Source organism: Erythranthe guttata, chromosome 5, assembly GCF_056151865.1.
Source record: "Erythranthe guttata isolate IM_541 chromosome 5, IM_541, whole genome shotgun sequence".
Classification (NCBI taxonomy): Eukaryota; Viridiplantae; Streptophyta; class Magnoliopsida; order Lamiales; family Phrymaceae; genus Erythranthe; species Erythranthe guttata.
Genome location: NC_142537.1, coordinates 5991066 through 6063154, shown reverse-complemented (window position 1 = coordinate 6063154; position 72089 = coordinate 5991066). Strand labels below are relative to the sequence as shown.

At 33.8% G+C, this 72089-nt stretch overlaps 4 protein-coding genes, 1 long non-coding RNA gene and 4 other non-coding genes across 13 annotated transcripts; 7 read left to right on the top strand and 2 right to left on the bottom strand.

Annotated features, from left to right (window-relative positions):
* Positions 1 to 19589: 19589 nt before the first annotated feature.
* On the bottom strand, positions 19590 to 20801 carry LOC148770500 (uncharacterized). Its single transcript, XR_016031236.1, has 2 exons — positions 20473 to 20801; positions 19590 to 19818 (listed from the first exon to the last, which is right to left on the bottom strand). It is a non-coding gene; the product is annotated as an uncharacterized LOC148770500 (long non-coding RNA).
* Positions 20802 to 23538: 2737 nt separating this feature from the next.
* Positions 23539 to 29329, top strand: LOC105976628 (ribose-phosphate pyrophosphokinase 1-like). The gene is made up of 8 exons (XM_088818735.1): positions 23539 to 23894; positions 24199 to 24366; positions 25386 to 25634; positions 25730 to 25873; positions 25972 to 26139; positions 27306 to 27375; positions 28068 to 28149; positions 28801 to 29329. The coding sequence occupies exons 1-8, from the start codon at positions 23790 to 23792 to the stop codon at positions 28979 to 28981; spliced, it is 1167 nt and encodes a 388-aa protein (XP_088674861.1). The 5' UTR covers positions 23539 to 23789; the 3' UTR covers positions 28982 to 29329.
* Positions 29330 to 32965: 3636 nt separating this feature from the next.
* LOC148770499 (small nucleolar RNA U61) lies at positions 32966 to 33047 on the top strand. Its single transcript, XR_016031452.1, has one exon. It is a non-coding gene; the product is annotated as a small nucleolar RNA U61 (small nucleolar RNA).
* Positions 33048 to 33171: 124 nt separating this feature from the next.
* On the top strand, positions 33172 to 33252 carry LOC148770498 (small nucleolar RNA snoR14). The gene has a single exon (XR_016031490.1). It is a non-coding gene; the product is annotated as a small nucleolar RNA snoR14 (small nucleolar RNA).
* An 84-nt stretch (positions 33253 to 33336) lies between these two features.
* LOC148770497 (small nucleolar RNA Z101) lies at positions 33337 to 33428 on the top strand. Its single transcript, XR_016031482.1, has one exon. It is a non-coding gene; the product is annotated as a small nucleolar RNA Z101 (small nucleolar RNA).
* A 98-nt stretch (positions 33429 to 33526) lies between these two features.
* On the top strand, positions 33527 to 33618 carry LOC148770496 (small nucleolar RNA Z101). The gene has a single exon (XR_016031480.1). It is a non-coding gene; the product is annotated as a small nucleolar RNA Z101 (small nucleolar RNA).
* Positions 33619 to 40881: 7263 nt separating this feature from the next.
* Positions 40882 to 41700, top strand: LOC148770495 (uncharacterized). Its single transcript, XM_088817873.1, has 2 exons — positions 40882 to 41236; positions 41378 to 41700. The coding sequence occupies exons 1-2, from the start codon at positions 40882 to 40884 to the stop codon at positions 41698 to 41700; spliced, it is 678 nt and encodes a 225-aa protein (XP_088673999.1).
* Positions 41701 to 43619: 1919 nt separating this feature from the next.
* On the top strand, positions 43620 to 48510 carry LOC105976793 (azadirone synthase LFS). 3 transcript variants are annotated; one of them, XM_088818732.1, is made up of 11 exons: positions 43620 to 43843; positions 44324 to 44516; positions 44959 to 45039; positions 45528 to 45579; positions 45965 to 46086; positions 46324 to 46424; positions 46520 to 46578; positions 46832 to 46888; positions 47049 to 47094; positions 47437 to 47516; positions 48269 to 48510. In XM_088818732.1, exons 1-11 carry the CDS (start codon positions 43766 to 43768, stop codon positions 48336 to 48338), a joined length of 939 nt encoding a protein of 312 aa, XP_088674858.1. In that variant the 5' UTR covers positions 43620 to 43765; the 3' UTR covers positions 48339 to 48510. The 3 variants fall into 3 exon arrangements, with proteins under 3 accessions (XP_088674858.1, XP_088674860.1, XP_088674859.1); XM_088818733.1 differs by having other exon boundaries at positions 43735 to 43843; positions 44952 to 45039; XM_088818734.1 differs by lacking the exons at positions 47437 to 47516; positions 48269 to 48510 and having other exon boundaries at positions 43680 to 43843; positions 46832 to 46953.
* An 816-nt stretch (positions 48511 to 49326) lies between these two features.
* Positions 49327 to 53306, bottom strand: IP5PII (myo-inositol polyphosphate 5-phosphatase 2). 3 transcript variants are annotated; one of them, XM_013001854.2, is made up of 10 exons: positions 52938 to 53306; positions 52736 to 52835; positions 52580 to 52654; positions 52328 to 52415; positions 52108 to 52212; positions 51238 to 52018; positions 50469 to 50653; positions 50228 to 50336; positions 49877 to 50025; positions 49327 to 49760 (listed from the first exon to the last, which is right to left on the bottom strand). In XM_013001854.2, the coding sequence occupies exons 1-10, from the start codon at positions 52965 to 52967 to the stop codon at positions 49547 to 49549; spliced, it is 1836 nt and encodes a 611-aa protein (XP_012857308.2). In that variant the 5' UTR covers positions 52968 to 53306; the 3' UTR covers positions 49327 to 49546. The 3 variants fall into 3 exon arrangements, with proteins under 3 accessions (XP_012857308.2, XP_012857326.2, XP_088674862.1); XM_013001872.2 differs by having other exon boundaries at positions 52318 to 52415; positions 52938 to 53162; XM_088818736.1 differs by lacking the exon at positions 49327 to 49760 and having other exon boundaries at positions 49873 to 50025; positions 52938 to 53206.
* Between the last annotated feature and the right edge of the window lie 18783 nt (positions 53307 to 72089).

Sequence of the window (72089 nt, the reverse complement as noted above, 5' to 3'; positions counted from 1 at the left end):
CGCCAACGTTGCCACCTATACTATCGCCTAAGCCTCCACTGATTCCACCTTCAGTTCCTCCACTGCCTCCTCCAACTCCACCACCAATTCCTCTACCAACACCACGTCCAAATGTCCAATTCCTCCGTCAGTCCGCCTACACCCCAACAACCCCTCGCGACGCCACCACGACCAATTTCTTCCCTTAAACCGCCACCACCACCAAATCTGCCGCCAGTCAGATTTAAGAGGACAAATCCCCGGACATTCAACTACTGAAATTGGAATGAATCACCGGCGGATTATGTGAGGCAAGGCATCACCGCCAATCGACAGTGATATGGATGGTACAGAGGTTTTATGATCTAGTGAATGGGAGTTTTTGATTGGTGGGGTTGATTTGAGGGATTTTGATTTAAAGTGGCTGAGGTAAGAGAGAATATTGCTTTTGGGCACTTGTCAGATTCTACTTATCTGTGATGTATTTTTGAAATATAATATCTGTAAAGCTTGATAGAACAGTAATGGGGAACTTGGGGAAGAAGAAAGAATGTTAGATAGGAATAGAGAGAGAGAAGAAGGCAGAAGAAGACAAGAATAGAGAGAGAAAACAACTTTTTTCTTAATTCCGAATCATGCTTTTTCCAGCTACATATAACGGTTTCTGACAAAAGAAAAATATTCATTCTTAGACAAATAAAATTAAAACACATGTCCTCCACACTAGTAGTTTCCAGCAGCTTATTTGGTCTTCACGCGCGCGAGTGATTCGGCATCTTCTTCTTCACGCGCTCCTTCCTCCGAAACGGTGTCGTTCTCCCTTCCAACCGAAACGATGTCGTCTTCCACAGCCCTAATTCCCTCATTCCCAATCATTTGAATCCGTGCACTCATTTTCCCCTTTTTTCCCCATTTCTCTAATATCCCTTTTGAATCCCCCTTCTTCCGCTTCTTCTTGCATCCCCAATCCTTCAAGGCTATGACATTACCCCCCGCTGTAGATAATCCTTGTCCCCAAGGATTGAATGTAGGGTACTTAGCCTGAAAGTCAGATAGATCTTCCCAAGTAGCTTGATCGGTTGGTAAATTCTCCCATTGGACCAGAGCCTGTGGAACCGCGACCCCATTGAGAGTGATTGAACGAGTATCCAGAATCTGTTCCGGCAGCGTTCGCAGGCCGCCATCAGCGTCGGTCAACGGTAAGGAATTGACTGTAGTAGAACGAGCTCCCAATTTCTTCTTAAGCAAGGATACATGAAAAACGTTGTGAATTTTGGCATCAGGTGGTAATTGCAGGCGGTAGGCAACCTTACCAATCCTCTCAATAATTGGAAAAGGTCCATAGTAGCTGTTGGACAACTTAAGATTTTTGCGCAGAACCACAGAATTCTGCATGAAAGGCTGCAGTTTCAGGTAAACTTCATCTCCAACTTCAAACTCTCTTTCTGAACGGTGCTGGTCTGCGAACCATTTCATTCTTTCTTGAGCATGCTTTAAATTTTCCTTAAGTAAATCCAAGGTCTGGCGCCTGGATTGTAGTAGTACAGTAATGTCTGAATTGGCAGAATCCAGATAGGGTCCCAATGCCAATGAGTTAGGACAGTAACCATAAAGAGCTTGGAAAGGGCTCATCTTTAGCCTAGTATGGTAGGATGTATTGTACCAATACTCAGCTAGAGATAGCCATTTGAACCATTTGTGAGGGTGTTGACTAGTGAAACAGCGCAGATAGCTTTCCAAACATTGGTTTAGTCTCTCAGTTTGGCCATCACTTTGAGGGTGGTAAGCTGAGGTCATATGCAGCTTAGTTCCCAATAATTTGAACAGCTCAGACCAAAGTTGCTAGTAAAAACTCTGTCTCTATCAGTTACAATGCTAACTGGCTGCCATGGAGTTTGAAAATGTTGTCCAAAAATAGCCTAGAGATAGATTCAGCACAATAAGGATGAGTCATTGCCAGAAAATGACCATATTTAGTGAACCTATCCACAACTACCAAAATAACATTCTTCCCCTCAGATTTTGGAAGTCCCTCTACAAAGTCCATAGCAATATGTGTCCAGGCACCTTGAGGAATCTGCAAAGGTTCCAAAAGGCCAGAATAAGGACTATTGCTATGCTTAGCCTTCTGGCACACCTCACACTCTTGCACCAACTTAGTGATCTCAGCTTTCATCCCAGGCCAATAAAAACAGCTTTTGACCCTCTGATAGGTGTATGCCAGAGTGTCCCCCAATAGCTGAATTATGTAGATTCTGGAGCAACTTCTGCCTCAAACCCAAGGCAGACCCCACACAAATTCTCCCTTTGTACCTCAATACACCTTGTGTAATAGTATAGTCCTCATAAGACTGAGCATTTACAGCCTTGGCTGCTAACAACTTAGTAATTGTGGAATCACCCTCATAACTATCCACCACTTCAGTTAACCACTTAGGCAATATAGTAGTTATGGCTTGAAGTTCAGCTTCATGAAACTCTTGTCTGGACAGGGCATCTGCCACCTTGTTTTCCACCCCCCTTTTATATTGTATCTCATAATCCAACCTAATCAACTTGGCAATCCATCTTTGTTGTAGGGCAGTAGTTACTTTTTGTTCCATGATGTACTTAATACTCTGCTGATCTGTCTTGATAACAAAATGATGCCCTTGTAAGTAATGCTTCCATTTCTGCACTGCCATTAATACTGCTAGGAATTCCCTTTCATATATAGACAAAACCTGAGTTTTAGCACTCAAGGACTTACTAATGAATGCAATAGGCCTGCCCTCTTGCATTAACACATCACCTAGCCCTGTAGAACTGGCATCTGTTTCAACCAAGAATGGTTTGGTGAAGTCAGGTAGAGCCAATACAGGGGAAGTAACCATTGCCTCCTTAAGCTTCTGAAAAGCTGACTCAGAGGCAGGGGACCATTTAAATCCCCCTTTCTGGAGCATATCAGTTAGAGGTCTACTGATAATGCCATACCCTTGGATAAACTTCCTATAATATCCTGTTAATCCAAGAAAGCCCCTCAACCCTTTGATAGTTGCAGGTTTTGGCCAGTCTAGCATGCATTGTATCTTACTGGGATCTGTAGATACACCTTGTGCACTGATAATATGCCCAAGATACTCAATGCTATTCTGCCCAAATTGGCACTTAGACTTTTTGGCATACAACTGATGCTTCTCCAATAAAACCAAGGTGATGCTGAGATGCTCTATATGCTCCTCATAGGTGGTACTATACACCAAGATATCATCAAACAAGACTAATATAAACTTCCTCAAATGCACAGAAAATACCTGATTCATTAGTGATTGAAAGGTAGCAGGTGCATTGCAAAGCCCAAAAGGCATAACCAGATACTCATAATGGCCTTGATGTGTTTTAAAGGCAGTCTTATAGATATCCTCCTCCCTCATTCTTATTTGAAAATATCCAGACCTCAAATCCAACTTAGTAAACCACTGTGCACCATGAAGTTCATCTAATAGTTCATCAATTACTGGGATGGGGTAATCATGCTTCACACTGAGGGTGTTGAGGTACCTGTAATCAACACACATCGTCCATGTGGAGTCTTTCTTCTTGACCAGCAACACATGAGAGGAAAATGGACTCTTACTGTGCCTGATGATGCCCCCCTGCATCAATTCTTGAACAATATTCTCAATTTCATTTTTGGAAGCATGAGAATACCTGTAAGGATACAGTTGTTTGGGAATAGCCTGTGGCTTCAATACAATCTGGTGTTCCACCCCTCTGTTAGGTGGCAACCCTTGGGGTTCCTTAAAAACAACTGCATAACTGTCTATTAGCTCTTGTACTCCACTAGGAATTCTTGGTTGATCAGCTTGACTAATGATATTGTTTGACTGATCTTTAGTGGCTGAAGAACCTATCCTTAACACCTCATGTTTGTCAGATTCATTAAGGAGGGAGTGAATAGTGGGGCAATCCTTGGATACAATTAGCATCCTATGGTCTCCCTTCTGAATCTTCACAAACCTCCTTTTAAAGTCAAATTTGACTGGACTGCTTTCCCACAGCCAATCACAGCCAAGAACTATATGATACCCACCTAACTGCAACAGTCTTAGTGGGAATTGGAAAAACTCACCCTACATTTGCCATTCAAAGTCCACCACCACTCCCTTACTGACTGTCTTGCCTCCATTAGCAACAGTTACCACCATAGGATTAGTTGGACTAATATTGCAATTTAGTTGTGCTGCCAACTCCTCACTAATAAAACTATCAGTGCTCCCAGTATCTATTAAGATAATGAGAGCAGTGTTACCCAGAGTACCTTCCACCTTTAAAGTCTTAACTCCACTCCTGCCTGATATGGCATTCAAGGAGACTTCACTAACTTCAGACCCATATCCCCAAACTCATCAATACTCAACCCTGCCAATGAGAGCAGGTGAGCATGCTCCTCCTCTTCAGTCATTAGCACATATATTTGGTTAAATTTGCACTTGTGCATAGGGTGGTACTACTCATCACAGTTGAAACACAAGCCCTTTTCTCTTCTAGCTCTCATCTCAGGGAGTGTGAGTTGTTTTCTGTTATTGGTGTGGTTGGGTGGCTGTGGACTATTAAATTTGACTTGGTTATTTTGCACAACCTGTGGTCCTTGCAGTAGCTTTCTTTGGGGGTTCTGGTATGGCACCATGGCTTTTACTGCAACTCTTGGTTTCTTGGAAAATATCTCCAGAGTAGCATCTTGGTTTCTAGCCATTTCCAAAAGATGCTCAATAGACTTATGTTCAAAACAGGCAAGGAATGTTTGGTTCTCTTCTGGTAATCCACTAACAAACAAGGTTTTGAAAAATTCCTCATCATATAATCTGTTATTGAACATCAGTAGATAGGATCTCATTTCCTCAAACCTATCAATATATTCATGGATAGATCCAGTGACCTTGAGTTTGCAAAACTCAGCTAGCACCTTACCCTCTCTAAGTTCTTCAAACCTAGCAGAGATGAGAGATACAAACTGTTCCCAAGAGATGTACCTATTTCCTTGAGAGATCCGGCCATACCATACAACAGCCTTCCCATCAAAGTGTAAGGCAGCTATGGTTACCTTCTGGTTTTCAGGGATGTTTGTCACCAAGTGGAAGTATCCCTGACACTTCAACAGCCAAGCCCTTGGATTAGATCCATCAAACCTAGGGAACTCCAGCCTTGGATGGGGGTTGAAGTTGTTTCCAAATGGATCTGGTGGCCCAGTAACTTCCTGAACCCTGTGGTGCCTCTGTTCAGGAGCATGCCTTCCTACAGCTTCTGGTTGTGCATTCATGGTGTAAGCAGCAGAGCCCCCTGAAGACCCTTCACCCAAAATAGATTTTTCTCTGTTATAAATCTCCATCCTCTCCACAATTTTTGACATCTGTAACTGCAATATTTCCATATCCTTCTTGGCTTGAATCTGTCCTTCTTTGATTTGATCTTGAAGGTTCATCTCCACTGCCTCCCTTTGTGCTATTGCCTCTGCAAACTTCTGCTCCATCTGTTTCCTCTGAGCCTCCAGCTCTTTGAAACGAGTTCCTTCAGCCATTTGTTGCCCAGAAATTATTTAATTGACCTTGCTCTTGGTACCAAATGTCAGATTCTACTTATCTGTGATGTATTTTTGAAATATAATATCTGTAAAGCTTGATAGAACACTAATGGGGGAACTTGGGGAAGAAGAAAGAATGTTAGATATGAATAGAGAGAGAGAGAGAGAAGATGGCAGAAGAAGACAAGAATATAGAGAGAAAACAACTTTTTTCTTAATTCCGAATCATGCTTTTTCCAGCTACATATAACGGTTTCTGACAAAAGAAAAATATTCATTCTTAGACAAATAAAATTAAAACACGTGTCCTCCACACTAGTAGTTTCCAGCAGCTTATTTGGTCTTCACGCGCGCGAGTGATTCGGCATCTTCCTCTTCACGCGCTCCTTCCTCCGAAACGGTGTCGTTCTCCCTTCCAACCGAAACGATGTCGTCTTCCACAGCCCTAATTCCCTCCTTCCCAATCATTTGAATCCGTGCACTCCTTTTCCCCTTTTTTCCCCATTTCTCTAATATCCCTTTTGAATCCCCCTTCTTCCGCTTCTTCTTGCATCCCCAATCCTTCAAGGCTATGACAGCACTCTAAAGCTTCTTGGTCGGATTGAGCGTGTAGTCCTCTATTTCCGGTGGGCGGCGAAGTAGAGGCGGCGGAGGGCTGGGAAACAGAGTTGGCAGGCGATAGAGGGCTGCGAAGCAGGAAAGCGGCGGAGGGCAGCGAATTAGAGGCAGCGAGGGGCGAATCAGAGTCGTCGGGCGGCGGATGGCGGTGGGCTGAAGAAGGACAAAGAGTAATTTGGTTTTTGGTGGTGGTGACGTGAAGAAGATGAAATCTATTTTCTTTTTCTCTCTTTTTCTTTTTCTTTTTCTTTTTTAAGATTTATTTATATTTATTGAAAAAGGAAGAAAATAATTGTAAGAGTAAAAGACTAGTTTATCCCTGCTCAAATCATGTGTTTCTCACTTGTTGTGGTTTCCGGTCAATTTTTGCCAAAAATGGACAGTTTTTGTTCCGGTGCTAAAAATTAGTAAGTGCAGGTATGTTCATGCAACTTTTTTCTATTCAGGGGGTAAAGTGCAAAAACGTCCAAAGTTTAGGGGATTTTTTGCAGTTAACCCTTTATTTTAGTTAAAATTGTATTACTTAATTTTGTTTGGTTAAATTAGCTTTATTAGTTAATTTGCTTTGATTTTAATTTATGTATTTTATAACTAGTAAATTTTTAATTGTATTTTTTGTAGATGGACTCTTACTGTGGGACTTTTACAAATCTTCTTAGTGACGATTCGTCGTTGTATGATGAAGGCTATAATTTGAATCCATCTGTAGAAACTGAAAATATTGTTAATGTTGTAGCTCTGCGTAGATCAAAAAAGTCAACGAAGTTATCAAAAAGATCGACGAATTTTACAACCGATGAAGATGTTTGTATTACCTCAATATGGCTAAATACAAGCAAAGATGCCATTCACGGAACCGATCAAAATGCAACAACATTTTGGGGGAGAATTTATGATGAATTCATAATTAATATGGGTCAAAGCGGACGCACCGAGCAAAGCATAAAAAATCGTTGGCATGATATTAATGCTCAATGTGCAAAGTTCATTGGTTATCTTAATCAAATTAACAATTCATCAATCCGGTCACACGGATCATGATAGGGTAAATTTCTTGATTTTTTTTTATAATGTATATTTATATTATTATACTTTATATTGAATCTTTTGGTTGATAGTTGCGAGAAGCTAGAGAACTATATGCTGCTAACAACGGACAATTTAAATTTGAACATTGTTTCAATCTTCTAAAGCAAAAGAACAAGTGGCTTGATACTTCAAATAAGCAAGCAAATGTAGAAGATATTCCTATATCTTCAGAAGATAACAATGAATCTTGTGTCAACAAATATCGGCTTTTAGGTAATAAATCATCAAAAGAACATCTCAAGAGAAAACAAGGAAGAACAGAAGGCGGAACCTCATCTACAATGCCGGTGTCACTTATAAATGAGCGTTGGGAAATAAAGATAGCAATGGAACGCGAAATATGCGATCAACGCGAGAGGCTCATCACATTACATCAAAAGGCAACGAATAACGACGAAGAGCGTAAACTTATAGACGGAGACCGAGTAGAGATTGACATTATGAATAAAGACACTACTGGAATGGAAGAGAAGAGACGGAGGCAGCTTATTGGAAAATGAAAAAAAATGAAATATTGAGAAAGAATGGTTTAGTATACAGATATTTCGCATTGTTAAATAGGATTTTTAATATGTCTCTAGATTTTTAATATTTATTGTATTTTGCGGCTTTATCTATAACAAAGAGTAATTTTGAATTCATTATGTTCTTTTAGTTATTCAAAACTGCAAAACATATGAATAAAATTGACAAGAATTAGATAAACTTTGCATCAATAATACATGAAATTGCATAAAAACTTAGTAGATGATAATATGAACTAACATCTTAATAAAAAGATACATACAAAATAACATAGTACCAGACACATATTTTAGGTTTATAATGAAATACAACAAAAATAACATACATAATAAGAACATTGGTTACAATTGACAAACAATACTATTCTTCACCGTGCAAATTCCATTAATGCTCAACAAGATCATGCTTGAGTCGGGAATGAGTAGTACGATCCCGAATTTGGTGATGAGTTTGAATAAACTCCGTAAACTCATTCGTATGTTCATGTGATGGTGTAACATTTGGAGTAACATAATCAAAATCAATGCTACCTGGACCACTTTCATCCTCAATGATCATGTTGTGCATTATAATGCATGCCTTCATTATATTACCTAATGTCTCCTAATCCCATAATCGTGTCGGCCCACGCACTATATTAAAACGAGCTTATAGTATCCCAAAGGCCCGCTCTACGTCTTTTCTGGCAGCTTCTTGGGATTGTGCAAAATATTTTGCCTTTAAATCTATTAGAGCTGGTATTGTCTTCACGAAAGTAGCCCATGATGGGTAAATTCCATCTGCTAGATAATAGCCCATACGGTAATCATTTCCATTAACTGTAAAATTAACTGGGGGAGCGCGACCATTTGCTAATGCCGAGAAGATAGGAGCTCTTTCAAGAACATTAATATCGTTAAGTGAGCCGGGCATTCCAAAAAAGGCATGCCATATCCAAAGATTGTGTGATGCAACCGCCTCTAATATAATGGTTGGTGTACGAAAATGACCCGAGTACATACCTTGCCATGCGGTTGGACAATTTTTCCATTCCCAATGCATACAATCGATACTTCCAATCATTCCTGGAAATCCACATTGCTTGTTGAATTGGAGCAGCCGGGACAGATCCACCGCATTTGGTGCTCTTAAATATTGTTCACCAAAAAGGGCAACAATTGCTTTTACAAAATGGCGTAAACTCTCAATAGCAGTGCTTTCTCCTATGCGCATGTTGTCATCCAGTAAATCGGCAGGAACTCCATAAGCAAGTATTCTATATGCAGCAATTACTTTTTGAAGACTTGATAAACCAGGGACCCCTGCTGCATTATTTCTTTGGACGAAATAGTGATCGTATGCTTCGACATTAGAAATAATTCTACAAAATAGAGGTTTGTGCATACGGAACCTTCTCTTGAAATAAACATCGTGATATACAGGATTATCAGCGAAATAATCACGATAAAGTCAACTCTGTTGCGATGAATAACCTTTCTACCCGGAACTGAACCACGACGACGCTTGCGTTGTCTTTCTCTCTCAACTTCCTCCTCTTCCATTGCTTCTAAGAGCATTTCAAGATCATCTGAATCAGAGTCGGTTAAGAAAGCATTTAGAACGACAGAATCACGATGCATACTGAAATAAATAGAGAAAATATGATAAAAATTGTGAATGATAAAAACCGTGAAGGAATGTAAGTTTTTAAAGATCCAATATAGAAAATAAATCTTATCGAAAATCTTGACAATGAATCATAAATTGACACGTGGTAACCAAAATATTATAGATATGAAATCTTATCGGAAATATGTATTTAAGTTGGTTGAATTGGATAAATTAATATATTTAAGATTGATCATCCATTTGATGTTTTATTGTTGGAGTGGAAGGTATTTATTCAGTAACTAAAACACTATAGCAATAATCAAACGACATTTGAGTATTTATTTTTTATTACCATTGTTGGAGTTGCCCTAACAGCTTATTTTTGAAAAGAATAATATCTTTTGTATTTTTTTACCAAATACCTTTTAACAACTTATAAACTCATAAACATCTTATAAGATGTTTTTAGAAGCTTATAAGCTTAGCCAAACAGGTTAAACTTATATCCTCTAAAGCTAATTTTCAACTCCTAATTAACCTTAACTTTTTGAGTAGTGCTGAGAGAACCTTTGTCGTTCCCACCTAGCGGTGAAAGTTGGATGGATCGGATTGAAATTAGCCTTTTCGGAAAATTTCCAAAAAATTTCGGAAGTACAAAATCAATTCCAATTCCAATTCCAATCCCAAAAAATTTCGGAATCTAAATATTCATTCCAATTCCAAAAGGCCCGGAATTTTTGGAAAAAGAATCGGATTTTTTCGGAATTTATTTCGGAATTGAATCGGATCGGAAATCGGAAATTCCAAATTTATTTTATATAATTCGAAAAAAATCGGAAAAAATCGGAAATCGGAATATCGGAAGTCGGAATGAAAAAAATTGTTCCAAAATCGGAATTTTTCGGATCGGAACCGGCGGAAATTGGAAATTCCGTTCCAACTTGCAACCCTATTCCCTCCACATGTCTCCTATGGAAAAACCACATAACTTTTACCTTTTTAATTTGCCCAAAAGCTTTCTAGCCTCATAAAATCAATATCATAAAACATTCGGTAGAGAGAGAGAGAGAGTAAAAGTATACAAGGAAAAAAGCAGAAGCTGAAAAGCCAAAATCCAGTGAAACAGGATGAAGGTTTCACTGAAACTCCAAGACCACCACCAACAAACCCACCACAAGAACCACCACCATCTGCCGCCGCTCCTCGTCCGCGCCAAATTACCCTTAACTATCTTCGACCTTCCTTTTCTCTCTCACTTCTCCACCACCACCACCCACCCCTCCGATCTCGCCCTTTCTCTCTCCACCAATTTCCTCACCGGCCCCTCCCTCAAACTCTCCTACGCCACCGCCGCCGCCGCCGCCGCAACCCCACCCCTTAGCCTCACCCTCAAATCAGGCACTGGCCTCTTCGGCTCGCCCAACAGCTCTCCTCTGGTCATCTCCGCTCACTTCTCTTTCAACCCTTCGAACCCTAACAACCCTAACCCTACTTTCTCTCTCTTCTTCAAACCCCAACTCGGATCTTTCTCTCTCCGAAAATCCACCTTCTCCCACACCGAATCGAGCGCCGCCGCCGCACCCACGAATGGAGATGCCGGCTGCGATTCCAACAACTCCTTCGGATTTGTTCCATTGGAGCGGCCCCCAAAGGATCTATCAGTTGAAAAAATTGAAAAAGATTCAATTTTTAAGGGTATTCAACTAACTGCAAGGACAGAAATACCCCTGGCTAAGAGAATTGCATTCAATTTTAGATGGCGTGCCGATTTCGCGGAGGATCATATGCCGGTTTTGAGAATCAATAAGATTGGTATTCATAGGGTTTACGATGTTGCGAAGGATGACGATGAGAAGAAGAAGAAAACGAGCGATAGCGAAGTGGAGGCGTTGAAAGGCATGTGTTTTTGGATGAAAAGAGAATTGGATGCTGTGACTAGGGTTAATAGGGAGATGAAGTGTGAGTTGGAAGAAATGAGAGCGGGCAATTTCGTCCGAAACGGTGGTTTTAGGGAGGGGAATGGGAACAAGACGATGGGTTCGGGTGAGAGTAATTCGGGTGGGTTTGACAAGTGGAGAAGCAAGAGAAATGGCGGTGGTAAAGAGAGTGCCGAAAACGGGAATGGGAAAAGGGAAGAGAAAAAGAATGCGTGTCTTGCCGTTGATGTCGAGAATGAGTTGCAGAGAGCTATAATGGCGGCTGCTTCTTCTTCTTGATGAGGTTTGAGTTTGTGTGCAAATGTATATAGTAAGAATTAGAGTATGGTTTTAGTGTGTGTGTGTGTGTGTGTGTGTGTGTTTATTTTTGAATATGGGATTGTATATTTTCGATACCGAGCCAAGAAACGAGACTTCGTGTTTTGGAGTTGCATTTGAGGCTAATAAAGCCATGAAATTTCTGTACTGTATTGTATGAAGATTTGATTTTCATGACGTATATCTTTGTGTATTGCTTCCTTTTATAGCTGAGTTTTTTTACCGGGAGGAGCGGGAGTCGATTGTAGATTTTTTAAGTTGCTGTTAATGTGCCTATCCGTTTTTTGCTGATGCACTCGTTTTGCAAAGGATACTACTACAGCTTCATTGCTATTTAAGTTTGCATTTATATTAACGTACTAAGTCATGATTTGTACGAAGCGATGACAGTACACGATGCTTCCTTGAGATGCAATAACTCCTTACCAGTATTTTCTGGTGTTGTTTGTTTACTTCGAAAATGTAATCATTGCCTCACAGAAATATGGATTTCATTATACAGTTGAAAAATTATAACCCCCGGGAAGAGGAGTCGAGATTTATTGCAAACAATATGATGTTTATCGGCGATTTAAGACACTGCATGAAGCCACAAGGGCATCTACAACTGCTGCCAATTCCTACTCGAATATGGACCGCAATGTCATTGAGGAATTACCACCTTGTAATTAATACAAGACCAGCAACTTCAGTCTTCACCCGTGCAATCCATGGCAGTGTGCAAAAGTTTATTATGCTTGAGAACAAAAATGCAAAAACCGGGGTAAGGGCGAAAAATATCTTATATTTTAGTGGAATCTGGAAAGTGCTATTCACCAAAAAAAAAAAAAACAAATAAGTGAAGTTAGCGGTGAAATTTTGGTGGAACGAATCGAAATTAATTTTGTCGAAAAAAATCAATTTTTTTTTTTGAAGTACAAAACTAATTCAAATTCCAATTTCAAAATTTTTGAAATCTAAAAATTCATTATAATTCCAAAAACTATAGAAATTTCGGAAATCACATAAGTTTTAACATTCTTAAAATATTTCAGAAACTTTACTAAATTTTCAAAAATAAAAAACACCCACTTTCATAGAAGGTTGCAATTATTCGGAATACTACAAATTGCTTCACGGATACTGTCATAGGGGTTTATTTCCTCAAGAAATTTTCTTCCGTACGGCCTGATTTACCCACCAAATTAGTCAACATTCTTCTTGATTCTCTCCGCACAAACACACACAAATGGAAGTCTTTTAAGCCAACGTAAACAATAACAAGAGTATGCAGTGGAAAATAACACATAAGCACGTTTACGGGCAATGCCCAACCTTTATATTAATTTCCTACAAAGGAAACTAAGGTGCACACTCAAAATCCTCACTCAGAATGCCCACAATTGCAATCTAAACTATCTAATCCTAGATTGGTCGGATTTGTGCACACTCAAAATCCTCACTCAGAATGCCCACAATTGCAATCTAAACTATCTAATACTTGATTGGTCGGATTTGTGCACACAAAGCCATATAAATACAAGGAAGAAGGTAGTTTTCACACAAAACTACCTAAGGACACTTGGCAGCCAACTAGTCTAACACTTGGCTAATTATTACAAGTAATAAGGGGCAGTTTTGCATGCTTTGCAGCCCTCAACCGCTCCGCAACTTCCCTCAAAACCGCCCATATGGTCTGATACGAACCGAAAAACAAAACGAAGACACGAAAAAAGGACTGACTCAACAATTAAGATAAAGGATAGGCGAAACCTGTTTTGGATGTTGGCTCTGGTTACCAACTGATACGAACCCCGTAAAACTTGTTACGAGACCCAATACCTTACGCGGAAGCAAGATCGAAGACATCCAAATACAAAGATTCAAGTTTGGCGGAAGCAAGGAACAATGACCCCATAGCTATAAAGAGCTAGAAACCATTATTATCAAGGTGAAATATAATATTGACCCCGTGGTTATAGAGAACCAGAAACCAATACTATGGCGCTAAGAAAGTTACAAGAATCCACTTGTAAAATCACGAAGGTTGCTGTAGCACAGCGAAGGAGAATTGATTTCTCAAAATACTCAAATATTCATTAAAACTCGTCTTATAAAATAAGCCAAATTGGCAACCTATTTATAAGGTCTAAAAAGACTCATTTTTCACAAGGAAAAGGACTCCTACCTAAACTATAATAAGGAAATAAATAAATAAGCAAATCCTAACCATAAAAAACTCTAAAACATAATAAAACCTAAATTAAAAACGTGAATAATTAAATTAAATAACTTGATCTTCAAGTCGGCTTCTCGATCACCCTTCTTAACTCGCGACATTGGGCTGTGCACGTGCATGCAATTAAAGCTCAATTTCGACATTGTTCCACTTCGAATATCTCTTCGCTCAAAACATAAAAGTTGTAGATCTTTCCGTTAGCTTTCCGAATCATTTTGAATCAGCTTAAATGGACTTCAGAGGCGAGAGTTATAACTCGAATGGTAAACTCTGCCAGAATAGGCGAGAATCTCGGATGCATGGAATTCGACTTGTCCAACGAATTCTTCTCCTCCTTTTCTTCCAATTCCTCAACAACGACTCTTCAAAGGCCTGATTCAAGCCTTTATTCTTCAATCCCAACACGAACGGCTCCATTAATCTCACTCGTTTTCTCTTCTTCCAATTCTTTGTCTTGGAGCTTGTGCGGATCGTATCATTCTCCCCCTCTTTAAAAGGATTCGTCCTCGAATCCGGACAAATATCAGAAGGAGTATAAACAAAATCGATCTCATAATCGATCTCTCTGTTCGGTAGCAAACTTACACATCTTTGCACCACATCACAGAACACACCATCTTGCAGCCATTGAAATGTGTACGAACATGGATATTTTGTAGCTCGAAGTCCCAATGCGTCCAACCTCTGTATAGAGAATGGATGAAGCATCTCTCTAGGCACTGCCATCTCCTCATAATGCACAATGGGAGTTTGAACTCCGGTTAGTTCTGCGTTAACTTCATTGCATGGATGGGTCATATCATGGTCGGTTGTCGGGGCCTGCCTTGCTCGGGCGCGCGCGTGCGCACAAAACGGCCCAAAACAGCCCGGCCGTTTGCTAGGCAGCCCGTCTACCTTACCTTGTCCGCACACTTTACTTGCCTCGCCAATCACTTGCTAGTTCTTTCCTTGACTTGTCAACTGGTCGTGCCAACTTGCCCACACTTGTCAAGTCGTGGTCGATTACCTTCGAATGTTTGTTTGCCCAAGTTCTCGGCCACATGCCGATTACTGCCCACGCTTGTCCGCATTCGCTGCCGAGCAACGCCCGTGCCAGCCATAAGTACTTTCAATCACCGTTCCCACCTGATTCAAGACGTTCCTCGTTTTCTCAGACAAACACCCCAAATGCTTGCCCAAAACTCGACCCCTCATTGGCCGATTGTGTGGTTGTCTTGTGCCAACCTTTGCTTGGCACTCTTTCTCGTTCACACTCGAGTCATAACCGATGTCACCGACTAAGGGGGTAACAGATACCCTTAATAAAAAGACTATGATACCCTTAATAAAATTAAAACACACTAAATTTCTTTATGCAAGACCACACTGACAACCCCCCTCTCTCCTTCATAAACCCATTACACACAAAATCTTCAAAAAAAATATCTTCTATCTTCTCCAAAAAATCTAAACACCAAAAACCCTCAAAATCCCTTCAAAACTTGCAAAGGAGGACATTATGGAGTCATAAAGACATCAATAATAAAGATTTTATAGAAAATTAATAACAAAAAGAAAACTATGTATTAATGTATATAGTTAGGTGGTCAATTTTTTTTGAGTTTTCAAAAACAAATTCGTGCAGTCAAAATTCAACATAAACATGTTGATTTTTGTCAAAAAAATCGACATTTAGATGTCGATTTTTTTGCCAAAACATTTGACATCTCTACATCTAGATGTTGATTTTATGGCAAAAAATCAACATGCACAGGTCGGTTCTTCTCCCTCTCCTCCTCCTCATTTTTCCTTCTCTTCTTTCTGCATGGCGGTTATGCGAAGGGTGAGCAACACGGTATGACGACGGCGGTTGCGCGGTTGTAGTGCATAGGGGGTTGTGTGCGGCGGTGTGGGTGGCGTCGGTTGTGGGCAACGGCGGTCGTCGGCGATGGAGGCGACGCTATGGTTTTTTTTTTTCTTGATTGTTCTTCTCCCTTCTCTTCTCTTGTTTCATTTTTTTTATCTTGCAATAGGTAATATTGGAGATATTAATATTAAATGATACATTTGCACTAAAAGCTTAAGGTTTTGGTTGAGATGGTCATTCAACATAGTATCAAAGTAAAACCAAATGAAAAAGGTCCTGAGTTCGAATTTCACAACCACGCATTTCAAATATTTCAACCGCAAGGCTTCAAAATGTAATTTGTCTGCACTTGAGGGGGCTTATTGGAGATATTAATATTAAATGATACATTTCACTAATAACTTAAGCATTTGATTGAGATGGTCATATCACAAACTTTTTGAAGGAATAATATGAAAATAGGTATGGCGTCTATACTAGTAATTTTAAGTCCTCCTCTTAGTAAGTTAGTGCATTTTTTGGTCTTTCACCTAGTACGGTCTTTTCCTTAGATATTTTGAGATTCCAAATTGGGGCAACCTTCATAAAATCATAAAACTAAGAGGGTGTTTGACTAAGCTTATAAGATGTTTAAAGCATCTTATAAGATGTTTTAGAGTTTATAAGTTCTTCTAAAGTGTTTGGTAAATTTTTAAAAAAATATCTTAATGTTTTTTAAATAAGCTGTTGGAAAGCAAATAAGATCTTTTTAAAGAAATACATCTACCCCACTTTTTTTTTAAGATCTTATAATGAGTAAAAATAGGAAATAAGCTTATTATCCAAGCACTCTAAAAATTAATCCAAAAAATAAGATGTAACAGCTTATAAGCTCTTAAAACATCTTATCAGACGTAAGAGCTTATCAGCTGTTTAAAATAAGCTTAGTCAAACACCTTCTAAAACTACTGATATGATAAACTCTAATAAACTATTTTTTTTTTAGTAAATTCAAGTCCATTACAAGGGGGAGTAAGGGAGGGGGGGACTCGAACCCTAGACCTTTACCTTATTGGTAAAGGCTAAGTACCAACTCTCCTAATGAGGGTTGGTACCTATTTTCTTTTGTTTGTAGGCACATATGTTCAAATATCGCAAAATCTTGAACACTCGAAATGATAAAAGTCAAAGTTAGGGAATAAACTAGGGGTAATATACTGGAGGTCCCTTAAACGGAACGTTATTAGATGTGGGATATGAGCCCAATATTTTTTTCGTAACTAAATCCCTTAGCTCAAAAAATATATGATATAAGGGCTTTTTTTTCTAAAATATCTCAATATTACCCTTAATATTAACCTTAGGTTTGTGTGGCATTTTAAAGAGTTATATCTTTTTAATAAATAACGTCCCTTGTAATTAGGGATCACATATCAATCACGCTCTATAATGATAGTAATTGTATCTTATTACAATCTCATTAATATATGTCGCACGTAAGTGAAGAAGATCCCATACGTGATAATCTGCAAAACATTGAGCGTATTATTTCGAGTTTCATCCTCCAGAAGGTATTGTTTTTCATTATCGCATAACAATGGTTCATCGTGCGTTGTTGGTTCGATGCCTTTCCGTTTTTTTTTTTTTTTTTGTTTTTTTTTGTTTTTTTTTTTTTTTGCACAGTGAAACACAGGATCCACTTATACATTCGAAAATTTACTTGTACAGTGGAAAAACGGATTCACGTAAATTATTGTGTTGATATAATTTTTTTGTAGACGCATCTGACCTTCGTTTTTTTTTTTATTAATTTCATAATGTCGACAACCGTTAAGATTGTGATGAGGTTTGGTGAATGTTTTGGCATCAAGAATGTGTCTGGTGATATGGATTTTAACATGCTTGTTGGTTATGTAAGGGCTAAATGGAATGAGTTGTACATACACAATATGATTTTGTCGTATAAGGTTTTGGATGATGGCGAGGGCATGCTCACCGATGACGATGACGTGGCACATATATTCTCTTTGATTTATGAGCTTAACCTTGAGAAATTGAGATAATAGTGAAGAAGCGAGAAGGTGTTACTGTACACTCGGGCGGGAATTTGTTTATTCCTGAAAATTTGCATGCACTTGATTCTGGGTTGCCAATTTTGAGTAGTGTTGATCCACGGATTCGTAACTATGGTCCAACTCCATTACTTAGTTGTTTTTGGGCGACGTTAATCAAGAATGTTGGACAAGGGTTCCAAGGCTGTGCAAAGTAGGGGTGAGTTCGGGACGGGATTTCGGGAATTCGGGATTTTCGGGATCGGGATTTCGGGATTCGGGATAGAAATTTTAAATCCCAATCCCGTCCCATACTATTAAATCCCGGTTATATCGGTATCCCGAAATATTTCGGGAATCGGGATTGGGATCGGGAAATCCCATATTTTGCTCAAAAACTAAGAAATATTGCATCTTTTTTTCCATTAGTATTATTTTATACACTAAACCAACTTGAATATATTATATACATACTATTGTTCTTGCCTTATTTATTTTTACCACAAAACTTGGAACAACTAAAATTTTAAAACTGTAAAAATAAGTTGAAACAATATATTTTATATTGTATTTTTTATCTATTTAGTTGTTTTATCTATTTTATATGAGCTCGTGTGTATTTCATATATTTTTATGTTTTTTAAATAGAAAATTACTTCATTTTTTATTCATTTTTGAGTCATATTATCTTAACTATTTTGAAATCAATGTCCAGTAATGTATTCCTACAGGGGTGGTGCACTTTTATCCTTGATTGTGTAAATAGAAAGTATATGTAGTCATCTATAGGATATTGTAGATGAATATAGTATATCATAGTACATTTGTAGATCAACACCGACATATCGAACACTAGGCTTGTTAAAGTACTTTGACATGATCTTCCACCACTGTATTCTCCCTGAATCGGTGTGATTTTATCATCGAGTGCGCTACTACAAAATATATGTAGTAATCTGTAGAAAATCATAGATGAATACATTATATCATAGTGAAACTATGGTTCAAAATTTGCGATATTGAATACCAGTCTTTGTACAACATTCATTAGTTGATACATTTATTCCCTATAAAGCATTGAATGAAACTAAATGTTAATAACAATAGCTATGCTAAAATATGACCAAAGGTCTTTATCCAAAATAGAGCCACTAACACTAATATATAGATAAGGTATAGTGTCAACAACGACCAACTTGTTTCAAATATTTTACCCAACAAACTATAGTTAATAACCATAATTGAACATCCACCACTTTACGTAATACTTTGTTGAAGCGGAAAAGAAGATGTTGCTCATTAGGTGCAGAACAATGAGATGAACAACATTTTCGACGTCTTCTTCTGCGTTGCTTTCAATGCACTCGAGCATTCTCTCTCTTATTGAACTGATTTTAACCTTGTGCTCATTTCTGAATCGTGTAATGACGCCACTGTTTGGCCTACGTGATTTGCTGGTGTTGATTTTTCTTTGGCTGGAAACTATACCCATTTAATTGACAGTCAGTTGGGGTAAGTTTGAGTTTATTGCCACCAATTTCGAAAGCATTTTCACTTGGTTTGTAGGTCAAAAAAAACTCTACACACCCATTTTGTGTCCCAGTAACGGAGGCATTCGTGACTTTGTGCTTTGCGAATGGTAATACGAGGTTGAAAAATGGGCTTCTCTTCAGGCATTCTAGGTGGGCATTATACAGTTGCAGTCCTTCGAAAAAAGTCACAGTAGACGTCAAGTTAGATCTGAATTGAGATACGTAGCCACCTTTATTTCTCGTTCTTCGCGCAACATTCATCGCCTCTCATGCAAATATAACAAATCATATTTATTTGTCAACATAGATAAATTTTTGGGTGAAGATAAAAAGTTACATATATCATGTAATTGTAGAGTCTGTATCTTTATATTAAGAAATTGGAATATTGTAATTGATAGAAAACCATAGTATATCACAGCACCATAGTACACCACGGTAGTACATACATCATACAGTCAGTTACACATACACAATTCATTAGCAATAAACTACAAAATAAGATACATAGGCCAGCCTGTCAATTACTGAGAGAATCATATAATAGCAACTCTTTCATAGGTCTGTAACATAGGTCTGCAAAAAAGAACGAATCGCACAACAACATAACTATAAAAAAAATTATACAATTGTCATTCCATAGACTACTATAGAAATACAATATCAACTCATAGACTGCCATAGAAACTAGGCTTGACAATACAGTATCTAATCATAGACACCCATAGAAATACATCATCAATTCATAGTTACAAATGCATGTAGAGGTCACATACACAATTTATTAACAATAAACTTACGCAAAAGCAAGATAGGTCAACCCATCAGTTACATAGATAATCATATAATAGGAAATGTTTAATAAAACATCAACATATAGGTCAGTAAAACAAAAACGGGAGGAAATCACTCTTGAACATAACTACAAATTTTTTTATGCAATTGTCATTTTATAGACTACCATAGAAATTCAACTGTGTTTTTGCAGACTATTATAGAAATTTACACCAACTATCAACAATCACACAAATATAAATCTTAACATTATATGCATCACTCACATGTCATGAAACATTGCATAATACAGACTGCGATTGCCAAACAATGAATTGCAAATCCAAAGCACAAAAACATTTACCTGCCTACACACTTTTTTCGTGGGTGGAATTCATAATTACCCAAAGATTTAGAAAACAACAAACAACAAAATATACATGTTTGGAATCGTACCAGGGTCTAGTGCATTTATGTCCTGCTGCCCCTTCATCCGCATCTCCCCTGCGTATTCGATTTTGTTAAAACCCTAATTTTTTTTAAAAACTAAAATCAAACAAAATAAAAACTTGCTTGATATGTTTCTTGACGTAGACATCTATAGACGTTAATGGCACAGCTAATTTGATTGTTTTAATGCTATGAGGGTGGTCGTCGTCGATTTGCAGTAGAGAACAAGAGGAAAGATACCCTAATATGGCGGAGTGGGGGGCGGGTGGTTGGATTATGATACGGTTAATGTGGAATTTGGGAAAATAAAATCTCAAAGATTACTAATGGCGAGATTGGTGGGATTTAATTTGATTTTGCCAAACTTAAAAATAAACAGCGTTTATATTACCATAAGGGTATTATAGGCACAATTTCACAAAAGGATGTGAGGCTAATCTTTTTATAAGGTTGGGTGTATCATCTAATAAGTTTTTCCATTAGGGATGCATATCTTAAAGCCTCAATAAACTAAGAGGGTGTTTGGCTAAATTTATTTTAAACAGCTGATAAGCTCTTACGTCTGATAAGATGTTTTAGGAGCTTATAAGTTGTTACATCTTATTTTTATGATTAATTTTTAAATTGTTTGGATAATGAGCTTATTTCCTATTTTCACTTATTATAAGATCTTAAATAAAAAGGTGGGATATAGGTATTTTTTAAAAAATATCTTATATGCTCTCCAACAACTTATTTTTAAAAAAAAATTAAGATTTAAAAAAAAAATTACCAAACACTTTAGAAGAGCTTATAAACTCTACAACATCTTATAAGCTTAGCCAAACACCCTCTTAGAGGGTGTTTGGCTAAGCTTATAAGATGTTAAAAAGAGCTTATAAGATGTTTTACAGCTTATAAGCTTTTCCAAAGTATTTGGTAAATTTTTAAAAAAATATCTTATTTTTTTTTAAAATAAGTTGTTGGAGAGCAAATAATTTTTTTTTTTAAATACCTCTACCCCAAGTTTTTATTTAAGATGTTATAATGAGTAAAAATAGGAAATAAACTCATTATCCAAACAATTTAAAAGTTAATCATAAAAATAAGATGTAACAACTTATAAGCTCTTAAAACATATTATCAAATGTAAGAGCTTATTAGTTGTTTAAAAAAAGTTTAGCCAAATACCCTCTAAGTCTTTTTTTAAGCGAGAAATGAGTCAAATGACAAATGAAATATTTTGACTCTCCAACCTGGCACATAAAGGAAAAATATGTAAATTTTGAATTTATTTTACACCAAGTAAATATATATATATATATATGGATTATTTTGTAGACCCCTCGTTCCCAAATTATATAGAACTAACTACCAAGTGGGTTACACTCTAAGGGAAACCCCCCTAATTTTGAAAATATTTTGACATACCCCCCTGGGCCCCTCTGAAGTACCTATAATACCCTTTTAAAATCAATTTTAAACCCTAGACACTCACATTTCGGTCTCTCTTCTTCTCCCAGATTCAAAATCCCGCCTCCACAAACCTCCCACCGGTGAAATTGCTTCCCGGAGCCATAACTCTCTCTCAGGTGGTCGGAATTCGATGGTTTAACTACCGTTGGATTCCTCTTGTCGGGCTCTTTCTTTTGGTGGTGATTTCATTCAGTTTGGAGCGCATATCTGTTTCTGTAATTTTTTTTCATTCGACGACGATGGTCTTGCAGAGGTGTTCTTTGTGTTCCACTAGTCGAAATTTGATGGGCTACCCACTGTTGGATTCCTCTCGTCGAGATCTATATTTTGATGGTAATTTTGTTTATTTTTATGTTTACAGATTTATTTCTATAATTTTTTGCATTTGTGGGTGCGCGAAACTGTGGGTGGTTAGTAGCGGCGCCTAGGGTTTTGGTAGGAGGCGAGGGGGGGTGAGGATTCACTGTATGTTTGATTTAAAATTTGTAGCATTTCCCAACAATAACCTCTCTCTCTATCTCTCGATCTCTTAGTGTTTGTTGATTTTTGAGTGTTTTGATGTTTCTTCAAATTTTGTTGATTTGCAACTAAGTAATTTTTTTTTTGATTTTGCAATTGCAGCTTATGAAAGCCATTGATCCTCTCCTTGAAGGTGTAAAAAATTTGGTTGAAGTCACATGTGAAGCGGTGTTTGACAAACTGTATACATAAATATACATTACTATACATATATAGTAACATGTAGTTATATATGCATATATTTGTGTATTTTCAATTTTTTATTGTTTTTTGTTCTGAGGTGATTTATAATAAAAATATTGACATTTGTAAATTTTTATTGGGGTTTATGAATTTCTTTTGTATAAGCCTGTATTCGTGTGTGTATACAATTGATCGACTAAAAATATGGGGAAAAATAACGAACATAACTACGAATTACTATAGGTACCATAGTTACATGTAGTTATTTCAGTACAGCAAACATATTATTTTGAAAATTAAAAAAATTAAAAAAATTAAAAAATTAAAAAAAAAATATATATATAAATTTAACAAACAGGTTTATTATTATTTATAAAAAAATATAAAAAAATAATAATAATAAATAAATCAGCGAAAATGATAAATACAGTACCAGAAATGCTGAATGCAGTTTGGCCGAAAATTGCATATAAGGGTAGTATAGTACTTTCCCTTCTCCAGGGGTATGTCAAAGGATGATTTGGGCTTGGGTTTATCCCTAGTTTATTTGGTGGTTAGGGGTATGTAAAATAACCCCACATATATATATATATATATATATATATATATATATATATATATATATATATATATATATATATATATATATTTATGTATTTATTTATATTTATATTTTTGGTGTATCATTCGGAAAAATAATCGGAATTTTTGGAATTAATTTCAAAAAAATAAATGGGGTTGGAAATCGAAAATTTCATTTCTTTTATATAATCCCAATTTCAATAAAAAAATATCAGAAAATATCCGAATACGAAATTTTGGAAATCGAAATGAAAAAAGTTATTCCAAAATCGAAATTGGAAATTATGTTCCACCTTTCACCAATATAAGTGGAGTAATAAAGTGAGTCAAGGTAGACCGTTAGACGGCACCGTTTAACGGGTGACAAGTGCCAATATTGAGGAGCTCTCTTGACCCACGGAACGAAATCCCCAAGAGGCGTGTACACAGTGCAGAGAGAGAGAGAGAGAGAGAGAGAGAGAGAGAGAGAGCATTTCATTTGCAGCCAAACAAATACTGAAATACCGAAAAGGCGCCATTCAATTTTGCATTGCTTGCCCCCAATTCCAAATACACACACAGACGCCATTGTTACGCTGAGGAGCATGGCGTCATTGCTTTTGCCTGCCCCAAACCCCTCTTCTTCTTCTTCTCTTTTCTCCCGCTCCTCTTTTCCCCACTCCACCTTCTTCCATCGAAGAACCGCCGTCGTATGCTCTCTCTCTCTCTCTCTCTCTCTCTCTCTCTCTCTCTCTCTCTCTCTCTCTGTTTGTTTGTTTCGTCAGGACTTTTTTGTTTTTGACTGATTCAGTGGAAAACCTCCGCTAATTTTTGTGCTTATAATTCGATTCTGTGACGAATCCACGTAATGAACATTCAATTTGGAGTTGGACTGTACAAATATTTAATTCATGTTTTTTTTTTTTAATTCGTTTATGGAGTGGAGAGTTTGCAGAATTTGTTATGAGAGTTTTTTATGCCTAATGTTTTTCTTTTGTTGTTGTTCGATTATAGAAATGCGAGCTGACGGAGCCAGTGAATGGAAAGCCTTTTGTTCCTGTTCTCAACGATCAAATATTACCAAAGTTCTTGCAATCTAAGCGCCTCGAGAATGCCGTTAACAAGAACAGTAACAACAAGATTAAGATATTTTCCGGCACAGCGAATTCCGCACTTTCTCAGGTGAATCTTGCCAACTTGACTTCGATTCTGTTTGTCCAGCCAAACAAGGCATACATGGCCTTTCTATTAAAATCAGTAACAGATGTAGCTCGGGCGACGTAAATTTTGCCTCAAATGCATATGTATTGACAATTATAGATGCTTTACCTATCGGCTACGACACGTGACTTCCATTCTTGAGTTTCCAAAAGGCTAATAGCATGTGGTTTTCATTTTCAAACTATTCTTTGTGTTTCCGATATTTATGGTAGTGATAATATTCTCATTGGATACTCTCTGTATGGAACCAAATGTACTCGCTCGTTTTTACTGTTTTATGAATGACATGGCGCGGAAGTTAGTTGGAAGGAACAGGAAATGTTAGTAGGTCTGGACACCGATTTTGTATCTGAAAATTAGTTGTATTTCAGAATGGATAAACAAGTGCATCCACTTCGGTGTTTTGTTCAGGAGTGAGTTGTTTAGTTGCTAGCTATCCTTGTAAATGGGATAAACTTGCATCATTTGTGTATGTTGTCCATTATATCTTAATTCTGCTCAATTCTATTTTCTTGTATCAATTCAGTGTTAAGGGATTTTGTTTAATATGAAAAAGAGCTAAAAGAATGAATGTGGTCTATTTATTTTTGTTTATGTTTCTGTTTACGTTTACTTTTAACCCCATTGGCCTTTTGTTTAATTTCTTGTATTGATGAACAACTAAAAACATGATGTTGCTTTATTCTTATTTTTGTTGCACAATTTTCTTAATAGTTTGGCCCCACAGAAAGCTTTTCTATGGATCTGCTGCTGATGTAATGTTCAAAATGCATTTAACACATAACGAATAAATACAGATTATGTAAAGGAGAGAGAAAAAACAGAGAAATGAAATCGAGGAAGTACTAGACATCAGTAGGACATGGTTGTTTATTTTATTGTGTGATTATAGTAGTTATTTTTCCCCCTCTGCTATATCTTGTATAGTCATTTTTTAACTTCTGTTATTTCATTTGATACTATAACTTTCTATCACTTAGGAAATTGCATGGTATATGGGCCTCAACCTTGGAGGAGTGAACATCAAGCGATTTGCTGACGGAGAGATTTACGTTCAGTTGCAAGAGAGTGTTCGTGGCTGTGATGTGTACCTTGTCCAGCCCACCTGTCCTCCAGCTAACGAGAATCTTATGGAGCTTTTGGTAATGATAGATGCTTGCCGTAGGGCTTCAGCTAAAAATATCACTGCAGTGCTCCCTTACTTTGGATATGCTAGAGCTGATCGAAAGGTTTGTCTTATGAGTTATGATATATGTTACCTTCTATAATGACAAAGATGTTAAATTTTCATGCGGTTGATCTCGTTTCTTTTTGCTGTCACTAGACCCAAGGACGTGAATCAATTGCTGCCAAATTAGTAGCCAATCTAATCACAGAATCAGGTGCAGATCGAGTTCTTGCTTGTGATCTCCACTCTGGGCAGTCAATGGGTTACTTTGATATTCCAGTCGATCATGTTTACTGTCAGGTATTGTGTCTGCTAAAAAAAATTCCTCCTTTTCTTATTATTTTTAATGTTATTTATTATGACATGTTTTTTTTTTGCTTGGTTGCTTTGTGCGAAAGCCTGTCATCCTTGATTATCTTGCGAGCAAGAAGATATGTTCCAGTGACTTGGTAGTGGTATCTCCTGATGTTGGAGGAGTTGCAAGAGCACGTGCTTTTGCCAAGAAGTTATCTGATGCACCGTTAGCTATTGTGGACAAAAGGCGTCAAGGGCACAACATTGCCGAGGTAGTTATAATTTCCATCTTAGCTATTGTTTTCATATTGTCTCATGTTGATATATTCATATGATGTAAACAAATAGTCATTTTCTTGTCTGGATGAGATTAACTATGGAAAATGAAAAGACTGGATCATTAGATTCGTTTAAGATTACTTAGGAGGTTTTTCAGAAAAAAATGCATTCTCGGGTAACATAATATTTAATGTAATTTATACGCAATGGTGGTTTTGTTGTTGTCAGTTATCCTTCAATGCTTAATGAAAAGTTTCATATTGTCTGTCACTGTACTTCGATGATTGATACTAACCTGATTGAAGTGTCTTATGTTTGACTGTAGTTCGTATTTTCTTCTTCGTTATTCTTCATAAAGACCAAGGAATAATTGTCCACTTTTTTCAGGTTGTTGTCCTGTTTATAGAACTAGTGCGCAGTGCCTAGATAAATATTATCAACTGTAGTATTTTTTAATCAACGCTAGTAAGTTTCAACAATTTTGTTGTCGTGCTTTACACTATCAGCTCTTCTCCAGTTTAGTGATGAAATGTTAGTAGAGGTGAGTTGAAGATGGCTGACGATAAGCAGGAAAGGTAGCTTGTAGGTTCTTCAACTTCAAAGGAGTAAATAGACATAATAAATTAATTTCGTGATATATGTACAATTCACCAGCTAAATTTGCACGTAAAATTCATGGTTTTTAGCAGCTTTTATAAAGGCAACAGCTTTTACAATTTTTAGCATTTCTCATTCTTACTCTAAAAATAAGCACTTCTTCAAAAGGAAATGCGTTCGCAAACATGTCTTATGTCTATAATGTATTTGTAACTGCTTAGTCCAATTTATACACGCGGACGACAAATAAGGATTTTCGCAATAATCACTATGATAACAATCATAAAGTAGTAGCCACTTCTAGAAATATGGTGACATCAGACTTAATCACTGAAAGCACACCTTTACGAAGTTCCCATCTAAGGTTGCAGAAATGATGAACCATTGACGAGTCGCCTTTCTAATGTACTGTTAACTATTTATGTTGAGAATCTCACTAAAGTATCTTATCTAGCTTGCATTTTACCGATCATTGTGAAAAGTTTCCTCCACATTACTCTTTTTGTAAAACTTATTAATTTGTTTCTCTTCGTTTGGTCCCACATCTTTTTATTTGTTGCAGGTAATGAATCTGATTGGTGATGTAAAAGGAAAAGTTGCAGTTATGGTTGATGACATGATCGACACAGCCGGTAAGTAGAACCATATCTGATTACATAGCAGTCACTTATTCAGAGTTGCACAAAATGTACGTTGTTATTTCGAAAGTTCCATTATCATGTTAATTGAAAGGTATAATCAGGGATATATTTTTGTAATTAAATTATTGAAAACCATCTTAACTCATGTACTAAGAATCTTTTTGCTTTATTTGTCAGTTAATGTTTAGTAATGTCAGTAGGATCAATTTGTGTTATTGTATAATGAATGTTAGCACTTACCTCTTGATGATGCACGGAAGCTGTAGCTGGAGGTCGTACGTATCATTTGTTTTCGGCTGTATTATTTTCAAAGTAATGTAGTACTTCCTATTTTTAAGGGGAAAAAATGGATATTTTGAAACGTAATTGTTGGTCCTATAGAGTTTTGTGGTAACTAGGATTGAATGTGAACCCAAAATATACTGGCTGAAATTCACATATAAATCTCAAATTGAACTTTTCGGAATAGCATCTCATAAAGTTTAATAGCAAGCAATAAGTGATGGAATATCTGAACCCGTCGTTGATATTTGTTGGAAGCACAACGGGCTTTGCTTCAAGCAAATGTATATGCTTAGAGAATTCTGCTGCTTTTCATGTGTAGTATGAATTTGCAGTTGATTCTGTCATTTTCTTTCTTTTGAAGCCATGAAAGCTAAAATTGTTATTTCTGGTTGCAATAGGAACTATTGCCAAAGGTGCAGCTTTGCTACATGAGGAGGGTGCTCGAGAAGTTTATGCATGCTGTACCCATGCTGTTTTCAGGTATGTTTCATGCAAGCTATATTGGAGAAAGAATTATCGTGCTTGCGCATTCAGAAAAGAATTTAATGTGTGGACTGTGGACATGTTTGTTCTTTTGTGTTAGTGCTCCGAGCACATGCTCATTCTTGCAGGAAACAAAATATATGTATTAGAATAGGGGTCGACTAGAATAAAACAAATAAAAGATATTACCCAACACGGTTACATTTTTTAGATGTTATTTGATCCTTAATTCTTCTCTCCAAAAGATTATATCATAAATGATCAAGAAATTTTGGAGTAGAGCTTTCTGAATTAGTAAACAGCAAATCAACTTTTAACAATTTGGACAGAAAGGATTACTTGTCTTCCTTTTATGAAATATCAACTCCGAGATTAAACACTAAATTTGCTACAAGCAGTATATAATAAATCCGGATGACAACGTTTAAGACAGTCTTCATCTACCAGATTATTGACAGTACAATTATGCAAGAACTTTCAGTTGTCTGGAGTCGTAATCTAGAAGTTAATTTCACCATTTTTTTGTACTCAAGTCTCTTATGATGCGACGAGGGTGCATTTTCATTTAGAAGCACCATGTTATTGTTTATTTTCTATTTTCTGACATTGATTCAACTCAAATAATTTGTTGTTGTGGTTCTTTGACAGCCCACCAGCCATCGAGAGGTTGTCCAGTGGCCTATTTCAAGAGGTGATTATTACAAATACTGTTCCTGTAATGGAGAAGAACTATTTCCCACAATTGACAGTTCTATCAGTCGCTAATCTCTTGGGCGAAACGATATGGAGAGTTCACGATGATTCTTCTGTCAGTAGCATTTTCCAGTGAAGATCATCGATTTGCAAGGAATATGGATGGTGCTAACAAATTAGTTCTTACGTCGCTGATCGAGAGAGCTTATAGTGGGACTCTTCTCTATTGAATTCAAATTCATTATCTTTTTCCACCCTTGTATCTGTAATTTATTTTCGCCCACACAGTGAAAACCACACACCTGCTGAAGGTGCCGGGCCGATATATGTAGGAGTTTAAGAACTCGATGCCTGGCTGTAGTAGAACCACTTTCACATTGATTGAGCCAGAATATTGCTCTTCAATAAATTTGGGTGAATCCTTTCTTTGTGAAGAGAATGATTTCTGGATTAGCAGAAAGATACTAATTGTTTTATGCTCTTATTGATTTTGATTTTGCAGCTACTAACAGTACTTAATAGCAGCACAAACTGATGTTTCTGCGGCCTAAATTTTGGTAACATAATTGATTCTTGTATGTAACAGGATTTGAATTTAAAATAAAAATAAACATTATATATATATATATATATATATATATATATATATATATATATATATATATATATATATATATATATATATATATATATATATATATATATATATATATATATATATATATATATCTTACTAGCATTTTCATTGGGATCTCATGTTGTTTTTCACAATTATTTCGTACCGTTTGAGTTTGATACTAACGATAAAGCTCGTTGGTATGTGAATTTGAGTTTCTAACTTTGAAACCAGAAGACATTTGAGTTTGAGCATACCAAAACTCGGCTAAATGGCCCGGTTGTCACCCATAATTACACACAATGATACTCATATATTTTAGGGTAAATTACAAACACCCCCTCAGGTATGGTCAATTTACAAAAAAAACCATCTTGTTTGGATAATTATATCTACCCCCTCAACTATAATTTTTTTTTTACACATCCACCCTTATGGTGTCAAATTCAACATAATCATCTAGATTTCGTGGAATGTGCTCTAGCTTGTACTCGTTTTGTGTAAAAATACAGTTTCTAATGCACCACAATCTGATACATACAAGCCAAAAAACACATATTATGATCATCTTGCTTCAAAATGTAGAGTTCGAATGGGATAAAATGGGTACAAAAGTGATAATATTCCATATAATCTCGAAGATTCCACTAAATTTGAGGAGTTGAGGGGGTGGTTGTAATTATCCAAACAAGAGGGGGGTTTTCGTAATTTGACCATACCTCAAGGGATGGTTGTAATTTACCCTATATTTTATTCAACAAGAAAAGCACTTCGAATTGTTGATTATTCGAGTGTTATTGGTATATATCAACTCTATTTCTATATAACGGAATGCTATTGGATCAAATGACAAAGACATTGTTAAGAAAATATGGCCTTTTTCGGATGAAATGAAAATTGGATACACGTGAGAGGAGAAATATTTCCAATGTAACTTGCATTCACCCTCACAAACTATGATTATTTGGTAACACTATAACCCACACATTTGAAATTATGACATCCACCTCCCCTATATTAAGTTCATATGGTCTATGTAGCACGACCGCGGAAACGGAGATACAGGAAAACAGGAAAACAGACACGGAAAAATGCATGTTTCAAAAAATGAAAATACGAGGACTTGGGGGAAACGTATACATATTAAAAGTATTGGATGTATTTATAGATATGCTATATAAACATATATAAGTTTTTATTTATATATAAATTCATTTTATACATTTCCATACAAATGTATTGAAAATAAATATTAATATCGATTTTAATTTGTAATCGATCATTAAATCGTGTAAATAATTAGGAAAACAACAAAAACATTAGCAAATTTGATATTCACAAATATGTTTCTAATTTATTGCAAAATGACACATAAGGTATCCGATAGGTATCCTCGAGGGCCGGACATGAAACACGTGTGGAACGCGGATACGTTAAGAAATTGAAATTTCGTGCTACATGGCATATATCGACCGTGCACATTTGAAATTTTGATATCCACGTCTCCTACACCAAATTAAGGCCATTTAGCGCGTTCAACACATATAAAAGGGTAAATGGCACTTTACCCCCCAAACTATAGTGTCTTTTGCACTTTATCCCATGTACTAATTTATTTTACAGATGTTTACCCGAACTCATAAAATACTGGCACGTCGCCCTAAAATTTGCCGGAATCGTTCATTTTTTGCCGGAATCACACTCACATGCACCTGCACATGATATTTTTAAAGGTGCAATTGTCAATTTCCCCCCATCTTTTGGAGATGCATTAAATCAAAGAAATAGAAAATTAATATTAAAAAATATTTGCAACAATCGTTTTTAAATGCAGAAGGTAGAGGAGCTGCAGAAGCTGGGAGATGATGATATAGAAGAGGGGAATGAAAAAGGAGTAAAACAAATGAGCAAAAAATAGGGGTAAATTGCTGCCAAAATCGAGGGAAAAGGGGGCTAGGGTTAAGTTTTGTGCGAATTGACAATTGTACTTTAAAAAATCTCATGTGCAATGCACGTGACTGCATGAATGTGATTCCGGCGAAAATTGGACAATTCTAGCAAATTTAGGGCACCTACCAATATTTTACGAGTTCAGGTAAAATTTGTAAATGTTTTTAGTCCAGGCGGTAATGTGCAAAAGGCACTATAGTTTTGGGGGCAAAGTGCCATTTACCCTATTTAAAACGGTGGTATCACTTCCTCTAGGCTATAATAATTTTGCAATCACACCCCATCATTCATTATCTTATATATAAAAGAAACAAACGTTGGGCAACCCTAAGAAACCCTAATGATATTTCTGTAATTATTTATTTTTAGTATTCTTTTTTACTAATTTTCTAACTATATTTTCTACAATTATCAAAAATGACACTGAATCGTGAGGAATCCTTCTGGCTTCAATCTCCTGTTTTTCATCAATATCTGTGAAATCTTAAGAAATAAAGATTATAAAAGAAAGAAACGTTGGGCAACCCTAAGAAACCATAATGGCATTTCTGTAATTATTTATTTTTAATATTTTTTTTACTAATTTTCTAACTATATTTTCTACAATATAATTATCAAAATTGACACGTGATGAATCCTTCCGGCTTCAAGCTCCTGTTTTTCATCAATATCTCTAAAAGCTTAAGAAGTAAAGATAGAAATTTGATTTGTTATATTTTGATTATAAATCTTAATATGCAATATTTAAAAAAACTAATATTATATATAATATGAATAATACTACATTATTAAATTTTACTATGTACTATATTTTCTTATTATGTATTAAATTGATTATTTTTTTTACTTTTCAAATAATATCTCGTGCATCACGCGGGAAAAAAGTGCTAGTTCTATTAATGCTTAACTGTCTAATTTTTTTTAAGGATACCCAATTGTCCTTAATTTTGTAATTAAATATACAGAATTTTTAGAAAAAAAATTGATAAGTTATAAATCAGAATGAAACAATCAATGATTATAAAGTCACAAATCACACGCACCAGATAAAAATCACTCTAAATACGTTCGTAAATTTTTGAAAAATAAAACTGAAAACTATAGAAATAAAAGTAAAAATTAAGTACATCTATATGGTTGACTGCGTGTTCATCAACATCAACAGTAGTGTAGCCGGCAAACTCCCATAATTAAGGAGATGTGAATGTCAAAATCTCAGATTTCCAAAGTATGATAATTTTGGGGGATTAATTTCAACATATTATGTATTTGGGGTGGGATTGTCAATTAATTATAACTTAAGAGGTAAAAAAATCCAAAATAAAGAGTTCATCCGGATCTAGGGTTTTAGGCGGCGCACCGCACCGAAGGCCCATTTGAAGGTGTCTAGGGTTTTACTTCGAACAACCCAATAACGAAACCCTATAAATACCCCCTTTCTTACTCTAATTCATTCATCCCACCTCCGCAGCTCCTTCTCAATTTCAACTATTTCCACAAAATAATTTCTTATTAAATTATCGATTCATATATAATTTTTTTTTTTTTTTAAATCAGCAGTGATGAATAATTATTTTTGTGCCGGAGACGCTAGCCGTCGGTGATGGCGCTAATACCTCTAAGAAGTTCTGAGCTTTACTCCTCTCTCTCTCTCTCTCTCTCTCTCTCTCTCTCTCTCTCTCTCTCTCTCTCTCTCTCTCTCTCTCTCTCTCCCTCTCTCTCTCTCTCTATTTGTTTTTAAATTTAATTTTTATATATTTGCGAAGTGACGATTAATTCAAGTCTGTCAATCCACTGATTTATTGTGAAGACAAAATTGAATCCCGACAGGTTCTGATCGCTCTTTCTCTCTCTACTAATCTTTTTTTCAAAAATATATATTTTTTTATATTTAATTATTAGAGAAATTTTATGATTAATTATAAATTGGGTAAGTGATGAATATATTTGTCAAATGGGTAATTTGCATCTGAATTTTTCTATGTTGCTAAAACACCTTGGAGAACTGATGCCCTTTATTCAATCGTAATCGTTCTTATTTGTGATTAATTATAATATAAAATTTATATTAATTATTTTTGATATATTGGATTTTAATTTTGTATATATTGTTTTTTGGGGTAAATGATGATTCTTTTTGTCAAATGGGTAATTTGCATCTGAATTTTTTTATGTTGCTAAAACACCTTGGAGAACTGATGCCCCTTCATCCTCTATATTTTTCTTTGCTAAAATAAATGCTACATTCATTTTATTCTTTTTTAAATAAATTTAAAGTTTCTTTTAAGATATATAAATATTTTTTGTAATTATTTAAAGTATCGATGAAAACGATGAAAACAGCTAGTTTCGGCCAGTTGGTATATATTCAGTGTGAATTTTAATATAGTAAATTGGCATTACCATTGCGAATATGCGATTGGGTTGGATTGTAATACCCCTGTCTTCTTTTCACTACAATTCTCATTTTTTTTAATTGTTATTTTTTTTTCAATTTTCTGATAATATATTTTTATTTCTTGTTTCTTGTTTTTTTTTAACTTTTTTTTTGCCGTTAGGTGTATTAATTAACTATGAGCTGAGGCATATTTCATTAGAGAATTAATTATTAAAATTGTTGTTGAAGAATGAAATTGACTACTAAATGTAAGAATACCGTAAATGTAAATCCAACACAATTCAACAAAAAAATATTCAAACAATCAACCTGAAAGAGTAACAAAACACAACTAAAAAAAAACAAATGAAAATTAACTAATTTTTACAAAATAATAAATATACAAAAAATGTATTTGATTTATACAAATTGGATTATGGCCAATGACAGAAAAAAAAAACAAACCATCTCCCCAAATTCGTCTATGCATGGCAAAATTCGGAATTAGGCGTGTAAAACGGAGTTTTTATTGTTGGTGCCAAGGTTTTAAATACGAAATACAGTTTGTCGATGTTTTTTGAAATTTTCTGAATTTCCGAAAAAATCGGAATCGGATTTCATTTTCTAGATTCCAAAAAAAATTGTATCGGAATTGGAACTTATAAAAACACTTGCGAAAAAAATTGGAAATTTTTTGAAAAAGTGTTTTCTGATATCTTCATCCCTATAGGGAATCAATAACCAAATATTCATAAATTATTTAAAAAAACGTAATAATTAACCTTAATTGACTATTGAACATAGTTGATTAAATGTTGATTGGCTATTGAATATAGTTGATTAAAACTTACCATAGTTGATTTAGAGGGGCAAAGTGAACTTAGAGGGTGTTTGGCTAAGCTTATTTTAAACAGTTGATAAGCTCTTACGTCTGATAAGATGTTTTTAGAGCTGATAAGCTGTTACATCTTATTTTTATGATTAATTTATAGAGTGTTTGGATAATGAGCTTATTTCCTATTTTTTACTCATTATAAGATCTTAAATAAAAAGGTGGGGTAGAGGTACTTATTTAAAAAGATCTTATTTGGTCTCCAATAGCTTATTTAAAAAAAAAATAAGATTTTTTTTTTTAAATTACCAAACACTTTGGAAGAGCTTATAAGCTCTAAAACATCTTATAAGCTCCTTTTAACATTTTATTAGCTTAGCCAAACACCCTCTTAGCAATCTAATGAAGGACCTTTCTTTTCTTTAATAGTCTAATTCATATTTCATTCTTTGAGATATTACGTAGTTCACCCTTTTTTTTCACTCCTTTCATCCTCATTTTCGTTTTTTTTAAACTAATTTTTTTTTATAAATTTTATTTCTTGTTTCTTGATTTTAAACTCTTTTTCCACGTATAGACGTGTTAATTGACTATGAACAGAAATAGGTTTCATTAAGAAACTAACTGTTAAAACCTTTCAATGAAACTTAACACAATTCAACAATAAATATTCAACCAATAAACTGTAAAAAATAATAAAACACAACTACAAAAAGCAAACAAAAATTAACTATTTTTTACAAAACAACAAATATACATATAAATTGTATTTGATTTATACAAATTGGATGATGTATTGACAATGACAAAAGAAAAAACAATATCTCTCAATACCCCAAATCCGACTACATTGGTAAATATGGAATCAATAGCTAAATATTCAAAAATTAATTGGAAAATGTAATGATTAACTTTTATCGACTATTGAAGATAGTAGATTAAAACTTAACATAGTGGGGATTACAGGTCCATCGTGAGTGGTTTTTTTTGCCCGTACCGTCTTCTACCCTATGTATCAAAAAAACCTTAGATCTACTGCTTCATTGTTACCACACCGTTGCCGCACCACACCATCACCATCCCCACTACCGTCACCACAAAACACACTGTCTAATTTCAACCCGGATGGAGATTGATCTCCTTATTCTCTGATGACAATAATAGATCTACTTTCATGATGAGAAGTGCTGCTGTTGCTCCGGGCAGCTTGCTGGAGCGTTGCCATGAGGTCATAGAACATAAGGGGGGGGGGGGGGGGGGGGGGGGGGGGGGGCGAACAATTTCACCTAAAATAATGAGTTAAAGTATCAAAAAATACTGTAAAACTAGTTCTGGAGTGACAGTAGTCTAGATATACATGAATTCAACTACAACAGATCATATAAGTATATGATACAACATATCCTATTTTAACCAGCTATAACCCTCTACCATTTTCATGATTAAATCATCACAATTTTCATGATTAAATTGTCACACATATAGTTCTGAACTAGAAAGAAGACGGGTATGATAATTAAACACATCGCAGAACATCAACAAATAATTATTTTTTTATGCAACCCTAAGATACAAGCCATCTGATAACAAAGAACACTACATGTGAAGAATCTAGCTGCACTACGAATTGCAACATCTACATTATAATCAAAATTTTGATTCATAAAGTTTGGACAAGAGGGATTCTCAAAAGCATCTTATAAAAATGAACCTCCGGCAACCAATTTCACACAAGTTACACTAATTACCCCAAATTGCAATGTTTATATTCGTCTTCTCATCATACTTCACCATTCCAACAACATAAACATAATAAAGTATGAGAGAACCATAAAATCCCCAACCTTATTTCACCCAAGCAGAAATGTTTAGATATACATGTAAAACTACTGTATCAAAAAATAATGAGTTAAAGTATCAAAAAATACTGTAAAACTAGTTCTGGAGTGACAGTAGTCTAGATATACATGAATTCAACTACAACAGATCATATAAGTATATGATACAACATATCCTATTTTTAACCAGCTATAACCCTCTACCATTTTCATGATTAAATCATCACAATTTTCATGATTAAATTGTCACACATATAGTTCTGAACTAGAAAGAAGACGGGTATGATAATTAAACACATCGCAGAACATCAACAAATAATTATTTTTTTATGCAACCCTAAGATACAAGCCATCTGATAACAAAGAACACTACATGTGAAGAATCTAGCTGCACTACGAATTGCAACATCTACATTATAATCAAAATTTTGATTCATAAAGTTTGGACAAGAGGGATTCTCAAAAGCATCTTATAAAAATGAACCTCCGGCAACCAATTTCACACAAGTTACACTAATTACCCCAAATTGCAATGTTTATATTCGTCTTCTCATCATACTTCACCATTCCAACAACATAAACATAATAAAGTATGAGAGAACCATAAAATCCCCAACCTTATTTCACCCAAGCAGAAATGTTTAGATATACATGTAAAACTACTGTATCAAAAAATAATGAGTTAAAGTATCAAAAAATACTGTAAAACTAGTTCTGGAGTGACAGTAGTCTAGATATACATGAATTCAACTACAACTGATCATATAAGTATATGATACAACATATCCTATTTTTAACCAGCTATAACCCTCTACCATTTTCATGATTAAATCATCACAATTTTCATGATTAAATTGTCACACATATAGTTCTGAACTAGAAAGAAGACGGGTATGATAATTAAACACATCGCAGAACATCAACAAATAATTATTTTTTTATGCAACCCTAAGATACAAGCCATCTGATAACAAAGAACACTACATGTGAAGAATCTAGCTGCACTACGAATTGCAACATCTACATTATAATCAAAATTTTGATTCATAAAGTTTGGACAAGAGGGATTCTCAAAAGCATCTTATAAAAATGAACCTCCGGCAACCAATTTCACACAAGTTACACTAATTACCCCAAATTGCAATGTTTATATTCGTCTTCTCATCATACTTCACCATTCCAACAACATAAACATAATAAAGTATGAGAGAACCATAAAATCCCCAACCTTATTTCACCCAAGCAGAAATGTTTAGATATACATGTAAAACTACTGTATCAAAAAATAATGAGTTAAAGTATCAAAAAATACTGTCAAACTAGTTCTGGAGTGACAGTAGTCTAGATATACATGAATTCAACTACAACTGATCATATAAGTATATGATACAACATATCCTATTTTTAACCAGCTATAACCCTCTACCATTTTCATGATTAAATCATCACAATTTTCATGATTAAATTGTCACACATATAGTTCTGAACTAGAAAGAAGACGGGTATGATAATTAAACACATCGCAGAACATCAACAAATAATTATTTTTTTATGCAACCCTAAGATACAAGCCATCTGATAACAAAGAACACTACATGTGAAGAATCTAGCTGCACTACGAATTGCAACATCTACATTATAATCAAAATTTTGATTCATAAAGTTTGGACAAGAGGGATTCTCAAAAGCATCTTATAAAAATGAACCTCCGGCAACCAATTTCACACAAGTTACACTAATTACCCCAAATTGCAATGTTTATATTCGTCTTCTCATCATACTTCACCATTCCAACAACATAAACATAATAAAGTATGAGAGAACCATAAAATCCCCAACCTTATTTCACCCAAGCAGAAATGTTTAAATATTAGATTTCGCTTGTTTTGGTTACCATATCTAATTACTCGAGAATCATGAGAAGGTTTGAAATTTTTTGAAGACTAAAATATACCATACGACAAGGTTTTTGTGGTTGTGTATAGATCGAATAAATTACCTGAATATAATCACAGGCGTTCTAAATAACTTTCATATAGGTTTGAAGCTGAGCTATTTCGTCTGGCCGTATATTCATCGCCATTACTGGAGAAGTCGAGACTCGTGATCGATGTACGTACGGTAGAGAAAACCCTCGACGGCCAAATATTTCTTCTCAAATGGACATTTCCCTTTCTTTCCCAAATGTACGTACGGTAGAGAAAACCCTAGGACATATACCCAAATGAATCTAGCTCGGGGGGGGGGGGGGGGGGGGGGGGGGGGGGGGAGGGGGGGCGAACAATTTCACCTAAAATAATGAGTTAAAGTATCCAAAAATACTGTAAAACTAGTTCTGGAGTGACAGTAGTCTAGATATACACGAATTCAACTACCACAGATCATATAAGTATATGATACAACATATCCTATTTTTAACCAGCTATAACCCTCTACCATTTTCATGATTAAATCATCACAATTTCCATGATTAAATTGTCACACATATAGTTCTGAACTTGAAAGAAGACGGTATGATAATTAAACACATCGCAGAACATCAACAAATAATTATTTTTTTATGCAACCCTAAGATACAAGCCATCTGATAACAAAGAACACTACATGTGAAGAATATAGTTGCACTACGAATTGCAACATCTACATTATAATCAAAATTTTGATTCATAAAGTTTGGACAAGAGGGATTCTCAAAAGCATCTTATAAAAATGAACCTCCGGCAACCAATTTCACACAAGTTACACTAATTACCCCAAATTGCAATGTTTATATTCGTCTTCTCATCATACTTCACCATTCCAACAACATAAACATAATAAAGTATGAGAGAACCATAAAATCCCCAACCTTATTTCGCCCAAGCAGAAATATTTAAATATTAGATTTCGCTTGTTTTGGTTACCATATCTAATCACTCGAGAATCAGGCGAAGGTTTGAAATTTTTTGAAGACTAAAATATACCATACGACAAGGTTTTTGTGGTTGTGTATAGATCGAATAAATTACTTGAATATAATCACAGGCGTTCTAAATAACTTTCATATCGGTTTGAAGCTGAGCTATTTCGTCTGGCCGTATATTCATCGCCATTACTGGAGAAGTCGAGACTCGTGATCGATGTACGTACGGTAGAGAAAACCCTCGACGGCCAAATATTTCTTCTCAAATGGACATTTCCCTTTCTTTCCCAAATGTACGTACGGTAGAGAAAACCCTAGGACATATACCCAAATGAATCTAGCTCGGGGGGGGGGGGGGGGGGCGCGAACAATTTCACCTAAAATAATGAGTTAAAGTATCCAAAAATACTGTAAAACTAGTTCTGGAGTGAAAGTAGTCTAGATATACACGAATTCAACTACAACAGATCATATAAGTATATGATACAACATATCCTATTTTTAACCAGCTATAACCCTCTACCATTTTCATGATTAAATCATCACAATTTTCATGATTAAATTGTCACACATATAGTTCTGAACTTGAAAGAAGACGGTATGATAATTAAACACATCGCAGAACATCAACAAATAATTATTTTTTTATGCAACCCTAAGATACAAGCCATCTGATAACAAAGAACACTACATGTGAAGAATCTAGCTGCACTACGAATTGCAACATCCACATTATAATCAAAATTTTGATTCATAAAGTTTGGACAAGAGGGATTCTCAAAAGCATCTTATAAAAATGAACCTCCGGCAACCAATTTCACACAAGTTACACTAATTACCCCAAATTGCAAAGTTTATATTCGTCTTCTCGTCATACTTCACGATTCCAACAACATAAACATAATAAAGTATGAGAGAACCATAAAATCCCCAACCTTATTTCACCCAAGCAGAAATGTTTAAATATTAGATTTCGCTTGTTTTGGTTACTATATCTAATCACTCGAGAATCAGGAGAAGGTTTGAAATGTTTTGAAGACTAAAATATACCATACGGCAAGGTTTTTGTGGTTGTGTATAGATCGAATGAATTACCTGAATATAATCACAGGCGTTCTCAATAACTTTCATATAGGTTTGAAGCTGAGCTATTTCGTCTGGCCGTATATTCATCGCCATTACTGGAGAAGTCGAGACTCGTGATCGATGTACGTACGGTAGAGAAAACCCTCGACGGCCAAATATTTCTTCTCAAATGGACATTTCCCTTTCTTTCCCAAAAGTACGTACGGTAGAGAAAACCCTAGGACATATATCCAAATGAATCTAGCTTACAGGGTAAGTCCACTGTATTTTAGGTGAAGACAATTAAAGATGAACCTCATAGGTGTCCTACAGAATTTAGGAATAAGAGTGCCAACTCCACTTACCTTGCAGAGCAGTACTTGGAACATTTTCTTGAAGACCCCTCTATGTCTATTAAATCATTCAGAAAGCTGGTGAGAAAAGAAGTGAAGGTGTATGCACATAGGCAAAAGCTATACAGAGCCAAACAAAAAGCCATTAGAGAAAGTTCATGGCAATGTGTATGAGCAATACTCTAGAGTGAGACAGTATTGCCATGAAATTCTAAAAACCAATCCTGGTTCTACTGCAGTAGTTAAGGTTCAGGGCCCTCCAATATACAAAGATCCTAGATTTCAGAGGATTTTTGTATTTTTTGATGTAGTGAAAAGAGGTTTTGTAGAGAGCTGTAGACCAATTATAGGATTGGATGCTTGTTTCCTCAAGACTCCTTATGGTGGGCAGTTGATGGCTGCTATAACTAGAGATGGGAATAATCAGATGTTCACTTTAGCTATTGCAGTATTTGAAAGTGAGTGTAGAGAGAGCTGGACTTGGTTTTTAAATATGTTGATTCATTCTGTAACTGGTTTTGATCTAACTTCATGCACCTTCATTTCTGATAGATAGAAAGGATTAGTTGAGACTTTTCAATCAATTATGCCAAACACAGATCACAGATTTTGTTTAAGGCACTTGTATGCAAACTTCAAGCTGAAGTTTAAGGATAAGGCATTGAAAGATCTGATGTGGAGTGCAGCAAGGGCTTATTTGGAGGAAGAATTCAATAAGAAAATGGATGAGATCAAAGCCTTATCGAATGAGGCTTATGTTTGGTTAAAGAAAATCCCAACCAACTTGTGGTGCAAGCATGTTATCTCAGCAATGCCAAAGTGTGATCTGTTGAGCAACAACTTGTGTGAATCCTTTAACAGCTACATCAAGGAAGCTAGAGAAATGCCCATTCTTGCAATGATGGAGGCTTTGAGGAGATAATTTATGTGCCGAATTCAGAGTAAAAGACAGTGGATAGAGAAATGCACTCCCAAAATTTATCCTAGGATACAAGATAAATTGAACAGTATCAAGACAAGGCACTTGAGTTTGAATGTCATATGGAAAATAAGGGGCTGTGGGAAGTGACATTAGGAAATAAGGGTTGGGTTGTGGACTTTAGAAAAAAGTCATGCAGTTGTAAGGAATGGGACATGACAGGAATACCATGTACACATACCACTTGTGCACTTATGTCTGAGCACAAAGATGTAGAGGATTATGTGAGCCCTTGTTTCTCTATTGACAACTAAAAGAAGGCTTACAGTTATACTTTGACTCATCTGGCAGACCATTCACAATGGTCAATTCCATCAACACAAGCTGAATCACTGCCAATCTTGCCACCTCCATTCAAGAAATAGACTGGCAGACCAAGAAAAATGAGAAAGAAAGGATATGATGAAATCAATGTTGGAGGCAAAGTGACAAGACAAGGAAATGTGCAAACATGCTCAAACTGTGGTGATATCACTCACAACAAAAGAAGGTGCAAGAAGCCTCCTTCACAAAAATCAAGAAGTGCTGAAAGAACAAAGAATGTAGAAAGGCCAAGAAAAAAAAAACTAAGGTTATGTCTTTTCAGACCTCCTATGCAGGTATTTCTTCATCATAAATAATATGTCTTTCAATTTCAATAAAATATTACTCATTTAAATGTTATGGTGGCAGAGTGGTGCAAATAATGGGTCTCAAGTTCAAGTTAACAATTTTTTAGATGGGTATGGCTGTTTAGCCTTTCTATTCAAGTATGAAATGACATTTATTATCTTGCTAATTTTATTGGAAATAGTCTTATTATAGATACAATGAGTTTCCCTTGTGATATTCTGAGTTCTTTGCAATCAATTTACGTAGAAATATGAAGATACTAAACATTGCAAATATCTTCACATATCTCCCTATCTTATTTTTCTTGGAAACTGCACATTCTAGTGTTTGGACATTTTCTTTCAAGTGTTTGTTTGCTTTTGTCATGTTTAGAATAATTTCATGAAGTTCCTCATTGTACAATTACAGTTTTTCATTAGTAGCCTCCATTAACTTTATCTTTTTATTCTTCTCATCCAAAAATTTCAACAAGCCTTGCCGAATCTCCAGCCCCTTTGGACAAATCTCAGGCTCCAACCACTGATAGTACTTGCAACCACTTGATTTCTGTTAAGAAACTAATACGTATATTTATACAGTTACAAATACTATTTGTAAATGATGATTGGAATGAATATGAAATATTATCTTACATCCCAGTTTTGAAAGCTTGCAAATCTTCTTCCTGGATTGAGAGGAGTCCAAGCTGTTCGAGTTACATCATGTTTATGGCACCTGCATGTTGTGCCTAAAAAAAATTAGACAAATAGTGTCGTGATTTGTGACATTAATGACAATAATCTTGTGAATTTGAGCTATTACTCGATATTTTTCAATATTAAAAAAAAAAAGGATATCAACGTGCTTTATAAAAAGGAAAAAAGAAGGGAAAAAATGGAAAATGAAGAAATTTAGAGAAAAAATGATGAAGAAAAAAGTTGTTGAAAACCTCTATAACCCACACAAACATATATATACTAGTATGAGGGGCAAAATGGTCAAAAAATGTTCCAACGGGTATAAAAACGGCTAATAACAGTAAAGTCAATGCGCCACATCATCATCCACTAACAGATTCGAAACGGATGGGCCATTTTGTTACGTTTTGTAGTTCAGAGGGGTGTTTGCGATAGACCCCATAGTTCAGGGGTGCAAACTGTAGTTTCCCCGTAAATAAATATATGTGTATTGAAAACAATTTGGTTAAACACGTTTTTTTTGTCTAGCAGTGTGCTTTAAGTGGAAAGGCGGTGTAACTGTAATTCTGATCTAAAGTGAAGGACAGTTCAGACATTTCACGGCGGATAGAGAGCTATGTGTGTAACGATGAAATAGGTATTTTAGAGCTAAAATCCCTTCCTCCTCCTATATATTTCCTTTTTTCGATTATAAAAAAAAAAAAAGAATTCCACAAAAAATGGCGAAAACACTGGAGCTTCCGATCATCGACCTCGCTTCCTCGGATCGTATCGCCACTTGTAATTCCATTCGTCAGGTAAATTTTCTTCCGCCGCCGTTGGATTAACACCTCCCCCCCCCCCCCTCTCCCGATTTATAGTTGTCTCCGTTTTTGCTTTATATTGTTATTAAAAATTACAGTCACTTCCCACAAAAACAAAAAAATTAAAATTAAAATTACAGCGGCTTTCCTGGTTCTTAGATATCAGGAAATTAAGCATGTTCTTTCATATTATTTTCTTCGAATTTGTATCTTCGGTTATGGTTATGTTTTCAATGTTACTGGTCGGAAATTCAACTATATGTTTTTAATTGTAAAATTCAATTATACATATATGCTTGTCACGAGTGTTTGTAATCCAAGCATCCATTTGTGAGCTTCTTTTATTAGAGAGAACTGCGGCTCGATTTCTTTTTACGGTGCGGAAAGATATAATTTTCGACAATATGTTGAACTTGAGATTGTAAATTATAATTGTGGCAAGTCGAGTTCTTTTATATGTGGTTTCTGGTACAGGCGTGTACGGAATGCGGTTTCTTTTACCTCGTAAATCATGGGGTGGAGGAGATCTTGTTGGAGAAAGTGCTTCAAGGGAATAAAGCATTTTTCTCGCTTCCCGTTGAAGAGAAAATTAAACTCAGTCGCAAGGAACATAGAGGTTACACAGCACTGTATGCGGAGAATCTCGACCCAAATTCCAGTTCGAGAGGTCTTTAATTTAATCCTTTATTTATTTATTGCTTTGTTGATTTTCTATATGATTCGGCTACCTTTTTTTATTTTTTTTGGCATATATTTATCCCGATAATCTATGACGCAATGGAGTGTTGGAATATTTTTGATCCATGAGAACCCATAAAGTTCAAAATTCAGTGATAGAATTTAATATTTATCATTGTGATAACATCCTATTGATTCGGTAGGGTGTCAACTCCGGTGTAAATAGAACGGATATATATTAGAAAAGGTATCTAAACAGTTGCTGCAAAAATAGTTTATGAAAATTTAAGGCAATAGTGCTCTTGGAAGTTAGCAGTTCGATTTCTTGATCTAAGGATTTTGCATTTTTAATTCGTTTTAATAACATAGCGTCAATACTCGATAGAGTTGTTGACCCATCACGCTGACTTTTCCCACGTTTAAGAGTGCAGGTGACTCGAAAGAGAGCTTTTATATTGGACCTCTTGAAGACATAACATCACATGGATATTTGAATCAGTGGCCACCAGAGGGTATTTGAAGTTTGCATTTACATTTTTTTAATGTTTATTTTTTCGTTTTATTTTTAGTTTTTTTTTCTTTTGGGAGGGGTTTGATCCTTAAATGGTAAATTGAATAACGAGTCTTTTTTGCTTTACAAGAACACATTTTTTTTCCAGCACTCCATGTATCCATTACCTTTCTTCTATGTTCTTTTTTATCCCCATAAACATTGTATTAAATCTTAGTGTTTCGTTTTTATGGAGAGTAGACGTCGATAGCATGTGTGGAGAAAATTGATTGCATGGTTTTAGGAACCTTTATATTTAGAGTCTTGGTAGTTAAGGTTCTCTTCTTTTTCCGTGGATGCATTTTTTATTGGATTAACGAAATTTGAAGTTTTCTTCATTTCCACTGTCAATTAAATTCAGGATTTTCATATGTAATGAATTGTGTTTGAGTTCTTGATTCCAATTACGCGAACAATTTAAAATTGTACCCTTTTTTTAGGGATCTTCAGAGGTTTTGCCAAGCTGGAGGTCCACCATGGAAGATTATTATAAGCAAGTATTGTGAGTCTTATATAAGTACTATCACATTGTATTGTTTTCATACTCGCGTAGCGTAGATGATCCTTGATATTTAATATGTCCTCTATGAAATGTGGTAGATCAATTTGCAATATTCTGAAATCGAGCATCTCCGTATCTATTCACTGACTTGTGTTGGATAGAAATTTCCTTACTTTGCATTGCTACTTCACAAGGGAAGTTACCTCTCGATAAGAAGTATCCTCGAGTTTGACTCTTGATTTATCTTTGTTAATTTACTTGACTTTAAAATCATTGCATTTCTTTACAACTTTGTCAATGTGTCTCGTTTTGTATGTTTACATGGATTAAATTTATTCTTGGTTGAAATGGAACATTCTGAATATTTTCCGGTTTCATGTGTTAGGAGTGCTGGTGAAAGACTTATCTCATTGATTGCATTAGCACTGAACTTGGAGGAGAATTTCTTTCATGATGTCGGTGCATTCGATCCACCAAATGGTTTTCTTCGTTTGTTACACTATCCAGGTTAAAGGAAAACACTAAACCATCTTTATTTATATTGCCGTGAGTTTTACGTTAAAGTACGTTGCAAAAAATCACTTCTTTAGAATCACCACTTAATGCAGACAAAACAGAAATTGTATTTGCATGTCAATTTCTCTTCGTAACTTAACAGTTGGAAGTTAAGGCCAAATATTATGAATACCAAGTGGATACTATATATATAAATGGGTTCGTCTTTCTTTTCGTCTTGTTGTACAGGTGAATTGAGTTCATCTAATGAGGAAATATACGGTGCTTCTGCCCATTCGGACTATGGGATGATAACTCTTCTAGCTACAGATGGCGTTGGCGGACTTCAGGCATGTCTACTTAACTGCTCATTCAATTTTTTGCCGACCAACAATTTTCAATTTCTTATTTAATTTAATTTTATTTTATTTTTTCCCGTTGACAGGTTTGCAAAGAAAAATTGAAGAAGCCACATGTGTGGGAAGATGTGCAACACATCTCCGGGTATGTTCATAATTCTACATGTCAATTATGAATAATGCTCCCTGCATTTGATACTCAACTTTTCACCGTCACGGCAAATTAAGTCATCTGCTTAACTTTTTGGCAATTGAAACATAGACATAGTATATAAATCTAATATCTTCTTATATATTTAATAACTATAAATGAATAAAAATCCTACTCAGTTACTAAAACTAACCATTTCAACCGAGATATTTAATTTTTATAACCATCATGTGTTTTTCAACTGCAGGGCTTTCATTGTCAACATTGGCGACATGATGGAACGATGGACGAATTGTTTGTTTCGGTATTGTATCACTTAAAACACATCAAAACCTCTTTTCAGATACTATGTATTATATCTTTACGATGGTATTATTTGCTCGTAGTTGATTTCAGTTTTGTTTTTTTCTTTTTCTTTTTTTTATTATTTCTGTGTTCTCTTTTCATATTGCTGGATTTTGCAGGTCAACATTGCATCGAGTGATGCCTAGAGGTCAAGAAAGATACTCGGTAACTAGTTGTTCTTTGTTTGTCATCCATCTTTTGATTAAACCTTCGGTTATAAAAGCTTTGCGTTCAAACTGATACTTTTTATTGTGTAACTAATAAGTGAAACTATCTATAAATCAAAAGCGACTAACCATTGCAAACAAAGACGATATTGCTACGAGACCATGTTCGTAAAAATGTACTACGACACTGAATTTAGTTCACAAATATATAGAGGAGGAAAGATGAAAAGATAAAATGAAATTCCTTGAAGAAAAATCTGTATTTCCTAGCTCGGTTTTCATCGGTAGTAATTGCTCGTATTGAAAAATTCTGACGATGGCTTTCTTTCGATTGAATTAGGCGGCTTTCTTCTTAGATCCTAATCCAGATTGTGTGGTGGAATGCTTAAAGAGTTGCTGCAGTGAGTCAACTCCTCCTAGGTATGGTCAGAAAGTACTCTTCTTGCACCAACATAACATGTTACTCTAGTTAAAAATTAAATGTATTTATCGTTTAATTTGCCTCAGCTTGTCTAGCTATTTAAGTGGTAGTACTTGATTGAAGCCGACTTCGTTGAAATATAATAAATAAATAGAGATAATCATTCTATTATTCTCATTGAACAGAATAATGTAAACAAATTATATGCATTTATATAATTATATTAAGAAGGCTAACATTTGAAATAAATTAGTAGTTTACTAAATAGTAGTATAATTAATATCACAAGATAAATGTTATTTTATTTATATTATATACTCCCTCCGTTCCTTGTTAATAATTGTTTTTAGCTTTGCACAAGTATTAAGAATCTCAATAAATGTGTCTTAATTTTAGGAAAAACACATTAGAAAGACTAAAATAACCTTGATCATTTAATGATGTGTCAAAAGAGAGTTAATACTTAAAGTTGAATTAATAATGTTAAAAAAGGAAAAATTGCATTTAATGCAGTATTGGAAATTTTAAAGTGACAAATAATATGGAACGAAATATTTTTAAAAAGAGACAGTTATTACGGAACAGAGGGAAGTATATAATAGACTATGAATGCTTTAAGTTTTAATTTTTTATATTTATTTTTAACGTGCATCGAAGCTACTGAATGTTAGTGTTGGCTGGATTAAAGTGTGGACTCAAACAAGCCATGTTTGCCCAATCCCTTACGTTTGTGCGTGTTTGTGCATTGCAGATTTCCCCCGATACGCAGTGGTGAATACCTAAACGAGCGCTTCAAGCTTACATATGGTGCAGGAAACTAGTCTAATTAAAATGAAGGTTTATGACTTGGCTTTACTCAGGTGAATATATATTACTACTATTCCAACTTGTGTTAAATTCTCTCAAGATATTGAATACAGGCACCAAAAACGTGTATCTTATTTTTAAATTTGATTTTATATTTGTTCAGTTTTAGTTTGACGAGTTCTGTTTTATGATTGTGTATTCTACCTTTTCGATTAGGCTTAATTCCACTTTGCACCCTTGAAATATAATTTTTTGGCACGTTGCACCCTTGAAAAAAATTAATAGCACTTTGAACCCTGGAAACACAATAAATCATGTATAATGAACCCCGAATGAATTTTCAAAGCTAATGGAACTATGGAAGTAATTTAATATTTTTTAGTGGTAATTTTTTCAGGATGCCAAATGTTATTTTTTTTTTTTAATATTAATCCTTTTGAAATTGTAAAGTGCAAAATTAAAAAAACTACATCTCATCAATATATTAAAACAAAAGTTCACAAAAGAATATTTCAAATCCTTCTGCTATTTCGTTATTTTTGAAAATTATATTTTCTTCCAAAGATTTTTACTGATTACAATAAAAAAAATCCATCAATCGAATGATTTAGTGAATTTTTTTTTTTTTTTGGTAAGAAATTATAGTTTTTTCTTCAGTAATTCCTTTTGATTTTTTTACGCTTGAATTAATGTTGGAGGTAGAAGAAAACAATTTATTTTAATAAAACTTAAAATTACTCAAATTAAGTTCTAAATATCCTATTCAGAGTGCATTCTGAATGATTTTGTGTATCCGATGTGCAAAGTGCTATTAATTGTTTTTAAGGGTGCAAAATGTCAAAATGCTAAATTTCAGGGGTGCAGAGTGTAATTAATCATTTCAAAAATTACAACTTTGCGACAGTTAAATCTTTTTTTTTTTTTTTGGTGATTAGACCAAATTTCAGGAGACTTAGCCAATATGTAATTTTGCAGCATGAGAAACATAATATGGCACGGCACTACTTGCAATGGTATATTTCCATGTAAGAAAGTATCTTTGCAGCATGCTCACTGCATCTTTATCAATCAAAATCACAGCATACTCAGTTCCAACACCTTTCGGCGCGACACGACAAAAACGCGCTCACAAATTTTGTTTCCATCTCTTTCAAAATTGAGTGATGCACCATATGTGTTACATACATAAACCGACCTACTCACTATCGCAATTGCTAGCAATCTAAAGTCGATATTCTTCTGGTTGCTCGAGATCAATGTCTGGATAAACTACCGCGCTAGAAAAGTTAAGCGCTTTTTGGAGCTTGCGTTGGTTAAATATCTCTACTTCAACCAAGAAAGTCGAACTAACAGGCCGATGGTCTGATAGCCTTATCTCTGATCTCTTGTAAGAAAGTTGTTTTATCCCTTTTCCAAACCAAAGTATTCGGTCACACCTGCATTAAACAACCGCGCAAATTTCTTGAATTAGTCGAAATAATGGTAAGAATTAGCGTCTTCAAATTCAAAAAAGGCCAATAAAGGAGACATTATAACATGTAATTTGTTTTACCATGCTGGGGATCTCTTCTTTTCTCCTTCTCTTGGGTTTTGACCAACGTATATATCGGAGTTGACCTCATACTTGTACGTCGGTGCGAAATTAATCACCCCTTCTCTCCATCCGTCAAAAACATGCCCATCTCGTAGTTCTTTACTTAACTGCAATTATTTTCCCTATATTAGATTATCTCTTCGCAAATTATTGATTTACTTTAGGAAAAAAAAAAAAAAAATCCTTTTTGGATGTTTGGAAGTTCATTCATAAAAGAGAACTAAAACCTGTCTCCAAGAAAAGTTCATTAACGATTAGGACGACAAATTATCCACTTTTGAACCATAATTAATGGCTTACTATTTATACCTGATCACCGTTGAGAAGCTCAGCCCACTGCTTCTTGTCGACAAGTTTCCTTACATCTTCGTCCAACATATTTATGCGGTAATTCAAATCTCCAAACCAGAATATCTGACTGTTCATAATAACAGTCGGCTCATTAGAAACTACGAAAATAATAATTCTAAAATACGTTACGTCACAATGAATTTAAGTTTAAATTTTCAAAGAGTGAGGTATATTCAACATTACTATTTAGTGCACTTACTCATGAGATGGAATGGTCTGTGGCTGATCAATGTCAAAAACGGATGAAAAATGGGTCCGTTTTATAATCTCGAGAACATCAGAATTACGCCTTTGTTCAGCACCACGCTTCTCACCGGAGGTTAGATGCGAACAAACGAAGCACAAACGACTTTGGAATAGAGACATACTCACGGAAACCGATCCCTGTGCAGAATCCATAACAAAATCGTAAATTAGGGCCCGTTTGGCTACGCTTATTTAAAACATCTGATAAACTTCTACATCTTATAAGGTAACCTCTTAGATCTTATTTTAAAAAGGGTGAAGGTACTTTCTTGAAAACAACTAAGAGGGTGTTTGACGAAGCTTATAAGTTGTTAAAAAGAACTTATAAGATATTTAAGAGCTTATAAGCTCTTATAAAGTGTTTGATAATTTTTTTTAAAATAAACTGCTGGAGAGCAAATAAGATTTTTTTTAAAAAGTACCTCCTCCCACCTTTTTATTTAAGATCTTATAATGAATAAAATGAGCTTATAAGCTCATTATCCAAACAATTTATAAAGTTAATTCTGAAAATACGACGAAACAACTTATCAGCTCTTAAAATAGCTTATCAAATATAAAAGCTTATCAGTTGTTTATAATAAGTTTAGCCAAACAGGCCCTAAAAACCTCCTTGGCAGCTTATTTTTAAAAAAATTAAGATATTTTGAATTTTTTTAGCAACACCTTCTAATAGCTTATAAGCTATTTTCAAGAGCTTATAAGCTTAGCCAGAAGCTTACCTTGTTACCCATGTAGCCCATAAGCCCAACTCCAACCGGAGAAACTTTCAAATTGTTGATGTGTCGTCTTAACCTTCTGTGCACCCACACAGATACATATATTCCAACCATCTGCTTACTCACAACTCGTACGTACATCCGATTCGACTCACCGATTTCATTTCCATTTCTAGATTCTTCCATCTCTGCAAAAGAATCTCTCTCCTCACCGAATATTCTGTCCAACACCATTTCATCATCATCATCATCATCAAGCAGAGAATCCACAACAGCTTCTTCTTCTTCTTCAACAACTTCGTTTTCTCGATCCATGCTATTACAGAACATCAACCCTAAATTCCCGGAGCTGGAGTGCATTCTCCTCAATCCCGAACCACCGCCGAACGATGTGTTCTGATTGGTGAATCCAATCCTCGCCGAACTGCTTATCGCTCGTCGGAATTTTGGTCGGGAAGACAGAGATTGCGACGCTGCGTCGAGTGATTGCTCCGGCCAGTCCAATCCTCCGCCGCCGTTCGAAATTCTAGGGTTAGCGTCGGCGACGGAATCTTCCCGGAATATACCCAGCGCCGGAGTTGAATCGGCTTCTTCAGCCAATCTATCGGAAGCGGAGGAAGTTCTGAACACCGGAGATGGAGGCGCGCTGAAGCTCTTGTGCCTGATTTCAGGTTCCGATGATTTATTCAGTGTTTTCCGAATTAGGGTTTCCCATTTGGGGATTGGTCTTCTGTTTTCTGCACCTAGTACATTCCCAGCGTTCAAAGGTACCACCTCTTGAAATCTGTGTCACAATAATTTAATTAATTATATTGTATTCATAAAACATAAGATAGATTGAAATAATTAATGATTTGAATTTAATTTAATTACCCAAGGATGTATATATCTGCTGGTTCTTGCATACAGAGCCATTCGTCGATGTCGAGATTGTCGTTGGGATGTATTCCGGCGACATTCCAAGTTCCGATAGTTACTCTGCAGGATTATGAATCGAATCAAATCGAATTGAATCGAGACTTGAATGAATAAATCGGCAGGGTATGTAAAGTTTGAAATTGAATTTATTGAGTTAGTTCTTACTGAGCCAAACCTCAATTCTTTCGTACTTATGTACTGGAGTCGCAGCGTTTCCGATTTTCCTCTCCGGTGTTTTAATGGTGTGTCTTTTGACGGTTTCCCTGGATTATTCGAAGAAGCTCGATAAATGGAACATTTGAAAAAAAAGTATACTTTTTCTGATGTTTCTCGATTATCGAATACAGAAAAGACATACGAAAATCGCGTAACTCCTTATGCATAGTTTTATGCGAAAATTCAGCAAAGATGAAATTAGTATACTCACTGCCCGTAGTCGATTGAAATTCGTGTCTTGTATTGACACGAGAGTCGTTCATACATTCGTCTTTAAGCGAGCAAGCTATAACAAAACGCAGAATTAGATTATCGATCTTCGGAAAAAAAATTAGATTATCGATAATTCAACGAATCGAACCCATACCATCATCCTCACTCTCGGTGTCACCTTCGTCTTCACTAAAGTCGTAAACCTTCGGCTTTATATTCAGCCATTTCTTCATAACAATGGATGGCCAAAAGGGCTGCAAGAACAAAATCATTCACGAACAGTATATTACTGCATTAGCTCAAGCAATTAATTCGGCAGACGTAAAAAAAAAATAAAAAAATTAAATGAGTCGTACCTCGGAGCGCTTTCCTCTTCGGGCTTTCATGCTAAGACTCTCTCAAGAATAAAGAAACCCTACAAATTAGTGGTAAAGAAACTATTGCTCTGATCAATTCTCTACGGAGTTTAAGAAATCGTTCGTTCGACGGAGTTTAATTGAAGAAATCGTTTACGTTTAAATACACGAATGTAGTAAAGCTAGCTTCACCACAGAAAATGATTGTACATATAATTGTTAGGCAAAATGCAAGGAAGATTCGTACTTGAGACCAAACAATAAAAGACAGACGAAAAAAAAAAAGAAAAGTAATGGTCAAGATTTACAGACATCCACTGGTCTCAACTTGCACTCAAAATTCTCTGATGGTCCTAACTCACTCCTAATAACAATATCTTGTCATTTTCATCTTTTTAAATCAATAGCCACGATTATATTATTGATAATTTAATATCCACATGTCCTTTTCAATTAATCCCAGATATATATCCTTCCAATATACTAAAATCTGACTGATTTATTAGTTTAAAAACATATGGCGTTGACATCAACAGTATTAACCAGTTTAATATATATATATATATATATATATATATACATGGGCAGTGGCGGAGTCAGAAATTGGAGACAGAGTGAGCTTAATATTTACGTAATTCGGGGGCAGAGCCGCGAGATTTTTTTTTGATTCATTCATATAAATTAACACAAAATCACTAAAAAATTATAAACTTTAACTAATAACACATCATTTTTTTAGTGGGTGGGCTAAATTAAATTAATTGAATGGACTAATTACATATCGCTATAGTATTTAGTAGAATATTTTAGAAATTCACTGTAGGCCACCCTTGCCAAAAGGTGGCTCCGCCACTGTATATGGATCGATAAATAGCATATATGGATAAATAGCAGTTAACACCCTGTGGTTACAAGCTTTTGCAGATGACCATCATGTGCTCGTAATATCACCACATAACTCCCTTGTGGTTTATGGGGTAATTTCAGTTAATTTTTCTGTCAGTGTCAAACGTTAAAGTATTTTTTTTTTGCAGATGATCCCCTGTGCTTTCATTTTCACATTTATTTTTACAAATAACCCCTTGAAGTTTGACACACGTGATTAAGTTTGACGAAAAAACTAACGGAAACTACCCTATAGATCACAAGAGGGTTATGTGCTGATATTACGAGCACAAATGAATCATCTGCAAAAGCTTATAACTAATGAGTTAAGTGCTATTTATGCTATATATATCACTAGATTAGAAACACCCTCCCTCCCCATGCAACATTTGTCTGCTTGTTGCATGATTGCTATATACAGTACCACAATTACATATATTGATCTAATTTAATTTCCATGATAGATACGTTTGTAAGAGTGGAAATAGTTGGCATTGCAAAATGTAGTCGGCATAAAGTTGATGTTCTTTTTCAAATTCTTTTTTTAATACAATTTAAAAATCCATTATATATATCCACGTACACGTGGACATAGATAGGTCAAATAATAGCATGAGGATGATGGTATGGGTGAACTATATTGTGCCTTTTTTACATTATACAATGATCTCAATCAACCTCTAAGTTATAATAATTGTGGTATATATATGCATTTAATAAGGGGCAATTTGCCCTCAAATTTATTTTCTTTGAAGTAAGGATATCATATTTTTTTAGTTTCGAATATAGTCCATCACTAGTCCTTTTATATAAATATTCTCGCAATTTTGTTAGTGAAAACTCCATCATACTTCTCGAACGTTACAAGTCAAATGCCGATATAATGGTATTTTCCATTCAATTGAGTCGACTGATTTAAATCAGTTGACTCAAAGAAGGGCAGAAGTGAAGGGGAAGAGAAATAATTGACTGAAATCAGTTTGACTAAAATGATTGCAAATTAATTAACTGGATCGGACTGATTGGTACGGATAAAAGAGCACGCGAGAAACTTAGAGCATCTTCAACGTTAAACTCTAAAGGAATTCTAAAACTTTCGGGTGTCGATTACCAAATGTGAATCTTAAAATTTTATCCATCCTATTTGGCAGGATTGAGATTATCTACTGCATCTCCGATGCAACAGTAAAGACTCAATTTTTTTTCCTAGAAATTAAAAGAAAAATTATATGAAATGATGAGTTGGCGCTTTAGAGATCCTCAAGATGACACTTCAATTTCAATGTGTCATTTTAAGAATCTCTAAAATCATAAGTGTCGCCTTATTGCCACATCATTTGAAGATTTTTCTTAAAAATTGCATTGAAGATGATTTTTTTAACAAAAATCTCGAAATATTTTATGTGCCACTCTAAGTATTAAAGATTGAATTCAGCATTAGAGATAATTTTAGCTAAGATAAAAAAACATTAATCGAAAACAAAATTGTTTTTTTTTTTTTTTTTTTAGAGGTAAAACCAAATAGTCATTGCCTCAAATTAGGCCGCCTAAGGGACGTTTCACTATTTTTTTATTTAATAAATTGTGGGACACGGCACATATGCATTCCATTTTAACTTATGTATTTCTCTCTAAACTCTTAGCATTTTGCACCATTGGTTTTATCTAATTTATTTATGCACAGAAATTAATGGTTTAAAACAATAATTTTTTTATCCCATAATATATATAACTAATACACATGTTGTAAATATTAAAATCAAAATCCAAATGAGTCCAAATTCTAAATATTTGTTCGTACGTGGATCTATATTATTATCATTGTTATCCGAAATAGGCAAGAGTCATTTGAATAAGAGAGGTTATAACTTCATCTTGAAACCCAAAAACGATAATATTTTCATGTTTATTTTGTTGCTTTTATATTCTTTTTTATATCTAGAATTTCTTCCAAGATTGTACCTTTATTGGAATAATTAATTATTATAGTAATATAAACTATCTTAAGCAATAAGAAAGCATGTTTTTTTTTTTTTTTAGTATTAAGAGGAATTATATTTTCTTAACTTTGAAGATGGTTTACCGTTTATGTATTAGCTAGTACTTCACCCGTGCGTTGCACGGATATCAGTTTCAAAATGAGAAAAATAATAACATGTAAACGATTATCTCTTTATAACAACACCAATTCAAGTAAAACAAAATGTAAGGAAATAAAAAAATTATCTCTTAATTCAGAGTTGTAACATTTCAAATTCAATTAAATATTACAAAGAAAAATACGCGAATGACGCAAAGCACGATATGAAGATTAAGTGAAATAATTTAAAAATATGGTATAAATCTATTTCGTAGAATGCAATCTACTCCACTATGTGAATCCTCTACAAAATAACTAAACAACAAACACAGTAGCATGGAGGTAACATAATAGATAATCAAATAACTTGCAAGTTTATCACTAACAACATTCAATTAGTGATGCACATTAATCAAACAACAACACAACTTATAAATATTGCAAAAGAGATAAGATGTATACGCCAATACCAGTAATAATACCAATACTGATATCAATATTGATACTAATAATGATACTAATAATGATACTAATACTGATACTAATAGTAATACTAATACTAATAATAATACTAATACTAATACTAATACTAATATTAATAATAATACTAATAATAATACTAATATTGATAGTAATAATAATAGTAATACTGATATTAATATTTTTTTTTTTTTTTTTGGCCAAAATGTTTTTATTCCATTAAATACTTGTGAAAGTACAAGGGGGCCTCGTTAAAAACCTTATGGGCCTACACAAGGAAAAGAGTACCCCTACAATTGGAACGGAATAAAAACGGGACAATGAAAGTCCTATACAATCGATTACACAAAAAAGCCCAAAAAACGGGTTAAAAAAGACATAAACATACTGATATTAATATTGATATTAATATTGGTACTAATACTAATATTGATACTCGTACTACGGGTACTTATACTGATACTACTAATTCTAATACTAATTCTAATACTAATACTAATACTAATACTAATACTAATACTAATACTAATACTAATACTAATACTAATAATAATACTAATACTAATACTAATACTAATACTAATACTAATACTAATACTAATACTAATACTAATACTAATACTAATACTAATACTAATACTAATACTGATACTAATACTACTGATACTGATACTAATACTAAACTAATACTACTACTAATACTTACTGATACTGATACTGATACTGATACTCATACTAATAGTGATAGTGATACTGACACTGACACTGACACTAATACTGATACTGATATTGATATTGATACTGATGTTAATAATGATACTGATGTTGATAGTCATATTGATACTCATAGTAATATTAATATTAATATTGATACTTATACTAATACTGATATTAATATTGTTACTCATACTACAATGTTGATAAAAATACTAATACTAATACTATTATTATACTAATAATACTGATATTAATATTACTATTGATACATATATTGTTACTATACTAATATTGATATTAATATTGATACTCATACTGTTACTGATACTGAAACTGATACCGATACTGATACTCATACTAATATTGATATTGATACCGATACTGATACTTATACTGATACATGTACTGATATCGATACTAATATTGATAAAGATACTTATACTGATATTAATACTAATATTAGTACTAATACTAATACTATTACAAATAGTAATATTAATACTACTATTGATACTAATACTATTACTAATACTATGCTAAAACTAATTTTAATGCTAATGATCTAATGCTAATGATACATAATACATATACAAATACTGATACTGATACTGATACCGATACCGATATTGATACTAATATTGATAATGATACCGATACCGATACTGATACTGATACTAATACTGATACTGATACTGATACTAATATTGATAATGATACTGATACTTATATTGATACTGCACTGATACCGATATTGATAGCGAAACTAATAATGATAATGATACTGGTACTGATACATATTGTGGTACTGATACTGATACTTATACTGATTCCGATAATAATATTTATACGGATACTTATACTTGTGTTAATACTAATATTTGTACTAATACTAATACTAATACTAATACTAATACTAATACTAATATTAATACTAATACTAATATCAACACTAATACTACTACTAATACTAATATTAATACTAATACTATTACTAATATTAATATGTTAATATTGTTAATGTTAATGCTAATACTAATTTTGATGCTAATGCTAATATAGATATGCTAATTATTATACTAATGCTAATTAGTTGTAATTCTAATATTATCCAAATCCTTATTATATTACTAATTTTATTCGTAACACTAATCATAGTTCTAATCGTAATCCTAATCATAATCCTATTCCTAACACTAATCATAAGCCTAATAATGTTAATACTAATAATGCTAATGCTAATGCTAATATTAATTATAATTCTAATTTTAATCTTAATTATAATTATAATTCCAATTCTAATGCTAATCATAATCCTAATACTAATGCATGTCACTAATTATCGTACTAAGCATAATCATAATTTTAATTATAAATCTAATACTAATATTAATCATAATCCTAATATTATATTAATCCTAATTACAATATGAATCATATTTCTAGTATTAATACTAATACTAATTCAAAGAATCTTAATTATAATTATAATTCTAATACTAATATTAATCACAAATTCTGATTTTGCAACAATTTTTTTTTTTTTGCAATGATCTATTATTTAGTATAATTCAAGTTCGAACATTTAATATTTAATTATATTATCAAATTGACATTAAAATTATTTAAAATATTATAAGGGTGTAAGCAAACGTTAAGACGTAAAAGAACAATAATCATTGTTAATAAGATAAATTATGAAAATCCTCATGAACTTAGGCTAAATTACAGAAAACACCCCCAGTTATCGGTGATTACCAAAATCTCCCTGATGTTTGTTTCTGTCTTACACGACCCCTTATGGTGTGATTTTTTTACGGAATCTTTTTTATTCCATGTAATGTCCCAAAAAATATGGAGTCTACCCTTACAGACGTGACATTTCTTTTATCGTAATTTATAAACTCAAAAATTACTCTCAGGGGTGGTCATGGTAATAATAAAAATTTGTGAAAGTGTTATTTAAGAAGAATAAAGATTTCGTGTAAAGTTCACATGAGGGTAATTTTTGTTTTTAAAAAGTATCATAAAGAAATGTCGTGTGTGCATGGTATAATAAGCATTATTGGAATATTCCACGTAATAAAAAAATTCCTTGACAAATCATATTATAAGGGGGTCGATGTAAGACGGAAACAAACATTAGAGGAATTATTAATATAAACTATTTATGGCAAGAGCACTTCGAGTGAAATTATTAAAGGAGCTATCAAAATATTTAACCACCATTTTTATACTCCAAAATAGTAATTTTTAATTCTAATAGAGTTATGAAATGAGGTATTTTGATACTTCATCTTTCAGAATGTAAAAATACATTATGCAATCATGCAGAATAAAATATCAAACATGAGTTATGAATTTAATCACATCAGTGTCCATTTAGAAAATAACATGTGGCAATAAGATATATTTAATTAACAACTATTTAATAACTATGGTTGGAGCAAATACATTTAGATAAATATCAAAATAAAATATTAAATAGCACATAAATATTTGCAAACTCATTTTGATACTTTTGGGTTGGAGTTGCCGTAGATATTTACTTAATTATATTTATTAGAGTTATAATGAAATACTTATTAGTGGAATACATTATATAGTATATACGACCATTATACATTTTAAACAAAACAATTGATATTCTTAATGTTAGCCATTAAATAAAGTGGATAAACGAATTTAATACCAACGATTTAGAATTTATTATATTTTGAAATATATAAAATCAATTCGTTTATGTATCAATTGATTAAACTTAACTTAAGTTATTCAATTAATTAGTATAATCATGATAAGATTTGTATTTTAATTAGTATATAATTTAATAAGTTAAATCAATCGTAAAATTTATTGTTACTGGACTCAGTGAAGAAAAAATAATTATTTAAATAATAACATTAAATTCATGTAGTATAATTTTCAATATGGTAAATAATTGGGAGTACATTACTCTACACATGGCATAACAAATAGTGTCAATTTTCGCAAGATAGTAAATTCAAACATGTATCTTTCTTTTTTACAGATAATATTAATATATAATATTAAATTAGTAAAAAAATACATATTCTCTAGTCATGTTCATTTAAAATGTATAATATCAAATAATTTATTCTGCAATATTTTTTGTTAATAAATTCAAGTTTATGAATTAAAATTAAAAAAAATCGTAACACCACCAATTATGCAATTATAATAAGGGAAGATTTTAAATCGAATTTAAATAAATTCAAATTAAATTAATTATAAAATTAAATTAAAAAATAAATTTATTTAGGGTTTCTAAGAAAGTTGATATATTTAGAAATTAAAACGACATTTATCATTTCAGTTTTAGTTATAAATGGTAGGATATAAATATATTAATAAAATAATTAAATATATTTAATTACCTTTAATTTTGGAAAATGATGACATGTTTTTTGATGATTTATTTCCACCAATCAATTCGCCACTTGGGATGAAATTGAGGACATGTCATCAATTGAAATTGACAAATGTCAATCAATTAGCTATGGAATTCAACTTTTATATATTATATAGATATATTGATAGATCCGCTTATTTCAAATTTTGTAATAAATTTTGATAGATGAATATAGGTACAGATTATTTACTGATAAAAGTATAAAATTAATCTAAATTAAATAAAATTATTGGTGTGTACTGTGTAGTCTTGTAGAATATTATATTCTCAATTAATAAATAATTTTATTTGAAAATAGTTATTATAAAAAGAGTCTCTCTTCCCCTCTCTCTCTCCCTCCCTCCCTCGGTTCCTTCGACCCTACACCCGGTGAAAAACACCGGATGAGTCTTCTGCTGTCACGTGTTCTTTTTTTTATTTTTCTAAAACCCCTAAAGGTAAACTCTAGCGGGGAATATATTATAAAATACAAAAAAGAGACACGTGGCAGCAGAAGACTTACCCGGTGTTTTTCACCGGGTGTAGGGTCGAACAAATCCCCTCCCTCCCTCTCCGTCTTTCTCTTTCTTCTCTCTCTATCTAGTCTCGCGTATATCTTTCAATATGTACTTATAATGGATTTATAATTTTTGTTTACATTTTCTAATTATAATTTTGATTCAGCAAACAACAAAATAATTTAAAACGACAAAATAAATTAGCAACATAAAATACAAAACTGCAAATTGCGTTTGGTAATAGTACATTTTTGTTGTTGTTGTCGATTGCATTTAGATGATTCAAATTATATTTTTCAATTTTTTGTTTGTAATTAGATTATGCAAATGAAACTTTTCAAATTGTTTGAATTTGGCGTAGTCATAGGTAATTTGTTGTTTGCAATTAAATGATGCAAATTATATTTTTCAGTTTGATGTAGTCATAGGTATCTGTTGTTTGCAATTAAATGATGCAAATTCTATTTTTCAGTTTTATGTTTGCATTTGGTGGAGTCATATGCAGCGACGACGATGGTGGTTTATTTAGATTTTTTTACGATGGTTTATTTTTTACGAATTAATTTTGCTTTTTGTTAAAAATGGGAGAATAGAGGTATGTGGGACTTTGATTTGATTTGGTAGAGAATTTTTGGGAGATTTAATTTAATTTGATTAACGGTATTTCCGAATATTATACAATGCACTATTAGAAAATAGGCTCTTTGAGGAAACCTCCTCATTACTTTTTTTAATGGAGGGAGACCCAAAATATTTTACTCCATTTGAGAAAAGCATACACCCATTTTCAGCCATTATGTTTTCCAGCTTTGCCCCCGCCAGCCACATCATCACTGGGTCACGCGCTCAGCATTTTTTTTTCCGTTTTTTTTTCTCCATCTTTTCTGTATCAGTTTCCTTAATCGACTATGAAGCATAGTCGATTAGCCTTAATCGACTATGCTTCATAGTCGATTAAGGAAATTCTTTAATTTTTTAATTTTTTTTTTGTTTTTTAATTTTTTTTCTATATCAGGTATATTAATCGACTACATAGTCGTTTAAGAATCTGCTACTAAACATAACAAATTACAACTGCGAAAAAATGAAAAATCAACTATATTTTACAAAAAACAAAAAAATATACAAACGTTATAAATGATTTATACAATTGAAATCAATAAATAAGAAATTCAAAAAAAAAAATAAAAAAAACTGGAGTCGATCAACCTTAATCGAATACCAGAACATAGTCGATTAGCTTAATCGACTATGAACATGTACATAGTCGATTAAGGTTTCAACTTGCGCGGAATTCTCTACACGCGCCGTCCTCCGTCTTATCCACAAAAAAACCCAAAAACAGCCTCCCCATCGTCACCACACCACCCAGAGCTCCTGCCATGGCCGAACCCATCAGGTTTTGAGCATGTTCAGCTCCACCAATGAAGCAACATCAGTCTTGAGCACCTTCTTCACAATCTCCTCCTTGATGATGGCCTCGCACACAACCGATTTCCCCCTCCCTTCAATCCCGTTCACCGCAGCAGGTTTCTTGTCCGAACAGTAGTTGCCTGAGATTCCGATAACGTCCATGTCAGGGAACTCGTTGTTGAGGAAGTCTATGACATTCTGGACACCTTTAGAGACCATTTTCATCCCCATGGCATCCCACGAGTGAACCTCATATACAGGTATACCGAAGAAGCCGATGAGATAGATGAAGGAGGCATCGAAGGTGACGATGGTGGCGATCTCAGAGAGGCCTTGACGGAGTCGAAATCCTTGGGCAAGCAGCGTTGGTCAACGGAGGCACCTTTCATCAATCTGGCGGCGGTAGCAGTGGACGGCGGGGGAGAGACAGTGGTGGTGGTGGTGATGGCAGAGATGGTGGACGACGGGGGAGAGGTAGTTGTGGTGGTGAGGGGCTGAGATGCTGAAAAAATAAGAGAGAAATTAGGGTTTCAAAATAATACATTGACAAATAAGGGTAGATTTGGAATTATAAAAATAACATTTGGTGGAATACTAACTAAAAGGGTTTTCTCTAATTATTTTTGGGAGAGGGGGTTTACTTAACTACATTTCCTAGATGAGGGGGGTCTTGCTAATAATCCCTTAGAAAATTGGGTTGATATGATATGTTGCTCTGACACCTCACTAAACTAGAGAAAAAACCCAAGCCAAAATAATCTTTAAATATACTCTCTAAATAGACAAAAAATATTATCTCTTATATGCAATTTATGTCCAACTGCATTCAACATTTTAGCCAACTGCATTTAACATTTTTTAACTACATTTACCATTTCCGTTGATTTATTTTTATAAAAGGAGTTTATATGAATAAGTCTCTGACCAACAATCTTTATTATTCTAGGTTTAGGGGTTATATCTCTTTCGGCAATAAGCACATCCTTTTAATATATTATAAATAACCAACATTAATGTATATGACAAAGTTACCCCCAACTCTTTAAACTTAATTCCTAATTGTAACCCCAATTTAACTTCAATTTAATTAATTTTGACTACAAGAAGCCAATTTTAACTTTTTCTTTTTTCAAACTTTTTTTTTTCTGAATTTTTTTGCCGTCGATTTCCGGCGTTGACATTTTTTATTTATTTTTTCATCGCCGGTTTCCATTGTTGAATTTTTTATTTTTTGTTTATTTTTTCCCTAAAAATTTCATCCTTTTTTTTACGCCAACCGTTGAACGTTGGCCGTAATTGTACTGTCATTAACAGTAATTATACTGTCGATGATAGTAATTGTATTGTCATTGACAATACATTTACGTAATTCGTTGACAATACATTTACGTAATTCGTTGACAATACATGTACGTAAGTGTATTGTCGTTGATAGTACAATTATTGTCAACCACAGCAATATTATTATTTTTTTGGGTTTTTTTGTCTTGGTTTGATTTGTTGACAAGTCAACGTAATTATATTACTGTCGTTAACGGTAAAATAACTGTAAACACAATAATATTACTGTTAACCACATCAATATACTTTTTTTGGTTTTTTTGTTTTGTTTGATTTGTTAACCGATTAACGTAATAATATTACTGTCTACTATTGTAATGTTACTATAAGCACAATAATATTACTGTGGTTGACGGTAATATTATTGTCGTGACAACAATATTATTCTGGATGACAGTAATATTACTGTCAACCACATCAATATTAATTCGTCTGGCTTTTTATTATGTTTGTCTTTAATATTGAACGATCAACATATTAATATTACTCTATTACACATTAATAGTAATTTTTGTTGTGTTAATATTATTGTGTTAGAAAGTAATATAGCAATATTAATGTGTTAAACAGTAATATAGTTAATGTAAAGGTCAACCGCGACAATAGTGTTGTTTAAACGGGCAAAAAGATGTTGAAGGAAACAAAATCAAAAAAAATCAAAAATGTCAACACTGTTGGAGACCGGCGTTGACCTTAGCGGCGGTAGAAAGAAGATTTTTTTTTCGAAAAAGTCAAAGCCGGAAACGGACGGAAAAAGCAGGAGAGAAAAACTAAAAAAAAAAGAATTAACGCGGAGATCGACGGTGAACGGCGACGCCGGCGAAATTGTACTCAAAATTGAGTTTTGAGTCAAAATTGAATAATTTGTAAATTTTGAGGTCAATTTGAGATTAAATTGAATTAAAGAATGAAATTGGAGCATAAAAATGTTACACGAGGGTATTTTAGTCTTTCACAAACCTTGGAATACTGTTTAAATTCAGAATAAATATCCCATGATGGGTTATTTGTAACGTGCCCGGTATAAATAGCTAGTATGTTTATTTTTATATATTTATATATATGTTCATTTATTATTTTTATTATTATTTTAATTAATTCTTTGAAGAAGAATTTTCCGATATGTTTACCATAATGGAAACGACTACAAGTTATTATAGTTATTTATAGCTATATTCTTTATTTTTATCCCAAAGAGTAGGGCCGGTTTTGAGAGTAGGCGAAGTAGGCGGTCGCCTAGGGCCCCTGGATTTTTGTAAAACTTTAGGTCCCCAAATTTTTTATACCCTTTATATATTAATATTTATTTAACAAAAATATATTATTTATATAATTATTGCGAACTCTAATTCTTGAATAGATATTGATCAACAATTTTTTACTTATTTCTATAATTCCTCTAATCATGGACCCCCAATTATTAAATTTATAGTGCATTATCTATTTATTTTTATATATTTACACTTATTTTAGTGCCACTTAATGAAAATTATCTTTAAAAAAATTCGGGGGCGCTGCCCCCGATCCTCCAGAAATTAATAGCCTTGTCTCTAACTATATACCTTATAAAAACGAGTTCACATAGATTTTATCATCTTTTTAGAAAAAAAATTGAGTTTTAACGTTGATTGTAGAAGGGCCCCATTTTTCAGCCGTCTTCAAATCTCGCCTAGGGCCCCCAAAATTTCAAGAATGGGCATGCCAAAGAGGTAGACCAATTATATATACACACACGAACATCAACACTTATATAAAAAAAAAACTTCATCAACACCAACAACAAAATTCACAATTTAACTATTTATATTATAAATCAACTAGTAACCAAAAAAATGCATATCGAAATACACCGTCACATGCGAAATGCTACTACATGTTACCATAGTAATGTGTAGTAATATGCAGTATGTAGTCGACTATAGCTTGAAACAGATGTCATATTCGCATATTTCGTCAACAAATTTAACCAATTTTTTGCACCTTCAATGAGAAGATCAATGGTTTCTATTAAGATGCAATTTGCGAAACTAAACAAAAAGTATTTTATTTAGTTGTATTATTTGAGGAGACAATACTAGTAACAATGCACACAATGTTGTGTTATTCACTTTAAGTTTTAGAGAAAGTTAGCAAAAAAATGACGAAGCTTCATAAGACTCAAAATCAACCTGGACATTGACCCGGAAAAGTTATTGGGTCACGATGGGACTGGTTCTTTTTTATTTTTTAATAATTTATATTTAGTTTTTATAGTAAATAAAACATAATTTCTTGCACACACATTAACTCATTATTTATTTCTAATTGAAATGTAATTCAAACCTACGTTTATTTTACACACACAATATATAGCGCCGAATCATTTGAGATACTATAGAAATTATAATCTAAAACAATGTCTTCCAATTTCAAAGTTTTTTATTTTGAATTATTTTTTTTTTCAAATGGGCTAAGACATTGTTTTCCCCATTTTGTTTTTTTAAAGACAATTTTGGGCAAAAACACTCAATTTTCACTCGGGTTCTAATACGGTTCAACCGGTCAAACCGAATCGGACAAGACAATAGTTTTCGGTTTAACTGGTTCAATCTCCGGTTCGATCCAGTTTTTCAAAACATTGCTTGTTTCATTTTAGATTAAAAAATATATTTTGGGGAAAAACGAAAATGAGAGCAATGTTTGTTTATATTTAGTAGGAGACACATAATAATGTAGCGTCAAATTATATAATAAGAATAATTGAAAAAATAAAGTGATGATTTTTAAGACATTTTGTTCTATAATAGTACAATTATATTTGATGAAGGGATAATTCTTTTCAAATTGTTTTGAGAAAATATTTCAAAAAATTAATAAATATAGATTTATCATGCGAAATAATTTGAACAAAACCAAAACATTAATATGAAATATTGACTGAGAATGTCTTAAATCTGATTGTTACTTTTGTATTGGAAAAGGCGACGGACAATATAATGTGCTCATCAAATTATGAAATTGACACAGTTGGAAATATAGAAACTATCAAGAAATAATATATATATCAAAAAAGAAATAAAAATATACTAATATTAGTCACCGCCTATTGATTTGATGAAACATACATATCTGACGTGACATCAAATAAAAGAGATATAAAACACTGCTTAAACTTTGGCCATTAACTAATTATTATTTAACTAATTATTGTCGCAAATCAATTTGTGTCAAGTTGACATAGGTTTGAATTTCCTTGTCAGCGGTCGTCAGGTGGAGCCTAATATGTTTTTACCCTATTTAGGGTTATGATCTTTCACAGGAAAGAGAGTACATTGTCTCTTGTATGATTTTAAATAATTTAAAAGTTATTATACGAGATTGTATACGTATCCAGTACACTTATATAATTGGTTGCAAGTTCGTTCTTTAAAAAAATTATTAGCTTCTCAAGATTACAATAAAGCAATATATTTAACAGAAAAAATGGTGAAATGAAAATGAATAATATACAGCTGTATAGATAGGTAGGGCGGTGGATAATGTATGTAGAGTCAGGACAAAACTTTTGAGTACAAGTTGGATATTTCCCGTCCGATCATATGAAATGATATGATATTTTTATTGCCTTCAAATTTTCTTTAACAAAAAAATTAAAGTTGATGTGATGTTAATTATTTGGTGAAAGAAATAATTTGCTATTTGGAGTTCTCAACTAAAAAAAATTTAAAAATAAAAGTCTGCTAACAATCCGGCAATACAAATATGGGGTTTATATTTTGCACAAATATGGATTTTCTTATTGGATGCATTTTTGTCTATCTAATTTTCAATTCAATTAGTGAGAACCCCTCTTACATTTTGTAAGGGTAAATTATAACCACCCCTTAGATATGATTAAATTACGAAAATTCTCATTTTATTTGGGTAATTATAATCATCGTCCTCAACTATAAATCTTCATACACGTCCATCCTTGCGGTTTCAAATTTAGTGGAATCTTCGAGATTACATGGAATATTATCACGTTTGCGTTTATAACATTCGAACTCTACATTTTGAAGCAAGATGATTGTAGATTTTGAACTCTACATTCGAACTCTACATTCGAAATTACATGGAATATTATCACGTTTTTGGCTTGTATATATCAGATTGTAGTGCATCAGAAAATGTATTTTTACACGAAACGAGTACAAACTAGAGCACATTCCACGAAATCTAGATGATCATGTTGAATTTGACACCATAAGGGTGGAGGTGTAAGAAAAAATCATAGTTAAGGGGGTAGATGTAATTATCTAAACAAGAGGGGTTTTTAAAGTGACCGTACTTCAGGGGGTGGTTGTAAGTTACCCTTTTTTTTTTAATAAGGATGGATTTAGTCGTGCTCTAAAAATCGGCCGGCGCGGCCCATTAATCGGTCTCCGAGGCGGAGACGGTCCCAAACCTTTATGATTTTAGTGTAAAGGTTTGAAAAATCCGTTTTTTGCATGTGAGGCGGTTTTAGGCGGTCTGAGGTGGTCCGAGGCGGTCTGAGGTGGTCAAACCTTTAAGGCGGGTCAAACTCGATGGCGAAATCGGTCAAAAATCGTTTACTTTTTATTTTTAATTCAAAATAAAAGTTGGGATTTTAATAAAAAAAAATATGAATTTATGTTTTATTTTGTTTATGTTAACTGTTATTGTTAACAAACTAATGATGTATGTTAGGAATGTTCAAGAATAAATGTACAATCAAAAAATTTGCCTTTTTATTTATATTTTATAAGAATATTTTATGTGTTATGATCTTATTATTATTAAACTTTTATTATGTTATTATGATGGGTAATTGGTTAGACCCCCCTCATACCCAACTTATATAGGTGGGAGTCCAATCTATTAGATGATTATATGTATAGGTCCCCTGACAAAAAAAAAATAATATGAGTTAATCAAGATAATAAGTAAATAGACATAAATACCCCAAACAATATATTTTGTTATATAGTAGTTAAATCTGGAAATAAGAAAACAAATCCTCATATTAAGTGACATAATTTATTACTTGTAAAAAAAATGCAGAGAAAAAAATTGAGGGTGGAGGGAGAAGAAGGTGAGAAACGTATGAGAGGTTAAAGGCGGTGAAGATTGATACAATGGAAGGAAATTCAGAAAATTCTCGGCCCGATCTTGAGTAGTGGTTCTTACGGCAAGCGACCCACCAGATTTGATGCACCTCTTCACCGGCGCTTGGAATCCACCTTCCGCTTCGTCCCCCACAATATCTCCGTCTTGCGCCCTACATCCTCGCCGACTTTGACTAGTTGCAGTCCATTGATGGGTTCATTAAAGCGGCGGCGGCGAATCTAGGGTTTGTGGCGGAGCTAGGGTTGGCGACACTCGATTTGTGAGATGTTGTTTATTGTTGCATTTTGCAATTACCTTTATTATTGAGGGTAAGTATTTTTTTTTTCATTTTTTTTTTGTTTGCAATTTACAATTTCGTGTTGCACATTAGTCTTTCATTCAAAAAATTAGTGTATTTTTGATTAATCTGTTTTTTTCTACTTTTAGTTGTTTTTTCATTTTGCATTTTGCAATTCTATGTTACATATGGTTTTCTCTTTCTGATTTTTTTTTTGTTTGGAAGAGTAGATTTATATTTTTTTTGTTTATTGTTTGCTTTTGCATGATCTGTATAATGTTTTTCATTTTACAGTTAGTGGTTTGCATTTAGATGATGCAATTTCTTGTTTGCATACGCCAAGTCATTGTCGGCGACAGTGCGGCGGCAACACGACAACAGCGGTGGTGTTTCTTTTCAAGTTTATGCTGTTGTCGTTTTTTTAACTGGGATGAGAGAGTTTAGGGAGAATTTTATTTGAAAGAGAGATTTTAGGTGATTTGATTTAGAAGAGAGATTTTGGAAATTTAATTTGAAAATATAAAATTTCCTTATTTTTTTCAAGGATATATTTGGCACAAAATGTATAATGACCTATTGAAAATAGGACTTATGATTTGGGTTTATTGCTATAGATTTTAATATGTAGGGGGCTATAGCAAATTGCCCCTTATTATGATATATACATGATGGATATATAACTATGTTTAAATATCTTTTTATATATGTTTTGAGTATTTATAAATAATATCTACAAGTATATTATATTAAATTTTAAAAATCGATTTATCACCGATTAATCACTACCGCACCAATTAATCGTGAGTCGGTGCCTGACCGCCTCCGACCCGATTACCGCTTTTTACAACCTTGGGATTTAATATCTTTTCCTTTATTAATGATAGATTCAGTTTGCATTAATTCCTAAATTTACTCTTCCAACTATTTACTACACATTACTCATTGTTTGATGCCTTTTTCTTTCCTTTTTTTCTTATTATTTTATTTTCATTTTATTTATTTTTAAATAATAATTTTCTAATAAATTAAAAAAATATTTTTCTAATATTTTTTACAGTATTTTTTTTCTCTTCATTTTTTTCTTTTCCAAAATCAACTATAATATATTTGAAATCAACTATAATATTTCTGAAAATCAACTACAAATTTTCATTTATTTTTTGCATTTCATTGTTTTTTAATCAATTTTTTTCGATTTTTTTTTCAGTTGATTTAACAAATTGACAAATTACTACATATTTATGAAACAACTATATAAAAATCAAAATAAACTATAAAATTTCGGTAACTAAAAAATGTATAAAACAACTAAAATTACATTAACTGCAATTTCTTTTTAATTTCATTTTGTTGATTTTTTTTTCGATTTAATTTTTCCAGCAGGTCATATGATTGAAAAAAAAAACTATAAAAAACAAAATCAACTATCCAAAAAAAAAAAAAAAAATCAACTAAAATTATCGAAAACAAAGAAAAACTATTGAAAACAACTATAAACTATCGAAAACAGCTAAAACAAATAGCAGAATAACGGAGCAACTATAAAAAATCATAGAATAGCAAAAACAACTATATTACTACGAAATATACCCACATCAAAGTAGCACCAAAAGATTAAAAGATCAAAACGATGGCCGCGGTGGGAAAGATGTGGAAGGGAGAGGAGGCGGCGGTGGCGGCAATGTCACCAGATGCGACGGCGGAGACGAGGGTTGGAGGTAGAGAGGGATTTTATATGTTCTTGATGTCGTCTTCTACAACTAGATTTTCGGATCCGGCGGCAAGGACGAGAATTTTTCGATCTAGCCCAGAGGTGGCGCCGAGCGGAGATGGCGACGACGGCAATACAGAAGCATCGTTGTGCGGAGGTGGTAGGGGAGGAGATGGTGGCGGCGAAGGAAAAGAAAAAAGAAGAAAGGAGAGAAAACAAAATGATCGTGATTGATGAAAGAGAAAGAATTGGTGGCTGGATTAAAAAATGATTATAGTTATAGTTATAAGTAAGTGTAATATAGGTTTATCATTTATAATTACTAGTAACTATTCCCGTGTGTTGCACGGGTAGTATATTAAAACAGAAGAAAACAATTAATTGTATATAAAATTAAACATTTAGTAAAGAAAAATAAAAATTCGGCAAGACATGTAAAAAATTAAATTTACAAAAATATGTTAATATTTGACATATATCTAATAATTGTTATGAACTTAATTTATTTATTTACAATATTAAATAACTCAATGTTTATAATCCATGGAAAAAAATATATTGCATTACCATTGAATTTGAAAATTAACTTATCTTAAACATTTGCTAAAAAATAATCATAGCCAAGTTAAAAAAATTCAAAACAATTATTTGATTAAAAGTTAAAAATAAAATTATAAAAATAATTTGTCTTTCAATCATCATACTTAAGATACTGATGTGCCTAATAGGCCTTTAACCCAAAAATCTCATGAGGCTCATTCAAAGGAAAAGCCCAACACAAAGGCCTTTAATTAAGAATTTCATAAGAAGCTTATGGGAAGAAATCTAATGTTTTTTTGTCCCACATTGGTTTTCTAAAAGAAAACCATACCAAAATCCACCTATAAATATGTGTTGTCAATCACATAACAACGTAAGCACTATTTAGGCAATTAATTAATATTATTTGCTTATATTGTGATAGTTTTCTGACTTGAGCGTCGGAGGACAATCGCTGGGCCACCTTCGACGTGTCACCTAGTGTTTTCAACTGTTTTATAGGTTAACGAGTGGAGCAGTTCATTTGACTAACTCGGACGCGTGGCAATGACTCTTGGCATTCCTGATAATGGGCTTGAAGATTCCCGGACTTAGGAGACTTGTGGGCTTCAAGACCATTGGGCTGACCCAATATTTTGGAGCAGCATCATTTTGGCGTCGTCTGTGGGAATG

Coding starts and splice junctions, on each gene's coding strand:
- LOC105976628 (XM_088818735.1), top strand. CDS start 23,790: ATGGCGTCATTGCTTTTGCCTGCCCCAAACCCCTCTTCTTCTTCTTCT. Junction 24,367..25,385: donor CGAATTCCGCACTTTCTCAG/GTGAATCTTGCC, acceptor TCTATCACTTAG/GAAATTGCATGGTATATGGG. Junction 28,150..28,800: donor TGTACCCATGCTGTTTTCAG/GTATGTTTCATG, acceptor GTTCTTTGACAG/CCCACCAGCCATCGAGAGGT.
- LOC148770495 (XM_088817873.1), top strand. CDS start 40,882: ATGCACATAGGCAAAAGCTATACAGAGCCAAACAAAAAGCCATTAGAG. Junction 41,237..41,377: donor AGCTATTGCAGTATTTGAAA/GTGAGTGTAGAG, acceptor TGCCAAACACAG/ATCACAGATTTTGTTTAAGG.
- LOC105976793 (XM_088818732.1), top strand. CDS start 43,766: ATGGCGAAAACACTGGAGCTTCCGATCATCGACCTCGCTTCCTCGGAT. Junction 45,040..45,527: donor GAATCAGTGGCCACCAGAGG/GTATTTGAAGTT, acceptor AGGGATCTTCAG/AGGTTTTGCCAAGCTGGAGG. Junction 45,580..45,964: donor GATTATTATAAGCAAGTATT/GTGAGTCTTATA, acceptor TTCATGTGTTAG/GAGTGCTGGTGAAAGACTTA.
- IP5PII (XM_013001854.2), bottom strand. CDS start 52,967: ATGAAAGCCCGAAGAGGAAAGCGCTCCGAG. Junction 52,019..52,107: donor GCAGATATATACATCCTTGG/GTAATTAAATTA, acceptor ATTGTGACACAG/ATTTCAAGAGGTGGTACCTT. Junction 50,337..50,468: donor CAGACCATTCCATCTCATGA/GTAAGTGCACTA, acceptor TATTATGAACAG/TCAGATATTCTGGTTTGGAG.